The sequence below is a fragment of the Leptodactylus fuscus genome, chromosome 9, assembly GCF_031893055.1.
Source record: "Leptodactylus fuscus isolate aLepFus1 chromosome 9, aLepFus1.hap2, whole genome shotgun sequence".
Taxonomy (NCBI): domain Eukaryota; kingdom Metazoa; phylum Chordata; class Amphibia; order Anura; family Leptodactylidae; genus Leptodactylus; species Leptodactylus fuscus.
In genome coordinates, this window is record NC_134273.1 from 84339600 (window position 1) to 84411688 (window position 72089).

General features: G+C 47.5%; 2 protein-coding genes across 3 annotated transcripts; one reads left to right on the forward strand and one right to left on the reverse strand.

The window, feature by feature from the left end:
* The first annotated feature begins 11452 nt into the window (after window positions 1-11452).
* On the forward strand, window positions 11453-22248 carry RPN1 (ribophorin I). Of its 2 annotated transcripts, none has more exons than XM_075287203.1 (9): window positions 11453-11757; window positions 13830-13894; window positions 14076-14382; window positions 14539-14748; window positions 15364-15556; window positions 15761-15860; window positions 16376-16634; window positions 16780-17025; window positions 21315-22248. In XM_075287203.1, exons 1-9 carry the CDS (start codon window positions 11533-11535, stop codon window positions 21495-21497), a joined length of 1788 nt encoding a protein of 595 aa, XP_075143304.1. In that variant the 5' UTR covers window positions 11453-11532; the 3' UTR covers window positions 21498-22248. The 2 variants fall into 2 exon arrangements, with proteins under 2 accessions (XP_075143304.1, XP_075143305.1); XM_075287204.1 differs by having other exon boundaries at window positions 14076-14379; window positions 14536-14748.
* Window positions 22249-36739: 14491 nt separating this feature from the next.
* On the reverse strand, window positions 36740-53450 carry LOC142217871 (fibrinogen C domain-containing protein 1-like). The gene is made up of 5 exons (XM_075286194.1): window positions 53429-53450; window positions 51937-52509; window positions 39650-39730; window positions 39017-39138; window positions 36740-37538 (listed from the first exon to the last, which is right to left on the reverse strand). The coding sequence occupies exons 1-5, from the start codon at window positions 53448-53450 to the stop codon at window positions 36945-36947; spliced, it is 1392 nt and encodes a 463-aa protein (XP_075142295.1). The 3' UTR covers window positions 36740-36944.
* Between the last annotated feature and the right edge of the window lie 18639 nt (window positions 53451-72089).

The following is a 72089-nucleotide window of genomic DNA, read 5'->3' on the forward strand; positions in this document are numbered from 1 at the left end:
AGAGCTGAAAACAAGTGATGGGCCGCCGTGTACCCGATACCAGTGAGGGCGGGGTCAGCTATATATAATGATATTCACATTACACCCCTCATACTGCAGAGGAGACCCAGATGTGACATCACTAAACCACTGAGAGGCCCCCAGATGAGTAATGTAATGTATGTACACAGTGACTGCACCAGGAGAATAGTGAGCGCAGCTCTGGAGTATAATACAGGATAAGTAATGTAATGTATGTACACAGTGACTGCACCAGCAGAATAGTGAGCGCAGCTCTGGAGTATAATACAGGATAAGTAATGTAATGTATGTACACAGTGACTGTACCAGCAGAATAGTGAGCGCAGCTCTGGAGTATAATACAGGATAAGTAATGTAATGTATGTACACAGTGACTGCACCAGGAGAATAGTGAGCGCAGCTCTGGAGTATAATACAGGATAAGTAATGTAATGTATGTACACAGTGACTGCACCAGCAGAATAGTGAGCGCAGCTCTGGAGTATAATACAGGATAAGTAATGTAATGTATGTACACAGTGACTGCACCAGGAGAATAGTGAGCGCAGCTCTGGAGTATAATACAGGATAAGTAATGTAATGTATGTACACAGTGACTGTACCAGCAGAATAGTGAGCGCAGCTCTGGAGTATAATACAGGATAAGTAATGTAATGTATGTACACAGTGACTGCACCAGCAGAATAGTGAGCGCAGCTCTGGAGTATAATACAGGATAAGTAATGTAATGTATGTACACAGTGACTGCACCAGGAGAATAGTGAGCGCAGCTCTGGAGTATAATACAGGATAAGTAATGTAATGTATGTACACAGTGACTGCACCAGGAGAATAGTGAGCGCAGCTCTGGAGTATAATACAGGATAAGTAATGTAATGTATGTACACAGTGACTGCACCAGCAGAATAGTGAGCGCAGCTCTGGAGTATAATACAGGATAAGTAATGTAATGTATGTACACAGTGACTGCACCAGCAGAATAGTGAGCGCAGCTCTGGAGTATAATACAGGATAAGTAATGTAATGTATGTACAAAGTGACTGCACCAGCAGAATAGTGAGCGCAGCTCTGGAGTATAATACAGGATAAGTAATGTAATGTATGTACACAGTGACTGCACCAGCAGAATGGTGAGCGCAGCTCTGGAGTATAATACAGGATAAGTAATGTAATGTATGTACACAGTGACTGCACCAGCAGAATAGTGAGCGCAGCTCTGGAGTATAATACAGGATAAGTAATGTAATGTATGTACACAGTGACTGCACCAGCAGAATAGTGAGCGCAGCTCTGGAGTATAATACAGGATAAGTAATGTAATGTATGTACACAGTGACTGCACCAGCAGAATAGTGAGCGCAGCTCTGGAGTATAATACAGGATAAGTAATGTAATGTATGTACACAGTGACTGCACCAGGAGAATAGTGAGCGCAGCTCTGGAGTATAATACAGGATAAGTAATGTAATGTATGTACACAGTGACTGCACCAGGAGAATAGTGAGTGCAGCTCTGGAGTATAATACAGGATAAGTAATGTAATGTATGTACACAGTGACTGCACCAGTAGAATAGTGAGCGCAGCTCTGGAGTATAATACAGGATAAGTAATGTAATGTATGTACACAGTGACTGTACCAGCAGAATAGTGAGCGCAGCTCTGGAGTATAATACAGGATAAGTAATGTAATGTATGTACACAGTGACTGCACCAGCAGAATAGTGAGCGCAGCTCTGGAGTATAATACAGGATAAGTAATGTAATGTATGTACAAAGTGACTGCACCAGCAGAATAGTGAGCGCAGCTCTGGAGTATAATACAGGATAAGTAATGTAATGTATGTACACAGTGACTGTACCAGCAGAATGGTGAGCGCAGCTCTGGAGTATAATACAGGATAAGTAATGTAATGTATGTACACAGTGACTGCACCAGCAGAATAGTGAGCGCAGCTCTGGAGTATAATACAGGATAAGTAATGTAATGTATGTACAAAGTGACTGCACCAGCAGAATGGTGAGCGCAGCTCTGGAGTATAATACAGGATAAGTAATGTAATGTATGTACACAGTGACTGTACCAGCAGAATGGTGAGCGCAGCTCTGGAGTATAATACAGGATAAGTAATGTAATGTATGTACACAGTGACTGCACCAGCAGAATAGTGAGCGCAGCTCTGGAGTATAATACAGGATAAGTAATGTAATGTATGTACACAGTGACTGCACCAGCAGAATAGTGAGCGCAGCTCTGGAATATAATACAGGATAAGTAATGTAATGTATGTACACAGTGACTCCACCAGCAGAATAGTGAGCGCAGCTCTGGAGTATAATACAGGATAAGTAATGTAATGTATGTACACAGTGACTGCACCAGCAGAATAGTGAGCGCAGCTCTGGAGTATAATACAGGATAAGTAATGTAATGTATGTACACAGTGACTGCACCAGCAGAATAGTGAGCGCAGCTCTGGAGTATAATACAGGATAAGTAATGTAATGTATGTACACAGTGACTGCACCAGCAGAATAGTGAGCGCAGCTCTGGAGTATAATACAGGATAAGTAATGTAATGTATGTACACAGTGACTCCACCAGCAGAATAGTGAGCGCAGCTCTGGAGTATAATACAGGATAAGTAATGTAATGTATGTACACAGTGACTGCACCAGCAGAATAGTGAGCGCAGCTCTGGAGTATAATACAGGATAAGTAATGTAATGTATGTACACAGTGACTGCACCAGGAGAATAGTGAGCGCAGCTCTGGAGTATAATACAGGATAAGTAATGTAATGTATGTACACAGTGACTGCACCAGTAGAATAGTGAGCGCAGCTCTGGAGTATAATACAGGATAAGTAATGTAATGTATGTACACAGTGACTGCACCAGCAGAATAGTGAGCGCAGCTCTGGAGTATAATACAGGATAAGTAATGTAATGTATGTACACAGTGACTGCACCAGCAGAATAGTGAGCGCAGCTCTGGAGTATAATACAGGATAAGTAATGTAATGTATGTACAAAGTGACTGCACCAGCAGAATAGTGAGCGCAGCTCTGGAGTATAATACAGGATAAGTAATGTAATATATGTACACAGTGACTGCACCAGTAGAATAGTGAGCGCAGCTCTGGAGTATAATACAGGATAAGTAATGTAATGTATGTACACAGTGACTGCACCAGCAGAATAGTGAGCGCAGCTCTGGAGTATAATACAGGATAAGTAATGTAATGTATGTACACAGTGACTGCACCAGCAGAATAGTGAGCGCAGCTCTGGAGTATAATACAGGATAAGTAATGTAATGTATGTACACAGTGACTCCACCAGCAGAATAGTGAGCGCAGCTCTGGAGTATAATACAGGATAAGTAATGTAATGTATGTACACAGTGACTGCACCAGCAGAATAGTGAGCGCAGCTCTGGAGTATAATACAGGATAAGTAATGTAATGTATGTACACAGTGACTCCACCAGCAGAATAGTGAGCGCAGCTCTGGAGTATAATACAGGATAAGTAATGTAATGTATGTACACAGTGACTGTACCAGCAGAATAGTGAGCGCAGCTCGCAGAATAGTGAGCACAGCTCTGGAGTATAATACAGGATAAGTACTGTAATGTATGTACACAGCGACTGCACCAGCAGAATAGTGAGCGCAGCTCTGGAGTATAATACAGGATAAGTAATGTAATGTATGTACACAGCGACTGCACCAGCAGAATAGTGAGCGCAGCTCTGGAGTATAATACAGGATAAGTAATGTAGTGTATGTACACAGCGACTGCACCAGCAGAATAGTGAGCGCAGCTCTGGAGTATAATACAGGATAAGTAATGTAGTGTATGTACACAGTGACTGTACCAGCGGAATAATGAGCGCAGCTCTGGAGTATAATACAGGATAAGTAATGTAACGTATGTACACAGTGACCGCACCAGCAGAATAGTGAGCGCAGCTCTGGAGTATAATACAGGATAAGTAATGTAATGTATGTACACAGTGACTGTACCAGCGGAATAATGAGCGCAGCTCTGGAGTATAATACAGGATAAGTAATGTAACGTATGTACACAGTGACCGCACCAGCAGAATAGTGAGCGCAGCTCTGGAGTATAATACAGGATAAGTAATGTAATGTATGTACACAGCGACTGCACCAGCGGAATAATGAGCGCAGCTCTGGAGTATAATACAGGATATAACTCAGGACACAGTATGGGAGGCATTATATTGTAAAGGGACAGTGATGGTGGCCATTATACTGTATGGGGAAAGTAATGTAGGGGGCATTAACCCCTTCCTGCTGGTGGCCATTTTGGACTCCCCGCCTTCCAGACTCCATAACTTTTTTCTTTTTCCATTCTCAGAGCCATATTAGGACTTAATGTTTGCGGGACAAATTGTTCTTCATGATGCCGCCATTTATTATTCTGTACAATGTTCTGGTAAGCTGGAAAAAAATTTAGAACGTTATGAATTGGAGAAAAAGTGCATTTTGCAACTTCCTTACAGACTTCGTTTTTACGGCGTTCACTCTGCAGCCAAAATGACGTGTACGGCTCCGGTCAGACTACAAAGACTTTTCCTTTCGATGATTCTGTTTTTCAGGTCTGGAAATACGGAAACCGAAATCCCTGTGTGAGCTTCGCGTTCCCTGTATTCTATGTTTTGGTACAATTCTGGTGAAACTTTATAAAAAAAAAAAAAAAAAATTTTAATTAAAATTGCCATGTCCTGTTTATTTTATATGTCTGTGTCTGGGGGTGTCTGGGGCGCCTTTTCCTGCGGGCCGGGTGTACTTTGTAGTCATAACATATTATCATTGTCAGCTGCTTTGATCAATCAAAAATTACAATTACGTTACAATTTGACCCACAAACGTTAAGTCCTCGTAGGTTTTTGTCGACCGAAAAATAAAAAGTTCTGGTTTTCAGGAGTCAAAAACAAAAACTGAAAAACAAAAACTGTCTGCGTCAGGAAGGGGTTAATCTCAGAGCCTCGGCGCCGCATCGCTCTCTTGCTCCCATTTCCTTCTTGTTCTGCCTGAGATTTATCTCATATTTTGCCCCCATTTTGGCGGTTTTTGCACCACTTTGCTATTTTGTCATCGCGCAGTGGGCGTGGCTTATCTGGAGTAATATTTTACTGCGCATTTATGAAATTTCCTCAGTGACTCCCCGGTGACCCATCAGTGACTCCCCAATGACTCCTCAGTAACTCCCCAGTGACTCCCCAGTGGCTCCTCAGTGACTCCTCAGTGGTTCCTCAGTGACTCCTCAGTGACTCCTCAGTGGTTCCTCAGAGACTCCTCAGAGACTCCCCAGTGACTCCCCAGTGACTCCTCAGTGGCTCCCCAGTGGCTCCTCAGTGACTCCCCAGTGGCTCCTCAGTGACTCCCCAGTGACTCCCTAGTTGACTCCCCAGTGGCTCCTCAGTGACTCCCCAGTGGCTCCTCAGGGACTCCTCAGTGGCTCCCCAGTGGCTCCTCAGTGACTCCAAAGTGGCTCCTCAGTGACTCCTCAGTGACTCCCCAGTGGCTCCTCAGTGGCTCCTCAGTGACTCCTCAGTGACTCCTCAGTGACTCCCCAGTGGCTCCCCAGTGACTCCTCAGGGACTCCCCAGTGACCCCTCAGTGACTCCTCTGACTCCTCAGTGACTCCCCAGTGGCTCCTCAGGGACTCCTCAGTGGCTCCTCAGTGACTCCCCAGTGACTCCTCAGTGACTCCTCAGTGGCTCCCCAGTGGCTCCTCAGTGACTCCCCAGTGACTCCCCTCAGGGACTCCCCAGTGACTCCTCTGGCTCCTCAGTGACTCCTCAGTGACTCCTCAGTGACTCCCCAGTGACTCCTCAGTGACTCCCCAGTGACTCCTCAGTGACTCCCCAGGGACTCCTCAGTGACTCCCCAGGGACTCCCCAGTGACTCCTCAGGGACTCCCCAGTGGCTCCCCAGTGACTCCCCTTAGTGACTCCCCTTAGTGACTCCCCAGTGGCTCCTCAGTGACTCCCCAGTGACCCCTCAGTGGCTACTCAGTGACTCCCCAGTGACTCCTCAGTGACTCCCCAGTGACTCCTCAGTGACTCCCCAGTGGCTCCTCAGTGACTCCCCAGTGGCTCCTCAGTGGCTCCCCAGTGACTCCTCAGTGACTCCCCTCAGGGACTCCCCAGTGACTCCTCTGGCTCCTCAGTGACTCCCCAGTGACTCCTCAGTGACTCCCCTCAGGGACTCCCCAGTGACTCCTCAGTGACTCCCCTCAGGGACTCCCCAGTGACTCCTCTGGCTCCCCAGTGACTCCTCAGTGACTCCCCAGTGACTCCTCAGTGACTCCCCTCAGGGACTCCCCAGTGACTCCTCTGACTCCTCAGTGACTCCCCAGTGACTCCTCAGTGACTCCCCAGTGACTCCTCTGTGACTCCCCAGGGACTCCTCAGTGACTCCCCAGTGGCTCCCCAGTGACTCCCCTTAGTGACTCCCCTTAGTGACTCCCCAGTGGCTCCTCAGTGGCTCCTCAGTGACTCCCCAGTGACTCCTCATTGACTCCTCAGTGACTCCCCAGTGACTCCTCTGACTCCTCAGTGACTCCCCAGTGGCTCCTCAGTGGCTCCTCAGTGACTCCCCAGTGGCTCCTCAGTGACTCCCCAGTGACTCCCCAGGGACTCCTCAGTGGCTCCCCAGTGACTCCCCTCAGGGACTCCCCAGTGACTCCTCTGGCTCCTCAGTGACTCCCCAGTGACTCCCCAGGGACTCCTCAGTGACTCCCCAGTGACTCCTCATTGACTCCCCAGTGACTCCCCAGTGGCTCCTCAGTGACTCCCCAGTGGCTCCTCAGTGGCTCCCCAGTGACTCCTCAGTGACTCCCCAGTGACTCCTCTGGCTCCTCAGTGACTCCCCAGTGACTCCTCAGTGACTCCCCAGTGACTCCTCTGGCTCCCCAGTGACTCCTCAGTGACTCCCCAGTGACTCCTCAGTGGCTCCTCAGTGACTCCTCAGTGACTCCCCTCAGGGACTCCCCAGTGACTCCTCTGGCTCCTCAGTGACTCCCCAGTGACTCCTCAGTGACTCCCCAGTGGCTCCTCAGTGACTCCCCAGTGGCTCCCCAGTGACTCCCCTTAGTGACTCCCCTTAGTGACTCCCCAGTGGCTCCTCAGTGGCCCCTCAGTGGCTCCTCAGTGACTCCCCAGTGGCTCCTCAGTGACTCCCCAGTGGCTCCTCAGTGACTCCCCAGGGACTCCTCAGTGGCTCCCCAGTGACTCCCCTCAGGGACTCCTCTGGCTCCTCAGTGACTCCCCAGGGACTCCTCATTGACTCCCCAGTGGCTCCTCAGTGACTCCCCAGTGGCTCCTCAGTGGCTCCCCAGTGACTCCTCAGTGACTCCCCAGTGACTCCTCTGGCTCCTCAGTGACTCCCCAGTGACTCCTCAGTGACTCCCCAGTGACTCCCCAGTGACTCCCCAGTGACTCCTCTGGCTCCCCAGTGACTCCTCAGTGACTCCCCAGTGACTCCTCAGTGACTCCCCAGTGACTCCTCAGTGACTCCCCTCAGGGACTCCCCAGTGACTCCTCTGGCTCCTCAGTGACTCCCCAGTGACTCCTCAGTGACTCCCCAGTGGCTCCTCAGTGACTCCCCAGTGGCTCCTCAGTGACTCCCCAGTGACTCCCCAGGGACTCCTCAGTGGCTCCCCAGTGACTCCCCTCAGGGACTCCTCTGGCTCCTCAGTGACTCCCCAGGGACTCCTCAGTGACTCCCCAGTGACTCCCCAGTGGCTCCCCAGTGACTCCCCTTAGTGACTCCCCTTAGTGACTCCCCAGTGGCTCCTCAGTGACTCCCCAGTGACCCCTCAGTGGCTCCTCAGTGACTCCCCAGTGACTCCTCAGTGACTCCCCAGTGACTCCTCAGTGACTCCCCAGTGACTCCTCTGGCTCCTCAGTGACTCCCCAGTGACTCCTCAGTGACTCCCCAGTGACTCCTCAGTGACTCCCCAGTGACTCCTCTGGCTCCCCAGTGACTCCTCAGTGACTCCCCAGTGACTCCTCAGTGGCTCCTCAGTGACTCCCCAGTGACTCCTCAGTGACTCCCCTCAGGGACTCCCCAGTGACTCCTCTGGCTCCTCAGTGACTCCCCAGTGACTCCTCAGTGACTCCCCAGTGGCTCCTCAGTGACTCCCCAGTGGCTCCTCAGTGACTCCCCAGTGACTCCCCAGGGACTCCTCAGTGGCTCCCCAGTGACTCCCCTCAGGGACTCCTCTGGCTCCTCAGTGACTCCCCAGGGACTCCTCAGTGACTCCCCAGTGACTCCTCAGTGACTCCCCAGTGACTCCTCAGTGACTCCCCAGTGACTCCTCTGGCTCCTCAGTGACTCCCCAGTGACTCCTCAGTGACTCCTCAGGGACTCCTCAGTGACTCCTCAGTGACTCCCCAGTGACTCCTCAGTGACTCCCCTTAGTGACTCCCCAGTGGCTCCCCAGTGACTCCCCAGTGACACCCCAGTGGCTCCCCAGTGACTCCCCAGTGACACCCCAGTGGCTCCCCAGTGGCTCCCCAGTGACTCCTCAGTGACACCCCAGTGGCTCCCCAGTGGCTCCCCAGTGACTCCCCAGTGGCTCCCCAGTGACTCCTCAGTGACTCCCCAGTGGCTCCTCAGTGGCTCCCCAGTGACTCCCCTTAGTGACTCCCCTTAGTGACTCCCCAGTGGCTCCTCAGTGACTCCCCAGTGACCCCTCAGTGGCTCCTCAGTGACTCCCCAGTGACTCCTCAGTGACTCCCCAGTGACTCCTCTGACTCCTCAGTGACTCCCCAGTGGCTCCTCAGTGGCTCCTCAGTGACTCCCCAGTGACTCCCCAGGGACTCCTCAGTGGCTCCTCAGTGACTCCCCAGTGACTCCCCTCAGGGACTCCCCAGTGACTCCTCAGTGACTCCCCAGTGACTCCCCAGGGACTCCTCAGTGGCTCCTCAGTGACTCCTCAGTGACTCCCCTCAGGGACTCCCCAGTGACTCCTCTGGCTCCCCAGTGACTCCTCAGTGACTCCCCAGTGACTCCCCAGTGGCTCCCCAGTGACTCCCCTTAGTGACTCCCCAGTGGCTCCTCAGTGACTCCCCAGTGACCCCTCAGTGGCTCCTCAGTGACTCCCCAGTTACTCCTCATTGACTCCTCAGTGACTCCCCAGTGGCTCCTCAGTGACTCCCCAGTGACTCCTCAGTGGCTCCCCAGTGACTCCTCTGGCTCCTCAGTGACTCCCCAGTGACTCCTCAGTGACTCCCCAGGGACTCCTCAGTGACTCCCCAGTGGCTCCCCAGTGACTCCCCTTAGTGACTCCCCAGTGGCTCCCCAGTGACCCCTCAGTGGCTCCTCAGTGACTCCCCAGTGACTCCTCTGACTCCTCAGTGACTCCCCAGTGGCTCCTCAGTGACTCCCCAGTGGCTCCTCAGTGGCTCCCCAGTGACTCCCCTCAGGGACTCCCCAGTGACTCCTCTGGCTCCTCAGTGACTCCCCAGTGACTCCTCAGTGACTCCTCAGGGACTCCTCAGTGACTCCTCAGTGACTCCCCAGTGACTCCTCAGTGACTCCCCTTAGTGACTCCCCAGTGGCTCCCCAGTGACTCCCCAGTGACACCCCAGTGGCTCCCCAGTGACTCCCCAGTGACACCCCAGTGGCTCCCCAGTGGCTCCCCAGTGACTCCTCAGTGACACCCCAGTGGCTCCCCAGTGGCTCCCCAGTGACTCCCCAGTGGCTCCCCAGTGACTCCTCAGTGACTCCCCAGTGGCTCCTCAGTGGCTCCCCAGTGACTCCCCTTAGTGACTCCCCTTAGTGACTCCCCAGTGGCTCCTCAGTGACTCCCCAGTGACCCCTCAGTGGCTCCTCAGTGACTCCCCAGTGACTCCTCAGTGACTCCCCAGTGACTCCTCTGACTCCTCAGTGACTCCCCAGTGGCTCCTCAGTGGCTCCTCAGTGACTCCCCAGTGACTCCCCAGGGACTCCTCAGTGGCTCCTCAGTGACTCCCCTCAGGGACTCCCCAGTGACTCCTCAGTGACTCCCCAGTGACTCCCCAGGGACTCCTCAGTGGCTCCTCAGTGACTCCTCAGTGACTCCCCTCAGGGACTCCCCAGTGACTCCTCTGGCTCCCCAGTGACTCCTCAGTGACTCCCCAGTGACTCCCCAGTGGCTCCCCAGTGACTCCCCTTAGTGACTCCCCAGTGGCTCCTCAGTGACTCCCCAGTGACCCCTCAGTGGCTCCTCAGTGACTCCCCAGTTACTCCTCATTGACTCCTCAGTGACTCCCCAGTGGCTCCTCAGTGACTCCCCAGTGACTCCTCAGTGGCTCCCCAGTGACTCCTCTGGCTCCTCAGTGACTCCCCAGTGACTCCTCAGTGACTCCCCAGGGACTCCTCAGTGACTCCCCAGTGGCTCCCCAGTGACTCCCCTTAGTGACTCCCCAGTGGCTCCCCAGTGACCCCTCAGTGGCTCCTCAGTGACTCCCCAGTGACTCCTCTGACTCCTCAGTGACTCCCCAGTGGCTCCTCAGTGACTCCCCAGTGGCTCCTCAGTGGCTCCCCAGTGACTCCCCTCAGGGACTCCCCAGTGACTCCTCTGGCTCCTCAGTGACTCCCCAGTGACTCCTCAGGGACTCCTCAGTGACTCCCCAGTGACTCCTCAGTGACTCCCCTTAGTGACTCCCCAGTGGCTCCCCAGTGACTCCCCAGTGACACCCCAGTGGCTCCCCAGTGACTCCCCAGTGACACCCCAGTGGCTCCCCAGTGGCTCCCCAGTGACTCCTCAGTGACACCCCAGTGGCTCCCCAGTGGCTCCCCAGTGACTCCCCAGTGGCTCCCCAGTGACTCCTCAGTGACACCCCAGTGGCTCCTCAGTGACTCCCCAGTGGCTCCTCAGTGGCTCCCCAGTGACTCCCCTCAGGGACTCCCCAGTGACTCCTCTGGCTCCCCAGTGACTCCCCAGTGACTCCCCAGTGACTCCTCAGTGACTCCTCAGTGACTCCCCAGTGACACCCCAGTGACACCCCAGTGACTCCTCATTGACTCCCCAGTGACTCCCCAGTGACTCCTCAGTGACTCCCCAGAGACTCCCCAGTGACTCCCCAGTGACTGTCACCGCCTGACAGCTCCGACTACTTGGACACCTCATCCCGGGCCTTGTATCTACAGACGCTCCGGATCGCGGTGTATTGAGGTGTCCGCAGTGTTGCCTGCTCAGAATACCCGGATAGATTACACTGAATCGTTGTCTGCCAGGACCGATTACACGCACTGTGTTAGTAGTTGTTCAGATTATAATCGCTTTCTACATAACTTCTATACAGAGGCTGCGGGGTCCTCACAACGCGCGCCGTTCTGTCAGGCATGACTCAGGTCACCCTCACGTTGCTAGGCAGCAGCGGGGGCCTGGGCGGCCATCTTGTTCCCGCTTGGCGGATGAATGAGTAGTCAGCAGAGGCTGCAGTGGGGTCTCCGCACAATCCGCCTCCATCCTCCGCTCCCCGGTCATGGAGTGTCCCGCCATCCGCGCCCTTCTCCTCCTGCTCGCCCTGACAGGCGCCGCCCGGGCCCAGGAGCTGCTCAATGAGGACGTGAAGCGCACGGTGGACCTGAGCAGTCACCTGGCCAAAGTGACGGCCGAGGTGAAGCTGGCCAACCCCGGAGCCGCCGCCGCTCACTCCTTCCTGGTCGCCCTGGAGCCGGAGCTGGCCGGGAGCCTGGCCTTCCTGGGGGTCAGTATGCTGCTGTCCGCACTGTGCGATAACTGCACACAATGCCGCAGCGTCCTGTCACTTCTGTCTGCTGTAATGTCGCACAGCGAACGCGGCGTCTGCAAATGGCTCAGGTTTACAAGTATGTGCGGCATTGTGATGGACGGCTGTGTGTGTATTGTGGTGTAGGAGAGCTGACTGTGATGTGTGGAGGACGGAAACACTGCTCAGCTCTGCTACATCTGTATATACATTGTCTGCTACATCTGCATGGCCCTGGCGTTACATAGGACTGCAAATAGCAGATGTAGCAGAGCTGACTGTGATGTGTAGTGTGACTGAATCACTGCTCAGCTCTGCTACATCTGTAGAAATCACACAGGGGTTTACTGGATGTCCCTGGCATTACATAGGACTGCAAATAGCAGAGCTGAGTTAGTTGGTGTTCTCTATATTACCTGTATAGTCAGAGCACACTGGTGTAGCAGAGCTGAGTTTGTTGGTAATCTGGACATTACTTGCATGGACAGGGTGTACAAGTATAGCAGAGTTGAGTTTGTTGGTATCCATACATTGTATGCTGTTTGTTGGTATTACCTGTGTTATACCAGTGTGAGCTTGTTGGTGTTATCTACATTACTGGTGTAGTTGAGCTTGTTGGTGTTATCTACATTACTTATGTTATACCGGTGTAGCAGAGCTGAGTTTATTACTTGTACAGTTCTGTATATACTGGTGTAGCAGAGCTGATGTGGTTATATGTACCTTACATAGGACTGCAGGGAGACCTCCTGTGTTACTGTCATACAATGACATGACCGTGTCAGCTCTGCTACACCAGTGCACACCTGCAGGATGACATGATGACCACACACCCCACATGTAGAGATGCAGCAGAGCTGACATGGTTTGGTGCTGTGTCTGCAGGGTATTGGTGGCTGCAGGAGGAGGAGGATGTGCTGCTGCTTCCTCCTCGGCCTCCTGCTCTGTAGGATTGTGACACGTCAGCGCTCGCTCCGCACTCACTTCCAGGAGGAGGCTCTGCCCAATCCCGGCTCACAGCCCTCCCATCATCATCATCCTCCTCCTCCTCTGTGACACCGGCCACATCTGGTGGGGACTGCACTGAAATGTTCCAGATTGTAGAGATGGTTTATTCCTCCAAAGAGATCCCCAAATTATTACGTTACCATGTCGGGATTTGTGTGTGATCTTCCTTTGTTGCTCTTCAGTTGTTGGAAAACTACAACTCCCAGCATGCCCTGACTGTCCCTGCACCTGCTGTATACTGTGAACTGTAGACGTTCATGTTCCCTAATTTATCAACATTAAAGTCCGGGGGGAGCCTCAGTGCCATATGCCGGGGGAAGGGGAGAACCTCTGCACCCTGTGCCTGGGGGGAGTCTCAGCGCCCTGTGCCTGCAGCCAAATTCATCGCCCTGCGAGGCCTGTTATATGTGGCCCCTGATACACTGTAACAAGATCTGCTCCTGTGGCCATGATCAGGATGTGAGCATTAGTTTCTGTTCACTGACTGCAAGCAGAGTTTCTAAAGGGATTCCCTCTGTACTTTAAAGTTGTATTCCCATCTTTACAGCAAGGGGTTAACTTTCAGGACGGGGGGGGGGGTCCAGCAGTCAGATCCCACCAGTCAGATCCCACCAGTCAGATCCCACCAGTCAGATCCCACCAGTCAGATCCCACCAGTCAATCTGCCCCATCCTATGGATTACCATGCAAATGCTAATACTGATGATCTGTCCTTAGAATCTCCGCTAATCAGCTGTCTGAAGGGGGCGCTGTGACCTTATTGTGTGTACTAGTTCATCTCCATCCTATGCAAGTTAATGGGCCAGAGTCACGTGCAGTACCAACTACAGCCACTCCAATATGTGCGGCGCTGTGCACGGTGCTGAGACCCCACCTGTCTGACATTGGAGTCTGTCCTGGAATGACGAGCGGGGGGCGGACAGGGGCTGTCTTGTCCTTGGGGGCAGATCACTGCAGGCTTCTCGTGCCCCAGCTCTGGGGTTTTGTTACTTTGTGTCTGTGACGGGTTCTTGTGTTTAATGATTTATTGTCCTACATTACAGGTGAAGACGGAGGATGAAGAGGATGGCTACCTGGAAGTGCGGGAGACCAAGGCGAAAGGGAAGAGGTGAGGCTGAGGGATATAGCGGTATACAGCCTGTGCGGGCATCAGTCTGTGTATATACCTGTCTGGCTGGGGGTTGTAGTTCTTCAGGTATTACTTGGCTGCCAGTGCAGGGCTGGCTGGGACTTGTAGTGCCGCAGTCGGACCCCACAGATGTGACCTTGTCTTCTGTTTACTCCATCAGTGGGAAACTCTTCTTGGTGCAGCTTCCATCTTCTCTGTCTCCCGGAGCCAAGACCAAAGTGTTCATCGAGACGGTGTACACCCACGTTCTGCAGCCGTACCCCACGCAGATCACACAGGCCGAGAAGCAGTTTGTAACCTTTGAAGGCAACCATTACTTCTACTCCCCGTACCCGACCACGTCCCAGACCACACGTGTCAAGCTCGCCTCCCGCAACGTGGAGACCTACACCAAACTGGGCAACCCCTCCCGCTCCGATGACACCATTGAATACGGCCCCTTCAAGGATATTCCTGCGTTCAGCCTTGTAAGTGAGGGCGCAACGCTTTATGGTTATTAAAAGTGCTGTGAAGTTTAACCCTTCACAATAGTTCTGCTGATTCGCTGTGTGGCCGCAGTACCTAGTGGTAGATGATAGCAATCCAGAGACGTGACTTTATTAACCCTTTCATTTATCTACCAGGATGTCCTGAAGGTCCATTACGAGAACAATAGCCCCTTCCTCACCATCACCAGCATGACCCGCGTCATTGAAGTCTCCCACTGGGGCAACATTGCTGTAGAAGAGACTGTAGATCTGAAGCACACCGGGGCCTATCTGAAGGGGCCCTTCTCTAGATACGACTACCAGAGGCAGCCGGACAGCGGCATCTCATCTGTCAAATCCTTTAAGGTGAGTCCTATGCATAAACCGATGGGACTTATCTCCTCTCTGGCCTCTTGGAGGCTTCTACATTACTTATCCGTCAGCTTCGACCCTTCAGCGCAGCACATCATACCCCTGGAAATGTCCCACTGACCCTCTTCCTAATCCTGAGCTGCTTCGGCCTTGCAGACGTTACGTTCATGGTCACATGACTTTTTCAGAGTTCAGTCCAAAAGTGGATGGGGCTGAGCTGTGATACCAAGTACAGCCACTATGCAACTGTATGGCGCTGTGCATGGTATGTAGTAAAGAGGCAGCAGCAGTGCCCGGGTGTCGGACCCCCTGCTGATCTCCACTTGAGCTATTGTAAGGATAGGTCATCAATAAAGATGAGCGAACACTGTTCGGATCAGCCGTTCCGAACAGCACGCTCCCATAGAAATGAATGGAAGCACCTGGCACGGCGTCCGGCCGCCGGCAAAATATACGTGCTAGGTGCTTCCATTCATTTCTATGGGAGCGTGCTGTTCGGAACGGCTAATCCGAACAGTGTTCACTCATCTCTAGTCAACAACCTTAAAGTCTAGCAGACTATTTAACCCTTTACTAAACCAGTCTTCATCCTCCTCTTCCTCTCCTTAGACAATCCTGCCCGCCGCTGCCCAGGACGTGTACTACAGAGATGAGATCGGGAACATCTCCACCAGTCACCTGCTAATCCTGGACGACTCTGTGGAAATGGAGATCCGACCCAGGTTCCCTCTTTTTGGAGGATGGAAAACCCATTACATGATTGGTTATAACCTGCCGAGTTACGAGTACCTGTACAACCTGGGTGAGTGCAGATTACACACATGGCAGCCAACTGGGGGTTGTAGTCACTGCAATATACTTGGGGTTATACCTCTGGGTGACGTGTTATGGTATATACTGACGGTATAGCATTGTTCTATGTGCAAGTGTTGGCGGCATTAGCCTCAGTACAGGTAACCCGCTGCAGATTTTTCTGATCTCCTGTCATGGCGGTGTCTCCTCACAGGTGACCAGTACGCTCTGAAGATGAGGTTCATTGACCACGTATTCGATGAACAGGTTGTGGATTCTCTGACCGTGAAAATAATCCTTCCCGAAGGAGCAAAGTGAGTGCTTATGGGATGAGTCTGTGGTGTCATTTATGGCCTGGAGCTAGGAATGCCCTTTATAACCTCTGGGGACCTGGTACTAATGCAGCCCCATGGGCACCCGCTATACAGGGACCTCCTAGAGTTACCTGCACATATGGCCTGTGCTGCTACTGGCAGGATAACATAAGAGGGAACTCCGCACTGCCAGCCCTTCTGTCTCTGTATTGGTGGGGAGCCTTAGAGCCTGGCGTTCCCTATTACAGCCACAAGCCAGTCTGGTGACTTGAACCTGTAGCATCAGAGATGGCCATAATGGGATATAATGCAGATGTGTCATGACTATATGAATCCGGCCTTCTGATCAGGTGTCTGGCTACTTGGCTCCCATGCTCCTAGTCCTGTTATATGTTCCAGACCGGTCACTTAGGCTATTGGTTTTCCTGCGCCATCCTAGTGCATATACCAGGGTAGTATACAGCACATTATATAACAGGGCCATCAGTCTGACCATGTAATAATATTATTTCCAGAAATATCCATGTAGAGAACCCCTATGACCTGAACCGCGCCCCTGATGAGCTGCACTACACCTATCTAGACACCTTTGGCCGGCCAGTCATTGTGGCTCATAAGAACAACCTGGTGGAGCAGCACATCCAGGACGTCGTGGTCCATTACACCTTCAACAAGATCCTGATGCTGCAGGAGCCGCTGCTGGTGGTCGGAGCCTTCTACATCCTGTTCTTCACCGTCATCATCTATGTCCGGCTCGACTTCTCCATCACTAAGGTCGGTGATTGCAAAAACATTTGGGCTGTAGGAAAGCTGGATGGCGCCGGGGAGAGGTGTAATGGTGCACAGTCAGGGTGTCACCCAGCTTTCCTAGAGAGACTCATGGTCATGTGATCTGACCCTGTGCACTTTGTCATGGCAGGACCCAGCGGCCGAAGCCAGGATGAAGGTGGCCTGCATCACGGAGCAGATCCTCACACTGGTCAACAAGAGGCTCGGACTTTACCGGCACTTTGATGAAGCTGTGAACAAATACAAGCAGTCGCGGGACATCTCCACGCTAAACAGCGGCAAAAAAGCGCTGGAGACCGAACACAAGAACCTGACAAATGAGATCACCTCTCTGCAGGCCAAGCTGAAGGCGGAAGGCTCCGACCTCTGTGATAAGGTGAGTGCAGGCTGGTCAATAACGTGGCTGCTGTTATTTTCAGAAACGGCGCCACATCTGTCCATAGGTTGTATTTGCAGCTACTTGATTGCAGTCAGTGTGCTGGAGCTGTAATACCAAACTCAACCTGTGGACAGAGGCAGCGCTGTTGGTGCAAAAAGCAGCTAATCCTTTAACCTGTCCCTGTGCACTCATGTCAGTATCCTCACTCAGAGGTGCATGTGATTGTCAGGGAGTGAGTGCCAGGGCCCCAGCAGGTGCTGTACTGACAATTAAAGGGGTTGTCAGTAGAGATGAGCGAACAGTGTTCTATCGAACACATGTTCGATCGGATATCAGGGTGTTCGCCATGTTCGAATCGAATCGAACACCACGTGGTAAAGTGCGCCAAAATTCGATTCCCCTCCCACCTTCCCTGGCGCCTTTTTTGCACCAATAACAGCGCAGGGGAGGTGGGACAGGAACTACGACACTGGGGGCATTGAAAAAAATTGGAAAAAGTCATTGGCTGCCGAAATCAGGTGACCTCCATTTTAGACGAATAGTGGATTTCAAATCCGGGTCATATGAGAATGTGAACTTTGTGACTATGAGACAGGGATAGCTGTACAGGCAGGGATAGCTAGGGATAACCTTTATTTAGGGGGGAATGTTATTAAAAATAACTTTTTGGGGCTCTATCGGGTGTGTAATTGTGATTTTTGTGAGATAAACTTTTTCCCATAGGGATGCATTGGCCAGCGCTGATTGGCCGAATTCCGTACTCTGGCCAATCAGTGCTGGCCAATGCATTCTATTAGCTTGATGAAGCAGAGTGTGCACAAGGGTTCAAGCGCACCCTCGGCTCTGATGTAGCAGAGCCGAGGCTGCACAAGGGTTCAAGCGCACCCTCGGCTCTGATGTAGGAGAGCCGAGGGTGCACTTGAACCCTTGTGCACCCTCAGCTCTGCTACATCAGAGCCGAGGGTGCGCTTGAACCCTTGTGCACACTCTGCTTCATCAAGCTAATAGAATGCATTGGCCAGCGCTGATTGGCCAATGTATTCTATTAGCCTGATGAAGTAGAGCTGAATGTGTGTGCTAAGCACACACATTCAGCTCTACTTCATCGGGCTAATAGAATGCATTGGCCAGCGCTGATTGGCCAGAGTACGGAACTCGACCAATCAGCGCTGGCTCTGCTGGAGGAGGCGGAGTCTAAGATCGCTCCACACCAGTCTCCATTCAGGTCCGACCTTAGACTCCGCCTCCTCCGGCAGAGCCAGCGCTGATTGGCCGAAGGCTGGCCAATGCATTCCTATGCGAATGCAGAGACTTAGCAGTGCTGAGTCAGTTTTGCTCAACTACACATCTGATGCACACTCGGCACTGCTACATCAGATGTAGCAATCTGATGTAGCAGAGCCGAGGGTGCACTAGAACCCCTGTGCAAACTCAGTTCACGCTAATAGAATGCATTGGCCAGCGCTGATTGGCCAATGCATTCTATTAGCCCGATGAAGTAGAGCTGAATGTGTGTGCTAAGCACACACATTCAGCACTGCTTCATCAAGCCAATACAATGCATTAGCCAGTGCTGATTGGCCAGAGTACGGAATTCGGCCAATCAGCGCTGGCTCTGCTGGAGGAGGCGGAGTCTAAGGTCGGACCTGAATGGAGACTGGTGTGGAGCGATCTTAGACTCCGCCTCCTCCAGCAGAGCCAGCGCTGATTGGTCGAGTTCCGTACTCTGGCCAATCAGCGCTGGCCAATGCATTCTATTAGCCCGATGAAGTAGAGCTGAATGTGTGTGCTTAGCACACACATTCAGCTCTACTTCATCAGGCTAATAGAATACATTGGCCAATCAGCGCTGGCCAATGCATTCTATTAGCTTGATGAAGCAGAGTGTGCACAAGGGTTCAAGCGCACCCTCGGCTCTGATGTAGCAGAGCTGAGGGTGCACAAGGGTTCAAGTGCACCCTCGGCTCTCCTACATCAGAGCCGAGGGTGCGCTTGAACCCTTGTGCACACTCTGCTTCATCAAGCTAATAGAATGCATTGGCCAGCACTGATTGGCCAGAGTACGGAATTCGGCCAATCAGCGCTGGCCAATGCATTCTATTAGCCCGATGAAGTAGAGCTGAATGTGTGTGCTAAGCACACACATTCAGCACTGCTTCATCACGCCAATACAATGCATTAGCCAGTGCTGATTGGCCAGAGTACGGAATTCGGCCAATCAGCGCTGGCTCTGCTGGAGGAGGCGGAGTCTAAGATCGCTCCACACCAGTCTCCATTCAGGTCCGACCTTAGACTCCGCCTCCTCCAGCAGAGCCAGCGCTGATTGGTCGAGTTCCGTACTCTGGCCAATCAGCGCTGGCCAATGCATTCTATTAGCCCGATGAAGTAGAGCTGAATGTGTGTGCTTAGCACACACATTCAGCTCTACTTCATCGGGCTAATAGAATGCATTGGCCAGCGCTGATTGGCCGAATTCCGTACTCTGGCCAATCAGCACTGGCTAATGCATTGTATTGGCTTGATGAAGCAGTGCTGAATGTGTGTGCTTAGCACACACATTCAGCTCTACTTCATCGGGCTAATAGAATGCATTGGCCAATCAGCGCTGGCCAATGCATTCTATTAGCGTGAACTGAGTTTGCACAGGGGTTCTAGTGCACCCTCGGCTCTGCTACATCAGATTGCTACATCTGATGTAGCAGTGCCGAGTGTGCATCAGATGTGTAGTTGAGCAAAACTGACTCAGCACTGCTAAGTCTGCATTCGCATAGGAATGCATTGGCCAGCCTTCGGCCAATCAGCGCTGGCTCTGCCGGAGGAGGCGGAGTCTAAGGTCGGACCTGAATGGAGACTGGTGTGGAGCGACCTTAGACTCCGCCTCCTCCAGCAGAGCCAGCGCTGATTGGCCGAATTCCGTACTCTGGCCAATCAGCACTGGCTAATGCATTGTATTGGCTTGATGAAGCAGTGCTGAATGTGTGTGCTTAGCACACACATTCAGCTCTACTTCATCGGGCTAATAGAATGCATTGGCCAGCGCTGATTGGCCGAATTCCGTACTCTGGCCAATCAGCACTGGCTAATGCATTGTATTGGCTTGATGAAGCAGTGCTGAATGTGTGTGCTTAGCACACACATTCAGCTCTACTTCATCGGGCTAATAGAATGCATTGGCCAATCAGCGCTGGCCAATGCATTCTATTAGCGTGAACTGAGTTTGCACAGGGGTTCTAGTGCACCCTCGGCTCTGCTACATCAGATTGCTACATCTGATGTAGCAGTGCCGAGTGTGCATCAGATGTGTAGTTGAGCAAAACTGACTCAGCACTGCTAAGTCTGCATTCGCATAGGAATGCATTGGCCAGCCTTCGGCCAATCAGCGCTGGCTCTGCCGGAGGAGGCGGAGTCTAAGGTCGGACCTGAATGGAGACTGGTGTGGAGCTATCTTAGACTCCGCCTCCTCCAGCAGAGCCAGCGCTGATTGGTCGAGTTCCGTACTCTGGCCAATCAGCACTGGCCAATGCATTTCTATGGGGAAAAGTTAGCTTGCGAAAATCGCAAACTGACAGGGATTTCCATGAAATAAAGTGACTTTTATGCCCCCAGACATGCTTCCCCTGCTGTCCCAGTGTCATTCCAGGGTGTTGGTATCATTTCCTGGGGTGTCATAGTGGACTTGGTGACCCTCCAGACACGAATTTGGGTTTCCCCCTTAACGAGTTTATGTTCCCCATAGACTATAATGGGGTTCGAAACCCATTCGAACACTCGAACAGTGAGCGGCTGTTCGAATCGAATTTCGAACCTCGAACATTTTAGTGTTCGCTCATCTCTAGTTGTCAGGGGAGTGTTAACACATTTCTCTGGGATTTTTATATACTGTGCCTGGAGGGGGTTCTGGGCTGGTTCGGACCCTGGGTCACGTGGTTGGAACCAGCACCCTTGTCGCTCTGCCCCCTACTGCCTGTGTTACTACAATAAGGCTGACCCATAATAGGAAAAGGGGGGAGCATGCTGAGTGAGCCAGGGGGGCCAAGCATGTGATCCAAGGTTGGAAGCCAGAACAGCCAGGTATAGCATCCAAAAAATCCCTGAGGAAGTGAAATAAGACTCCCTGGACATCCCCTGTAAGTGACAGGAGAAGGGTCTCTCAGCAGCACAGAGTATTTCAGGGCTAGTTCATCTTGACTTGCAGTACCTGGCTAGATTCTGTATACAGCGCTGTTGGGTATATCATGGGCCTTATAGCGTGAGCCCTGACGCTTACAGTACGCTTTGTGACTCAGGTTGCAGAGATCCAGAAGCTGGACAGCCAAGTGAAGGAGATTGTGGTGAAATCGTCGTCTGAGGCCGAACGCCTGGTCGCCGGCAAACTGAAGAAGGACAGCTACATCGAGAGCGAGAAGCAGCACGCCAACAAACGCCAGGAGCTGGTCAACAAAATCGACAACATCCTGGACGCTTTGTAACGTCGTGCTCAAGACCAGGACTGGACAAACCTGTGGAACCGGATTACAGCAGTGCCTGAAAGCAATACCGCTCCTCGCGCCTTCCTGCAACCTTGTCGGTCTGACTCCTGAATCCAGCGTGATTTGTCCTCTCCTGCTTTAAGAGTTGTCAACTTGTGAGATTAAGGCACAACTGTGCGCACTGTCCCACCGAGCCAAGCCCTTATAGTCTGATCGTCCCCGGAGGGTCTTATACCGCCAAACGCTGGACATATCACTGCCGCCATAGGGTGAGCGACCAGGCACTTATAGAAGGCGACACCAGAGAGCACCAGCTCCTCGGTCTCCCTTCTCCAGCAGTTTGTGCCTGAGATTCTCCGAGGAGATTACAATCATTTTCTTTGGGTGGGAAACGTAATAATAACGGGGAAAGTGGTGACGAAAAAACGACAAATTTATTTTTTTTGTTCCTGTCTTTAAATTCCAAAATTTAAAATTTAGATTTTTGTTAAATATCTATATTTTTTTTTTCTAAATTGACCCCAATCTTGTCCGTGCAGGCGGTAACGCTTGTCGCTCCACAGGACGGCGACCTTTGTTTTGTCTCTTTTCTACATGCAGTGACCCCGCGAGCTGCGCAGGTTCATGAAAGAAGAAAAAAAAAGTCTCTGCCAAGTTTTTACACTTTATGATTGTCGGGAAAAACTGTAAAAAGTTTTGTTTTTCTGCTTGTTTGTGTGACCAAAAGGTAATAAAGAAGGGATTGTGGATACACCGGCCTGTGTGCGCTGCGTTGGCTGCGATGTGCTGCAGATTCTCATCTGTATTGTAACAAATTCATATTGAGGTATCCTATATGAGAGTACAGCCATGCTGGCATTGAAATGCTGAGAAACTGCAGCTGCATCCCCCTCCTGCCCCTCCATCCTGTCTGATCCTGAATAGAGAACATGCAGACAGGGCAATAGAGGCCGAGGTTCAGCATAAAAATACACAGATTATACATGCAAATGTTTCTTTAAATTCTTCCATCTCCCATATCACCTTAAAGGGAGTGTCACCAGAACCAGCATATCACCCCAGTCCTGCAGATAGATAGGTTACTGTCACCAGATCCAGCATATCACCCCAGCCCTGCAGATAGATAGGTTACTGTCACCAGACCCAGAATATCACCCCAGCCCTGCAGATAGATAGGTTACTGTCACCAGACCCAGAATATCACCCCAGCCCTGCAGATAGGTTACTGTCACCAGACCCAGCATATCACCCCAGTCCTGCAGATGGATAGGTTACTGTCACCAGACCCAGAATATCACCCCAGCCCTGCAGATAGATAGGTTACTGTCACCAGACCCAGCATATCACCCCAGCCCTGCAGATAGATAGGTTACTGTCACCAGACCCAGAATATCACCCCAGCCCTGCAGATAGATAGGTTATAGTCACCAGAACCAGCATATCACCCCAGCCCTGCAGATAGATAGGTTAGTGTCACCAGAACCAGCATATCACCCCAGTCCTGCAGATAGATAGGTTAGTGTCACCAGAACCAGCATATCACCCCAGCCCTGCAGATAGATAGGTTAGTGTCACCAGAACCAGCATATCACCCCAGCCCTGCAGATAGATAGGTTACTGTCACCAGACCCAGAATATCACCCCAGCCCGGCAGATAGATAGGTTACTGTCACCAGACCCAGCATATCACCCCAGTCCTGCAGATAGATAGGTTAGTGTCACCAGACCCAGAATATCACCCCAGCCCTGCAGATAGATAGGTTACTGTCACCAGACCCAGCATATCACCCCAGCCCTGCAGATAGATAGGTTACTGTCACCAGACCCAGAATATCACCCCAGCCCTGCAGATAGATAGGTTATAGTCACCAGAACCAGCATATCACCCCAGCCCTGCAGATAGATAGGTTACTGTCACCAGACCCAGCATATCACCCGAGTCCTGCAGATAGGTTAGTGTCACCAGAACCAGCATATCACCCCAGCCCTGCAGATAGATAGGTTAGTGTCACCAGAACCAGCATATCACCCCAGCCCTGCAGATAGATAGGTTAGTGTCACCAGAACCAGCATATCACCCCAGCCCTGCAGATAGATAGGTTACTGTCACCAGACCCAGAATATCACCCCAGCCCGGCAGATAGATAGGTTACTGTCACCAGACCCAGAATATCACCCCAGCCCTGCAGATAGATAGGTTACTGTCACCAGAACCAGCATATCACCCCAGCCCTGCAGATAGATAGGTTAGTGTCACCAGAACCAGCATATCACCCCAGTCCTGCAGATAGATAGGTTACTGTCACCAGAACCAGCATATCACCCCAGTCCTGCAGATAGATAGGTTAGTGTCACCAGAACCAGCATATCACCCCAGCCCTGCAGATAGATAGGTTAGTGTTACCAGACCAGCATATCCCCCCCAGCCTGGCAGATAGATAGGTTACTGTCACCAGATCCAGCATATCACCCCAGCCGTGCAGATAGATAGGTTACTGTCACCAGACCCAGCATATCACCCGAGTCCTGCAGATAGATAGGTTAGTGTCACCAGAACCAGCATATCACCCCAGCCCTGCAGATAGATAGGTTAGTGTTACCAGACCAGCATATCCCCCCCAGCCTGGCAGATAGATAGGTTACTGTCACCAGATCCAGCATATCACCCCAGCCGTGCAGATAGATAGGTTAGTGTCACCAGAACCAGCATATCACCCCAGTCCTGCAGATAGATAGGTTACTGTCACCAGAACCAGCATATCACCCCAGTCCTGCAGATAGATAGGTTAGTGTCACCAGAACCAGCATATCACCCCAGCCCTGCAGATAGATAGGTTAGTGTTACCAGACCAGCATATCCCCCCCAGCCTGGCAGATAGATAGGTTACTGTCACCAGACCCAGCATATCACCCCAGCCCTGCAGATAGATAGGTTAGTGTCACCAGAACCAGCATATCACCCCAGTCCTGCAGATAGGTTACTGTCACCAGAACCAGCATATCACCCCAGCCCTGCAGATAGATAGGTTACTGTCACCAGAACCAGCATATCACCCCAGCCCTGCAGATAGATAGGTTAGTGTCACCAGAACCAGCATATCACCCCAGTCCTGCAGATAGGTTACTGTCACCAGAACCAGCATATCACCCCAGTCCTGCAGATAGATAGGTTAGTGTCACCAGAACCAGCATATCACCCCAGCCCTGCAGATAGATAGGTTAGTGTTACCAGACCAGCATATCCCCCCCAGCCTGGCAGATAGATAGGTTACTGTCACCAGATCCAGCATATCACCCCAGCCGTGCAGATAGATAGGTTACTGTCACCAGACCCAGCATATCACCCCAGTCCTGCAGATAGATAGGTTAGTGTCACCAGAACCAGCATATCACCCCAGCCCTGCAGATAGATAGGTTAGTGTCACCAGAACCAGCATATCACCCCAGCCCTGCAGATAGATAGGTTACTGTCACCAGACCCAGCATATCACCCCAGTCCTGCAGATAGGTTAGTGTCACCAGAACCAGCATATCACCCCAGCCCTGCAGATAGATAGGTTAGTGTCACCAGAACCAGCATATCACCCCAGCCCTGCAGATAGATAGGTGACTGTCACCAGACCCAGCATATCACCCCAGTCCTGCAGATAGATAGGTTAGTGTCACCAGAACCAGCATATCACCCCAGCCCTGCAGATAGATAGGTTACTGTCACCAGAACCAGCATATCACCCCAGCCCTGCAGATAGATAGGTTACTGTCACCAGAACCAGCATATCACCCCAGCCCTGCAGATAGGTTAGTGTCACCAGAACCAGCATATCACCCCAGCCCTGCAGATAGATAGGTTAGTGTCACCAGAACCAGCATATCACCCCAGTCCTGCAGATAGATAGGTTAGTGTCACCAGACCCAGCATATCACCCCAGCCCTGCAGATAGATAGGTTACTGTCACCAGACCCAGCATATCACCCCAGCCCTGCAGATAGATAGGTTACTGTCACCAGAACCAGCATATCACCCCAGCCCTGCAGATAGATAGGTTACTGTCACCAGAACCAGCATATCACCCCAGCCCTGCAGATAGGTTAGTGTCACCAGAACCAGCATATCACCCCAGCCCTGCAGATAGATAGGTTAGTGTCACCAGAACCAGCATATCACCCCAGTCCTGCAGATAGATAGGTTAGTGTCACCAGAACCAGCATATCACCCCAGCCCTGCAGATAGATAGGTTAGTGTCACCAGAACCAGCATATCACCCCAGCCCTGCAGATAGATAGGTTACTGTCACCAGAACCAGCATATCACCCCAGCCCTGCAGATAGATAGGTTACTGTCACCAGAACCAGCATATCACCCCAGCCCTGCAGATAGGTTAGTGTCACCAGAACCAGCATATCACCCCAGCCCTGCAGATAGATAGGTTAGTGTCACCAGAACCAGCATATCACCCCAGTCCTGCAGATAGATAGGTTAGTGTCACCAGACCCAGCATATCACCCCAGCCCTGCAGATAGATAGGTTACTGTCACCAGAACCAGCATATCACCCCAGCCCTGCAGATAGATAGGTTACTGTCACCAGACCCAGCATATCACCCCAGTCCTGCAGATAGGTTAGTGTCACCAGAACCAGTATATCACCCCAGCCCTGCAGATAGATAGGTTAGTGTCACCAGAACCAGCATATCACCCCAGTCCTGCAGATAGATAGGTTAGTGTCACCAGACCCAGCATATCACCCCAGCCCTGCAGATAGATAGGTTACTGTCACCAGACCCAGCATATCACCCCAGCCCTGCAGATAGATAGGTTACTGTCACCAGAACCAGCATATCACCCCAGTCCTGCAGATAGATAGGTTACTGTCACCAGACCCAGCATATCACCCCAGACCTGTAGATTGATTCACTTGACCCTAATCTGTCTGGGTTTCCCTTGTGATTCGCGGCCTCTCTTTCTGATATTTCACAGTTTTGTCTGCTCTCTTTGGGGTAATGCAGATGCTGCCACTGACTTCTCTTCTATCTGTTCGGTGACTCTTTTATATGTTGCTGATTTCTTACATAGTGATAGTTTTATTACACTGTATACATGCAGCTGCCAGTTGGGGGCGCTCACTTATGGATTATTCCCATTTCTGTATAAATCTATATGGATTGAGCACCCTCTAGTGGCAGCTGCATGTACTCTGCAGATGAGGTCAGGTTCATGCAGGGGGAGTCCTGGTGATGGCGCTAGAGAGCTGCAACACTGAGGAAGATGATGGAAAATAGTGAAGTCTGAGCTTGAAGAAAATGAATCCAGGTGAGATTTACCGGCTGTGATCAGAAACAGACTGTTACACTATGCAAGATGGAAGCCAATGACTGGTATATACAGAAGACTGCTGTATGTGGTATGTATACTAATGGGGGGGATATAGCGTACGCGGTATGTATACTAATGGGGATATAGTGTAAAATATAAACTGTTATGCAATGGGAATGAAGACAACTCCACTATTGTGTATACGGCTCCACACACACACGTATCTCTAAGGTTGCAGATAAATCCAGACTTGGACCCAATACACACACAGCGTTTATGATGTAGCAGAAGGCGCCAGGGCCTGCAGATATCTAATAGACACACACACTAGTCTCTGCTGGCGACTTTATCTGCAGGTTGTTGGTGTCGATGATCCTCCTGCTCCGGAGGTTTGGCAGTTCTCAGGCTGGCCTGCCGCTGAGCTTGTTCCTCGCACCGTGCCTGTGATTGTTCCGGCTCGCTGAGACGCCATGTAATGAGCGTGGTGTTGATGATCCGGCTGCTCTAAGAGCCGCTTACTGAATCCTCCTCAGCTCTACTCGTCATAACTTTGTTTTTTTTGTTTTTTTTTTTTAATTTGCAAACAGATTAGATCTTCGTTTCCTCGGCATGTTTAAAATTGGGAAACTGCCAATTTGCATTAAAGGGGTTTTCTCAGGTCAGTGTCCGAACACTCTGCCTGGGATTATCCTTCTACCTGTTATTAGATGATCAGGTTTGGGATATTTCCTGTTCCTGAGTACCTGGTGATTGGCCCCAAACAAGGTGTGAGCAGAGCCTAACCCTGCCACTAGGGGGCGCTCCTGTAGTGTGAGGGGTAGCCTCTCTACTCCCTGCAGATGATGCTGATCAGTATGTAATATGAAGGCGCCTTATACTGTAGCACTGCATTGGCCGTCCCTGTGACATGGCTGTGATCCCAGTGCGCTGCGGAGAGACGTGCAGTGCAGCACGTCAGGCCTGAGACTCCCATGTCGGCCATGTTGGTATTTTCAGATATATCAGTATTTGGCCTGTTTTCACTGTTTCCTGATTGCCGCATTGATTGGTAATAATGGGAACATTTAGGCGAGGACTATGGCTGTCCTACATGTACGGGGTATGGCCGGCTTTAGGGCTGAATTCGAGGTGGTTCCCGCCTGACTTCTACACAATCCTGGTGGATCCTGTCGGAGAACTCTTATTGAAGTGAATGGGAGGCCGAAAAATTCTGCTCCATATTCCGCAGTGTGAAGGCGCCCTAAGTTGTGTACAGCCGAGACGCCTCCGATATTTTCCATGACCAGGCCGGAGCTCTCGCCGCACTTGACCTGCACACTCGGCCATGACACGAGGCCTTAGAGTTCACAACTTTCCTCTGCAGCTTCTTGTAGACATTTATGGCTGGGAACTATAATGTCGGGCTTTTCTTTCCCAGGGGATTGATTATAAGGGCGCACATTTCCTGCCATGAAATAAATGGTCTCTTTCAGGTAAGAGCAGCAGAATGAATCCGTCTCGTTGAGCGCAGATGTTACCGGCGTGTATAAGAAGACATCTCAATGATAATCCTGTGGCAGGACGAGCGCCTGTTTCCTGGTGTCAGCCGCAGCCGTCTCTGGTCTCAGGTCAGTACCTCACAGCTGCCACTAGATGGCGCTCTCCACCAGTACACTACAGCCCAGTGCACACTTGTAGGCAGAGATGGCGCCTGGTGCAGGTGTTAAGGCCGTGTTCACACCTGCAGCATTCTTCTGTTCTGTCTTACAACCAACAGGTCCCGTTGACTATAATCGGCGCCATCTTGGTGTTGCATTTGGGTTTTTTCATTCATAACTTTGCAACACAGGTGTGAACGTGGCCTTACCCACCCATAGGCTTCCATTATACTGACAGGTCATATCAAAGCTGCGTTCTGATTGGTTTATAGGGGCAAGATGGAAACAGAAACAGCACCACACTTGTCCACTGGTTGCATCTGGTATTGCAGCTCAGTTCCACCCGGCCTGTAGTCGGGAGAGGCGCTGTATCTAGAAGAAGGCGGCCATGTTTTACTAATCCTGGACAACCCCCTTAAGCATCTACAAGATGGCGACATTCCTGACTTCTCTAGCAGGATTTGTACAGCTTGTCTCGGATGTGAACCCCAAATACCTCCTGTGTGTGCTCAAGTCCGCGCCGCACCAGCAAGGGCACAGCAAACATCCATCTCCGCTCCCAGTGTTTGACCAGCAGATGCTCAGACAATGGCCGACACAATGACAAGTGATAAACGGCCCAGGTCAGACACAGGATTCCCAGCAGAAGGTCCGCCCTGGAGACGGCCATGTATAATGTATAGAAAAGGTGGAGGAAAGACCAGGAATGTAGTATATACCTACTAGTCATGTCTACTACTATATACTGCTACTACTATATACTGCTACTACTACTACAGTGTTGGCCAAAAGTATCGCCCCCTGCAGTCCTGTCAGATAATCCTCGCTGTCCCCCAGATAATGATTACAAGCACAAACTCTTTGGTAATATCTTCATTTATTTTGTTTGCAATGAAAAAACACAAAAGAGAATGAAAAAAAAGTCACATCATTGATCATTTTACACAAAACTCCAGAACTGGTGCGGACAGAAGTATTGGCGCCCTCAGCCTAATACTTGGTAGCACAACCTTTAGACACAATAACTGCGCACAACCGCTTCCGCTAACCAGCAATGAGTTTCTTACAAGGCTCTGCTGGAATCTTAGACCCTTCTTCTTTGGCTCCTGCTCGCGGTCCCCCCTGAGATGTGAAGGGGGCCTTCTCCAAACTGCCACCAAGAGATCTCCCCTCCTCCCCCACAGGTGTTCTATGGGAGTCAGGGCTGGACTCATTGCTGCCACTTTACAAGTCTCCAGGGCTTTCTCTCACCACCATTTTCTAGTGCTGACCTGAAGTGTGTTTTGGGTCATTGTCCTGCTGGAAGACCCCTGACCTCTGAGGGAGACCCCGCTTTCTCACACTGGGCCCTACATGATGCTGCACAATGTGTTGGTCGTCTTCAGACTTCATAATGCCATGCACACGGTCAAGCAGTCCAGTGCCAGAGGCAGCAAAGCAACCCCAAACCATCAGGGACCTCCGCCATGTCTGACTGTAGGGGGCGTCTTCTTCTCTTTGAAGGTCTCTTTTTTCCTGTAATCTCTATGTTGAGGCCTTTTCCTACTTTTGTCTCCTCTGACCAGAGAACATTCTTCCAGAACGGTTTTGGCTTTCTCAGGTAAGTTTTGGCAAACTCCAGCCTGGCTTCTGTCTGTGGGTAAGAAGTGGGGTCTTCCTGGGTCTCCTCCCATACAGTCCCTTCTCATTCAGATGCTGACACTGGATAGTACGGGGTGACACTGTTGTACCCTCGGACTGCAGGGCAGATGGGACTTGTTTGGATGTTAGTCGAGGTTCTTCATCCACCATCCGCACAATCTTGCGGTGAAATCTCTCGTCAATGTTTCTTTTGCGTCCACATCTAGGGAGGTTAGCCACAGGGCCATGGGCTTTACACTTCTTACCGACACTGCGCACGGTAGACACAGGAACATTCAGGTCTTTGGAGATGGACTTGTAGCCTTGAGATTGCTCATGCTTCCTCACAATTTTGCTTCTCAAGTTCTCAGACAGTTCTTTGGTCTTCTTTCTTTTCTCCATGCTCAATGTGGTCACACAAGGACACAGGACAGAGGTGGAGTCAACTTTAATCCATTTCAACTGGCTGCAAGTGTGATTTAGTTATTGCCACCACCTGTTAGGGGCCTCAGGTAAGTAACAGGTGCTGCTAATTACACAAATTAGAGAAGCATCACATGACTTTTCAAACAGTGCCAATACTTTTGTCCACCCCCTTTTTATGTTTGCTGTGGAATTATATCCAATTTGGTTTTTTGACAATTCTTTTTGTGGTTGAAGACAAATTAAATGAAGAAAATACCAAAGAGTTTGTGATTGCAATCATTATCTGGAAGAACACAAGTATTATCTGACAGAATTGCAGGGGGCCAATACTTTTGGCCAACACTGTATATTCTTGTACATAGGAGCAGTATTTTGGCCCATGGCAGTGAATATTCAATGTGCTTAACCCCTTGTTGCCGCTAACATGCATTCCTATGGCAGTGAGCTATTCAATCGAATACTATTCTCTCTTCTGTAAGGGACGCCTCTTGTTAGATTGGTCTCAGCATCTACAGATATTCTTGCACATAGGGGGCAGTATTACACTCATATACATTGCATTATTCAGCAGGGGCAGCACTATAGATTATTCCGCCATCGTGTGAGTCTTCTCCCTCCTTACACTCGATGACACTTTGCCTATAACCTGTTTCTACGTGTGACCTCTGCGCTGTGATATAACTGATGGGGATTATTCTCTATTATAACGTTATCTTTCCTATCACTTGTGCCCGGCTTGGCGGCGGCGGCGGCTGGCACATAATGAATCCTTCTCCCTCTCTGCAGCCAGTGACAGATTTGTCAGCGCCCCGCTGAGTCTCTTTCATCCTCTGCCCTGGTTAGTCACCACGTTGTGACAGTATTTGCTGCTCATTGCTGCGGCCTCAGGACTAGATTGCTAATTCCCGCCCGCCATGAGGCGGCTTCTTTGCCACCAGGGTTGAGCTCCTCAGTAATGGAAGCAAAAAGTGTTGGGACTTGCCATGGGGCGATGGTTAGTGAGACGCAGGCGCTGTTTGAAGCTTCCCCGACGTGTCCTAACACTGTGCCCTGTCCGCACCGCCGGATTCTCTCACTGACTACTTGTTTTCTCTCCTTTAATACTTTGATTGGAAGAAAAGCCAAAAAGCTCTTAATATTGGAGCCTATTCACACAGCACCACCCCATAAATCTGCAGCGGCTTATAAGACATCAGCAAGGATTTGTGAAGTGTAAGAAGAATCATTTATGTTTTAGTTAAGAGTCCCCGGGATCGGCCGCGCTCTGCCCATCCTATGGCGGCTGGATTTTCTCTGCTGTGAATGAGGACGAATGTTAAAGGGGATCTCCTCATATATGTCCCGACATACAGGAGCGCTTCCTTTATAAAGGTTGGTGCGGTGAGGTTCCTGATCCACCATATTCCTCTGTAGATCTGCAGAAAATAAGAGAGGACGTCTAGAATGTTCTAGATATGGCGGCAGCGGCCGTATACAAGGGGCAGATGTAGACAAGCTCGGACCCCCTATTGATTATACCTAGAGAACGCCGGGCCAGTGCCCGCATAACAATGCCCACAATTCCCTGACAATAGTAACAATGACAGCCGAAACGTCAGTTGTGTGACCTAGAACACCGCCAGTCACTACACCCTATACCAGGGCCATAGGGTTCCCATATCACCGCCAGTCACTACGCCCTATACCAGGGCCATAGGGTTCCCATATCACCGACAGCCCCTATATGACCACCATAGTATCCCCATAGGATGGACCACCACAATGACCCAACAACAATCTCAGCCTCAGTATAAGCCACAATGCCCCATAATAATGGCTGCCAAAGTATCCCTTTAATAATACCCGTATCCCCACAGCAGTGGCAGCCACAGTATACGCCCGTGTACCCTAGAATAGTCAGAGGCACAGCTTATGGGCCCCACTTACCATGTGCTGTCTGTAATACCGGGGTCTTCCTATGTTGTGCAGAGGTCTTTGGACACCCTGAGAATCCTGGAGCTGATGGTTATTGCTCCCTCTGAACCCCTATAGCTATGCCCCTGATGGCAGCCACAACGCCCCTCATATCTGTGCCAGCAATAGCGCCCCATTTCAGTGTATGGCAATGCCACAGTATCTGACAGTGCCAGCCTGTTACTCGTATAGCAGTGACGGTCAAGGTGCCCCATCTGACTACCATGGTGTCCCCATAGCCTTATACCCCTGTAGGTAACAGCCCCTGCCATATAATAGCCCCCCTACACTAATACACTATATACAGGAGACCATCAGCGCCCGTTGTCCTCTGGATATTCTGCATTTCATCTCTCGGTGGATATTTTGGGTCTTCGGCTCTTACAGACGATGACGTCATCACAAATCCATTTGGCATTGTGCGGGTCTTTGTAGATCTCTGGGTGCCAGAGGAGCTCAGGCCTGTAATCTGCAGAGGCCTTTACCCCATGTGCTAATTATTCTGTCCTCCATCAAAGCGCCGTATGCCTGAGGCCTGACGTGACGGGCGGGGGGGACGGGCGGCTGTCCTGGCACGAGCAGCAGTTCAAAGCCCCAGCTCTCACCTTGGTTCAGGTGGCCATGACATGAACCGACCCGTTAAGGGAGGAAAATGAGAGCAGTTTTCGGGGAAATCTCACAAAACTTTGCACCGTTTCTTCAGTTCGGGAGTCTCCTTTGATGTTCGTGATTATCTACCATCCTATAATTAGACGCAGCTTGTCTGCTGTGATGGCTGCCAGGATTAGGGCGAGCTCCCTGCAAAGGACTTAACCCTACAGCGGCCCGCACCAGTCATCCATCCATTGCAGAGGGTAACCTATGGGGGTAACACAAAGCCCCTGACACAGCAGGCGGGCCCTAGGCAGGTACAGCAGGGGCCCCGTGTTCTCATCAATCGTGGCTCTTTAGCAAATCCTTCACATGTACCTAGATAGCAATCTCCCAGCAATTGTAAAACAGGGATCTTTACCTTAGTCCCTTAACATATGGCCGGACAAAATCGCTGCAAAATGTATTCTCTCTTATTGATTAATGCAGCACAACTGCAGAATGTAGGCGTGTCCTAACATGCAAATTAGTAAGTGCTAGAAAGACTTCCCTCTGTTATTCCTCCTGGAAATATACAAACAAACTGACACTTGCCATTTTGGACAGTCTCCCATTGTGTAGAGGCCGATGCCATTGATAAGATGATGATGCTCTGTTTCTGTTTCACTTCATTCGCACATTTCCCAGAGGAATAATAGAGGAACGGCACAATTTCATAAAAAGTATTTGCAGCTGAGATGATTTAAAGGGGTTTTCCAGGACTTGTATATTCAGGATTGGACGGCGCTGTGCTTGGTAGGAGCCACGAGGCCACAGCTGTCTCCCCATATCTACTGGGTGTCAGGACCTCACCCCATCACTAATTTACAAACCTCTTTGACCCTTATCCCCATTTAAAGTGACAGGTCCCTCTTCTAGGTGACGGGTCCGGAGGGCTCCATAAGGGAGTCCTTGATCTTGTCCCTCTTCTTCGTCTTCTTCTCGCTTCCACTTTCTCTTCTTCACAAGTGTCCATTAACAAACACGCGGCGGCCGAGCGTCGTCCTCGCACAGTCTCCCCATTGTGTCTGAGCATGCCGCATCCGGCCGCCCCTCCAGGTACGAAACCAAATCTTGTTGTGAATGCTTTCAAGAGTTAAGCACCATATCTGCGAATTACGTGAATCATCCTGAGCAGATAACAAGCCGCAGGTTGCTTTTTTTTTTTTTCTGCCTCTTCTATTTTTGGCATCAGACCAAGCGGAGGAGTTGGCAGATACTTGTCACGTCCTGGAGACTAATTTAAGATGCGCCTCCATTTTTATCACATTTCGTACGGTCTACCCAGCTGCTTACGGGACGATCAGACGGTGGCGAGTGCCGTAATACCCCTCCTGTCCTCTATATATAGACTGATTTGGGGAGGGGGGTCGGACAATGCCTTTTGTCTTTGAAGTCGCTGAATACAATTATAACTATGGAATTAGCTAAGTGTCCAATGCAGGACTGTGCTGTAACCTTATATAGTAGTGTATAGGGTTAATAAAGGGGGTCCCGAGTAGGAGACCCTCCACTACATTGTCCTTATATAACATACGCGCTCATATACACCTGACATCTATGTAGAACATCCAACCAGTACTGGAGCAATTACATTCAAGGGGCCCCAATCCTAACCTTGGACTGGGGCCCCATCTAGCGAGACGCCATCCTTGGTCACTTCTCTGCCTCTCGTCTTCCTCCGCACAGTCACCGCCTCCATGTTCTAGAATGTTCTTGCATCTGCATAAAAAAAGGAACCAAATATGATTGTAACAAATCTCCGTTTTATGTCTCCAGCTCCGGTGCAGAGCAATGTGTCTCTATGGGTACAACAAACCGTGTATAGACTAACCCTGCAATCATTATTGGGGCTGTGGCAGGTTATGACCCATTAATAGCATAGAGGCGGAGTTGAGTAAGACTACTCAGACCCCTACTGAATATAATTAAAGGGGTTCCACTTCCCTCATATGGAGTGCCGCTCCATTCATCTCTATGGGACTGACAAAGAAAAGCGGAGTGCAACGCTCGTACAGTAGAGATGAATGGAAAGGCAGCGAGCAGGTGGGACTTGTGCTGGGAGGGTTAGGACCCCCGAACTTGTGATCAATGAGGGTCCCGGTGGTCAGACCTCCCCCACTTAGACACATGTCACCTCTTCTTTGGGTAGGTTTAAAGGGGTTTTTCCAGCCCAAAATGTATTTTTGATTTTGATCTGTGCGGGTTTAAGAACCAGACCCCCACATAGGTCTGCTGAGCCGGGTGCCAAAAACCTACAGCGGTGGGGGGGGGACAGAACAGATTCAAGTATTAGGAGTGGGGCTGTAATTCTGTAGCATCACTACTACTATACACTGTATGACCTGGGAGCCCCCCGCTGCAGCTTCCATCGCCTGGGCGCCCCCCGCTGCAGCTTCCATCGCCTGGGCACCCCCCCCCCACTGCTGCAGCTTCCATCGCCTGGGCACCCCCTGCTGCAGCTTCCATTGCCTGGGCGCCCCCCACCCACTGCTGCAGCTTCCATTGCCTGGGCGCCCCCGCCCACTGCTGCAGCTTCCATCGCCTGGCGCCCCCCGCCCCCTGCTGCAGCTTCCATCGCCTGGGCGCCCCCCTATTAGTATATGGGACCTATGGATAGGTTATCAGAATCCAAAATACATTTGAGGCCAAAAGCTTGATATAACACCTATAACACTGAAGATGGGGCCCCCGCAGTTGATGGGCCCCTGTGCAGCCGTTTGTCACTCGCTTGCCCTGTTCACCTGACATATCCTTGAAGGGTAAAATATTCACCAGGGTCACTGACCTGGACACTGTATACGGCGCCCTGTATAATACAGTACAAACATATATCAAGGTAGAGGCACCCGGTTCCCACGCTGCGGAGCTCGGCCCGCACTTTATAGACTCATAACTTGGTGTTGTCCTTGTATTTTCATTGCTAGTGTAAGGGACAGAATTCCAGACATTGCTGGGTTAACGCTGACCTCATGTGACCTCTCTAGTATACATATATAACCTGTATCTCCTGCTGTAGGGATTATAGGCATTCACAGGTTCAACGTATCACCTATATTAGTCTTTCTAAGGATTAAATCCAGATCCTGACACATCATTGACTTCTATGGGAGAGTGTTGTGGGCATGCTCAGTGACCTCTGTGCATAGAGGGCGAGGAGGAGAGCTACGACTACCACCTATAGGGAATTCTGGATCCTGTGTTATCTCTATAAAGGTGTTATCGGCCTTTGTTATCCTTCCTCTGCTGATAAGATAATTTCTGAAAAGTGATCTCTACAGAACAGGCGGTGTCAGCCCATGGTAAGGATCAGTGTAAGCACTGCAAGAATTTAGGATTTCTTTTAGCTTGTGCCAGCTAGGACAGACTGATGACATCATCATGCGGGTACGATGCAATGTCATGATCACACTTCATCAAACGGCCAACAAAAAGGTTTCCAGAGGTTTTTCTTTTAGTTCTCATTTTGTTATTTAGACTGCATTTTATCTCCTTATCTATTTCCTAGACTTAGACTTAAAGGGTTATTTCAGTTACATGGTCATCATCCCTTTAAAAGATAAAATTCTGGTTGCCTCCAGTCACCAGTAGGGGGAGCACCAGTAGTGTCAGAGATAATGTACTAGTATACAGCAGTATATGCTAATACATTATAACACTAAGTTGTTACATCAATAATTTATTGATCTATAGTTCAAAATACACAAAGAATCATCTTATATATGTCACGTCCTATGCGATAAGATGGCGGAAATACAATCAAGCATTTGGTATAACCAGTCTCTGCCATACGGAGTTGTTTTCTCGGCCCGATGACTTGCAGTAAATTCTGCGCTAGCTTTTACTAGTCCTTACACTGGAATGTCTCTTAGGAGTTGAATATTCTTGTTTTCATTTCCACTTTCTTGAAGGAATATTTCTGGTTGGTCCTCTTGTCTGTCAGGATGTACCAGGTGCCCCAGTATATGCCATTTGTCACCCCGCTGTATCGCCCCTTGTGATACTTCCCATTCAGATTGGCAGCCAAACAGGTGTCGAACCACCAGCCGGAGCCGTAGTACGTGCCGCAGTTGCCCGATGGATAATTGTCGTTGTCGCTGTCGTACGTTGTGAAGTGTTTATGGTCGTGGTTGTAGTTCCGGCTGTAGCTGAGGGCGTTCCCGGCATTGCCCTGGTATTCCCTGGCGGTCAGTCTGTACTTGTTTTGTTCACTGGCTACTTTAAACTTCTTGTAGATGGCATGGCGTTTCACACCGTACCAGTCTTCAAGTTCGATACGGAGGGTATGTTGTCCTAGCCTGGTGAGACTGTGCAGGTTTTCATTGCCCAGCCAGTGCTCCCCTTGTAGGCTGCCGAAACCTTGTCTGTACTCCTGCCAGGTGCGGTTGAAGTCTACGGTGCCGTCCTGTCGCCTCTGGAATACCGTCCACCCTCCTCCATCGGTGGCCATATCACAGTAAGCCTGGAAGAGATTTTGCAAAATTATTAGACAAGCAATGCAAACGGCTTCAGAGGTTCATGAAGTCTTCATATTAATATACCGGACCCTAATAGTGGCACCCCGGCCAGATATACAAGGCCACACAGCGACACAGTATTAAACACTATCCAGGTTTAGTGCAGTGAAGGTCATTGCTTACGTGTCTGGGGGGTCTAGGGTGGTGAAGGAGTGAATGTCTGTATGTCTTGTGGTCTTTGGTAGTAAAGGTGTTGGCGTCAGCATCCCTTCTGATTTAGAGCAATTAAAGGGTTAATGTTAACATTCCTGGTGGTCTAAGTCAGTGAAGTGGATAATGTCGGTATCCCTGGTGGTCTAAGTCAGTGAAGTGGATAATGTCGGTATCCCTGGTGGTCTAAGTCAGTGAAGTGGATAATGTCGGTATCCCTGGTGGTCTAAGTCAGTGAAGTGGATAATGTCGGTATCCCTGGTGGTCTAAGTCAGTGAAGTGGATAATGTCGGTATCCCTGGTGGTCTAGGGCTGTGTAGGTATTTAATGTCACTATACCTGGTGATCTAGGACAGTGAGTGGGTTAATTCCAGTATCTTTAGAGGTTTGGGCAGTGAAGGGGTTAATATAATGATCCCTGGTGGTCATGGGCAGAAAAGGTGTTAATAGCAGTATAACTGAAGGTTTAGGACAGTGAGGGGGTTATTTCCAGTACCCATGGTGGTCTTGGACTGTTAAGGGATTAATGTGAGGAATTCTAATGGACTAGGGCAGTGAGATGGTAATTTTAGTATTCTTGGTAGCCTAGACCAGTAATGGAATTATTTCCAGTATCCCTGGAGGTCTAGAGCTGTGAAGGAGTAAATGATTCCTGTAAAGATCCCTTATAGCAGGCAGTGGAAGGGTTAATGCCGCATTACTAGGTCCAGTGGTTATTTACCTTTCTAGGCCTCAGCATTGTCCCTCCTGTAATGGTTCCCTGTACATTTAATGAGTTTAGCTTCCTGTTTCCCTCCCGTAGTCATAGAACTGACTACAAGGAGGAGATAGAGAGTACTGTGCAGCTGTGTCTGTATGGCTGCAGAGTTCTTACTATGATCAGGCAGAGCGATTCAAGATTCTTTACAGGGGTTGTTCAGGCTTAAGGAATTTATGGGATATCCTCTGGATAGCCATAAACACCTGATCTGTAGGGGACCACCAGCCGCCCCAGGACTGATCAGCTGTGTGGAGACGCTTCAGTATAGCAGCCGGACGCCATCACTGCAGCTCAGCTTCCTTATATTTCAATGAGGGCTGAGCTGCAGTTACAGTGCCCAACCACTATACAAGGGAACAGCTGTACAGCTACATTACTAAAGTCCGGACATCCCCTTTAAGGAGACTGATCAGGATCACACAATAAGAGATTAAAGCCATATGAGTATCGGACTTAAGACTGTAGGACTGAGCAATAGTCATCAGATTTACAGATGGGTGAAGACCCCTGTACCTCAAATGGCTGCCTGACTGCAATGGGCTGGATGGTGTAGATTCCATTATCTCGGATCCCCTGTTTGTAGATATCCGCACAGTCTCGGGGAAACAGTCTCTCTGGTTTTTCCGAAGAGTCAACTATGAAGAAGAACGAGAAGAGAAAGGAAGAGACATTATAGGAGCTAAATCAGAAAACAAGCAAGAACACGGTAGAGTCACAACTCGGGGGTCATTGTGTCCATTCACCTAAACTGCTTGTGTCATAGTCAAAAGTGTCCCCCTCCCCACCACCTTTACCTCCAGGTTATTTTTAGGACCTAAAATCATGCTGATAATTGTTACTATATCTTATAGCAGCCGGAGATTTGATACAGAGCTCCAAATATTCTGCATGGTCAGTCAATGGCCCCCACTAGGGGGAGCTCCAAATCTTACTGCATACTGAGTTGTTATTGAGCGCACAGGGCACTCAGCCGAGTATTTTTAAGGTCCTGCCGTGCCCCAGAAGACTCCCCCCCCCCCCCCCACGGATTAGGGATTTAGATCATAAATAAAAATTCCTGGACATGTCCTATAAGTTACCAGGACACCGATCCCACATTCCCTGCCATATTTGATGCCGTTTCATGTATATCGCATATACGCTCACCTGCGGATCCGATGTTTCCCACACTCTTCATCACATGCGGCATCTCCTCCTTTGTCTCGAGAGTCCTGAGTCGTCGACTTTCTACAACAAAGACTTTTTGAGTGAAGGCAAAAACAAAGGATACAATGTATTATGTAAACTTTGCAAACAATCTTACGGTTTTCTACAATTTTGTGTATACACCTCCTATACAGACAGCAAATATGTAGACGGGCAAGAAGAGACAGACAGGGGTAAGTATGACTGAAGAGTCCGACTACATGGCGTATGTGTGTAGTCTGTAACCATGGTATAGAACTGGTATATAAAAACTGTCTAGTTTATTCTTGGAAATTTGCAAAAATTCCATAACTTTCTAGGATTCGCTTCTGCTACTTCTGAGGCCCTGAAAACGCTGGTTTGGACGTGGTGGACGGTGCCCTGTGGGATTCTTCAAAAATCCTTCAATTCGTTCTGCTTTATTCTGCAAGTTCTTGAAGAATGTTCTGAAGGAGCCATATTGTACATGGTTGGAATGACTCGCATTTTCCCTATACATCTGCCCTCTTCATAATACTGAACTGGCAAATGCACAGCGCGAAGCTACAGACAGAGCGGGGATTGTGTGCGGGGAGCGGAGAACGCTCTGGGCTTTGTTTGGTGGAGGCGCTGGGAGCCGGGACGGTCACATCAGAGGCTGGTGGCAAAAACTCTTCCAACTTTGGAGGACGTCAGCGCTCACAGGGGCTCGTCGGAGCATCAAAGATGGGACAGCAATAAATGAGCCGCACAATGAGAATTTCCCTTTTGTTTATATTTTTCTCCTTCCACTTCAGTAACTCGCAAATAATCCCAAATGTTCTCTCATCACATTGTATGTGCCCTAATAGAAGTGACTGAGGAAGAACCATAAGGTGGACCTACAGCAGTCATTGGATGGATGGTGGGATGGATGGATAGATATAACATAGATAGATAGATAGATAGATAGATAGATAGATAGATAGATAGATAGGAGATAGATAGATAGGAGACAGGCAGATAGATATAGATAGATGAAGATAGATAGATAGATAGATAGATAGATAGATAGATAGATAGATAGGAGATAGATAGATAGATAGGAGATAGATAGATAGGAGATAGATAGATAGGAGATAGATAGATAGATAGATAGATAGATAGATAGATAGATAGATAGATAGATAGATAGATATTAGGTTCTGACTCTTCTGATGCTATGATGTGATAAACTGATGTTGTTACATTTGATCTGTGTATCTCTATCCTGACACTTCTGTTCCATGAGGATTACCGCCGAGTTCTCTAATCCGGCTCTCTTACTAGCACTATATACCATCTGCACAATAAAACAATCATCAGGTTTACAGTCAGTTCTTTCCCCTCCGGAGCGAGGAGTCAGCCCTGTAATTATCAGCTATTAAAGCCTTCTGGATGACAGACCACATACCACTGCATGACAAGGTAATGGTAAGAGCCTGGGAAAGCTGGGTGATAACCAGAGTGTATCTGCAGTGGGTGCACAGGTAACCATCACTATGGGGCTTTGGATCCTATTATAGATGGCACCTGGTAGACAGGGGCCCGATTACAGATTTTGCATTGGAGCTCAGATAGTTCAAGGTAAACCACTGATAACCTGTATGGAAACGGCAGACGGACACTTTATTACACTTAGAACATAAAAAGGACTTGTTAGCTACTACCCTCAGCATTGATAACCTAGTGCATTATGGGTTGTGTAGTTTAGTAATGGCACCATTATGTTCGGCTCATTCCCAATGTGAGGCACAGCCAATTACCAGCACTATACATACATAGATGCCACACAATGGACTCTGATGCCTTTGAGGAGACAAAGCAAGCGGCTTCTGTGAGATCCTGGAAGAGTCATTAATTATACTGAGAAATCATTAGAGGGAAGACATGAAAGGCTTCCACCTCCAAACTGCCGACAAGGGCTGGGGTGGACAGTCAGGACCCTGCGAGCAGAACCCTGGAACTAACTCCTTGTACAGACTCTTAATCATCTATTTCATTATAGAGACAGATAATCCAAGAGGATATTCAGTAAATGTAGTGATACAATGTCCAGAACTATTGTCACATTGTACATACAAAATATCAAGATTGTGCATGAAAACCAATGTCAAAGAAACTACAGGAATGCAGAGGTGACAGTCTCCTGTGGGATCTGCTGCTTGACACACCCTGTTGTCATGTGAGAAAACATCAAACAGCACATGGTAGGAGATCTTTACATAAGGAGGTTCAGGACCTTCAAAGATCTTGCATTGAGGTTTAGGACGTTTACAGACTTTGCATTGAGGTTCAGGATCTTTGAGGACAAAGCATTGGGGTTCAGGATCTTGCATTGAAGTTCAGGATCTTTGAGGACTTTGCATTGGGGTTCAGGATCTTGCATTGAAGTTCAGGACCTTTGAGGACTTTGCATTGAGGTTCAGGACATTCAAGGTCCTTGCATTGAAATTCAGAAGCTTGAAGGACCTTGCATTGAGGTTCAGGACGTTCAAGGACTTTGCATTGAGGTTCAGGACGTTCAAGGACTTTGCATTGAGGTTCAGGACGTTCAAGGACTTTGCAGTGAGGTTCAGGACCTTGCACTGAAGTTGAGGACCTTGCATTGAAATTCAGGATGTTCAAAGACCTTGCATTGAGGTTCAGGACATTCAACGACCTTGCATCTAAGTTCAGGACCTTCAAGGGCCATGCATTGAGGTTCAGGATGTTCAAGGACCTTACATTGAAATTCAGGACCTTACAGGATGGAGCACAGATTTTATATTCTGCTTCCCATGAGAGTGCAATTAAACATTGTGGCCTCTTAATTTTTTGGAGCGATGACAACGGCTCACAAGGGGAAAATTCCATTTGGTTCAGGTGATCCTAACCTATCTGTGGCGCCACGTTCTGATGACAGGGTTGGAGTTGGTGGAAGGTCCCCTTTAACAATGACCGCTAGTATCTACCTAAGGCGCCAATGGGATAACCAGCAGGGACTATGTGGCCCTGATCTTCAGTATAGTCAGATTTCTCAGTGTCTGTCTCTGATAACCAGGAACACATTTACATGTTAACTCTCAATTCTCATTTCACCTCTGGTTCACCTCTAAGATGATGAATGTAGGCGAAGATATTATGGCAGATGTGCAAGACCATGTATGAGACCAAATGGTGGAGAACTGAACCAGCTTGTGTAACACTAGAGTCCATCCATCTTGCACATCCTGCATGTGCACCACTCCGACTCTAGATTTATAGAGATCACACTTAAAAGGAAGGAAGACAACAGGTTTCCCCCGGTGGGATAATACTTGGGTGCCCCAGAGGAAAATGCCTCATATTCTGAATAACTGGAGGATTCTTTAGTCCATTGGTAATGTCTTGGTTTATCAAAATCTATAAATCTACCATACAGAGAATCTGATGTCGTGACAGTCATCTGCATAGAAGAGCGCAGCCACTCAGCGCAGAATGGAGATGATTAGGGGATAAGCCACGGACACGTGACAAACTGACTGCAATGGGAGGTCAATCCCAAAATATGTGCTGTCACAATGTAACCAACACTGCAAATAATTCTCCCTATGAAAATCTCTTATGACTTTAATGAGGTTTCATTCTAAAATTTTTATTAGAAAAATGTGAATGTTTATTTCCATAAAGGAGTTCAATAGACGGGGCCCCAGTGCAGGACCCTCATTTATTACCTAGAGAAGACAAAGGCTGCGTCCGCCCATCAGCTCATTGATCTCCATAAGCATTGTGTAATACTTCTTTTCACCAGTGGTGGCACTGCAGGGAAATAAAACACCTGCTGATGGTTCCTCCTTAGATTATAGCAGATCGCTGGGGATCTCAATAGCAAGACATTTCGAGATCTGCTTATCAGGGGGCTGTCTAATGAAAACATGGACAATCATGGAAATATTGATGACCTATCCATGGGTTAAGTCACCAATAACAGATTGTTCATCAGTCACATGGCCTGATTGCAGCTCAGTTCCCTGTCGTCCCTACCAGCGGCACAATGTGGGGTATTTCGTGCCCCTGTGTGCTGGTAGGACAGGCGGAATTTTAATTAGCCATGTATTAATTTCACATGGCTTGTTCCCTTTAAGAGGGCACAGATACCTCCCCCCTGTGCGTTTTTTTCTGTCCTGTGTAAAGGATCGGACAGGTGGGGAGGACTCTGTGTCCTCCTAAAGAGAAAGAGTAAGAAGAAGTTTCAGGTACTTACCTGCTCAGACCTGTTCAGGTGTCTTCAATCATGCACTCTGCCCCTTTGGACTTCTGTCGGTCCTGCAAAGAGAATAGGTAAGATTAAAGTTACCTATTTTGCCCACCTCCCTCACGCAATCCTACCTCCTGTTCCCCGGCATCCAGTCCTGCTGGGCTTCGGAGCCGCGCGCAGCCAGCCGGCGTGTTCGCGCGGCTCCATGAGGGGAACTTCCGGTTTTCGCGGAACCTTTCCTCTGCGTAGGAGGGTTCCGGCCGGTCGTTTAGAAGTGTAACACCGGCAACTTCCGGTTTTTCGGCATTCGCCGCTCCGGGACCACGCGAACAGCAGCGTTGGACACTGGAGGTCCTCAGGAGATTAAGGTACGTGCCAATGTAGTTGGCTCAAGGGGGGAGCGTGACTTGAAGGGCTAGGAGTGTTATGAAGGGCAAAGGAACGGAGCTTTTGACTAAGGCCACGCCCCTTCCGGATATGGGGCTGTAAAAAGGGGGCAGGTTGCATCCCTCATTGCCTGCTAGTCTAATCCCTAGCTGGTTTCTGCGCTGTGGCTTGTGGTTTCCGCTTCAAACTGCATTTATTCTACTGCAAACTCTGCTGAAGGTTGGTAAGTGGTCTGCAGAAGCTGGGTGAGTCTCCTCATATGGTTCCTTGAATGTACTCCTCTGATGTTTCATATTCCATGCTTAGGTATCGCTGAAAGCTAGCTTCTATTTGTCATGTCTTCCTCTTCTACCCCTCCCGGGGATCAAGTAAGACGGAAGAAGTCTTCTAAAAGGAGACACCTGGCTTGCATTGATTGTGACGTTCCACTACCTGATGGTAGGTGCGTTTTTTTTCGTCTGCTAATTCTCCCAATGGTGGGAGTATCCTGAATGTCATTGTTTTGCCTTTAGGCTATGACTGGTCACGCTGCCAGCAATGCAGGGGACCTCTGCGGGAGGAACCCGTTACCAGTGATATGGTAGCATGGGTCAAGGAGTACATGGTGAGTACGGTTGCCGCAAAGAGGGGAAGGGTCCCCTCCGGCTTCTAAGTATCCTTGTGTTTTTTGCAGGATGATTCTTTAAAGGATATCCGTACTTCACTGGCTCAGCTCACCAAGAAGCAGCGCGTGGAAAGGCGTTCTGCTTCACTGCCCTCCCTGGAGCGCCTCCAGGTGGAGGAGGTGTCCATATCATCGGACGATCAGTCCTCCTGTACCAGCAGACCAATTTTCCATCGGGAAAAGACTAATAAACTGCTGAAGGCCATCCGGTCGTGGGACCAGGTTGGCGAGGGGGAAGCCTCTGCGTCCACCTCTGGGAAGCGGAGGGTTTTCCAAGTGGACGCCTCCATGGCCAGCCTAATGGAACAAGAATGGAAGCAGCCGGAGAAGGCTTACGTCACCACCAGAGCTTTCAAAGCAGTGTATCCGATTGATCCCTCCCAGCTGGATCGCTGGGGTCCACCACCCAAGGTGGATTTAGCCATCTCTAAGCTTTCCCGTCGCACTGTCGTGCCCATCGATGACGGGTCAAATCTTCAGGATTTGCTTGATAGAAGAGTGGATTCAACGCTCAAGAAGGCGTATTCGTCTGCTTCAGCCCAGGTGACGGTGGGCATCGCCTCAACGGAAGTAGCTGATAAGCTTCAAGCCCGGCTGGACCGCCTGGAACGGGATATCGACTCCGGGGTTAACAGGGACGACATCCTGGCATCCATGGGGGAGATCCGTCTCGCTACGGATTTCCTGAGAGAATCGGCAAGACAGCAGGTGAAGCTGGCTTCCAAGGCCATGGCCCTCAATACCGCCGCCAGGAGGCCCTTGTGGCTCAAACCTTGGCGGGCTGATGTCGCCTCCAAGTTTTCTTTGTGTTCCCTCCCCTTTCAACCTGGGAAGGTTTTCGGCCAAGGGCTGGACGATCTGATGGAGGGATTGGCTGATGGTAGAGGGAGATCACTACCACAAGCAACCAGAGGAGGAAGGCCTCCCCCTTCTAGGGGTCGAGGCTCCACGTCTCAATACAGGCCTCAACAAGGAAGCCAGAGACGCCCCAGATACCGTCCGAAAGGGGCGGGTCGCGGGATCCCCAAGGAGGACCCTAAGAAGAAGGGGTTTTGAGGAGACGCCGCTCTCTGTGACCAGCTCTCCCGTAGGAGGGCGCCTTTCGAATTTCCTTGTGGCATGGCATCTTCGCATTCTGGACCCATGGGTCTTTCAAGTTGTTCAGCGAGGATACGCAATAGAGTTCTCCCATCCTCCGGTGGATCGTTTCATCACTACGCGGGTCTTACCAGCCCTACAACAAGACTGCCTGGAGGCTTCCGTCGCAGAATATCTCTTAAAGGGGGCCCTGGAAAGGGTCCCTCCTCCCGAAGTGGGTCAAGGAGTTTATTCACCCGTGTTCTTGGTTCCAAAGTCCACAGGAGGGTGGCGGATGATTATAGATCTTCGGTTCCTCAACCTCTTCATAAAGAAAAAACCTTTCAGGATGGAGTTCATAGACTCAGTAACCAGTTTCCTATTGCGCAACGAGGTCATGGTCACCCTGGACCTGAAGGATGCCTACTTACATATCCCCATCTTCCCGCCACACAGGAAATATCTACGTATAGCCGTTCTTATGGCTGGTCACAGAGAGCACCTACAGTTCACTGCTCTGCCATTCGGCATATCGTCAGCTCCGTATGTATTCACCAAGATGGTCGCACCAGTTGCCGCCGCTCTCAGACTTCAAGGCCTCTTCGTGGTTCCCTACCTCGACGACTGGCTTATAAAAGCTCAGTCTACTTCAATTCTCCATCACCACCTCCAGAGAGCCATCGCCTTCCTCCAGGAGTTAGGTTGGCTGATCAATTGGGAGAAGTCAGAAATAGTGCCATCCACCCGGAAGGAATTCCTAGGGTTTGTTCTGGATTCCCAGAGCATGCAGATTTTCCTATCTCGTCCAAGGCGAGCAAAAATAGAAGCTTCGGTTCGGGGCCTCCTCAGGTCCCGATGGATCACCATTCGCACCGCCATGCGGGTCCTAGGCCTGATGTCTTCTTCAGCCAAGGCGGTCCCTTGGGCTTTATGGCACTTGCGTCCCCTTCAGATGGAAGTGTTGAGAGCCTGGAACGGATCTCCACGGGGACTGCACAGGAAGATCTGCCTTTCTCCCGGTACCCGTCTTTCCCTCAGATGGTGGAGACACCTGAAAGACGGAAGGTCCTCGGTTCAACCTCGTTGGACCCTGTTGACAACAGATGCGTCCCATTCGGGATGGGGAGCCCACCTGGACGGCAGGACTGTCCAGGGTCTGTGGAGGAATCCAGAGGTAGGAACCTCCAACCTGAAGGAGCTAAAAGCAGTGTATCTGGCGCTGAAGTACTCGCCCCCTTTCTCGAAGGGAAGGCAGTCAAGGTCCGGTCAGACAATATGACGACGGTAATATACTTGAACAAACAGGGCGGCACCAGGGTTCCAGCCCTACTGAGAGAGGCGAACTTGATCTTCACGTGGGCAGAGAAGAATCTGACCCACCTATCCGCTGTTCACATCAAGGGCTCCCTGAACATAGTAGCGGATCAGTTGAGTCGGGGTATCCCTGTATCAGGAGAATGGTCTCTCAATCAAGACATATTCCATCAGATTGTCCAAACATGGGGCCTTCCGGATGTCGACCTCATGGCAACCCGACTCAACGCCAAGGTGGAAACCTTCTGCTCTCTGTACCAGGAGGACAATGCCTTGGCAGTGGATGCCCTGTCCATCCCATGGAGGTTCAGGCTGATATACATTTTCCCTCCAGTTTCCATCATACCCAAGGTATTGATGAAAATCAGACAGGACCAAGTCTCGGGAATTGCCATAATCCCGTTCTGGCCGAAAAGGACTTGGTTTGCCCAGCTCATGTGGATGAGTCAAGGCAGGTATTGGAGGCTTCCCCCCCTCCCAGATCTGGTGACACAAGGAGAGCTGAGACACCACGATCTGAGGAGATTCAATCTGACAGCCTGGAGGTTGACCAGTCCCTATTAAGGAATAGAGGACTGTCTCAAGGCGTCCTAAGGACTTTAGCCAGCGCCAGAGCCACCTCGACCAATAAGAATTACCGTAGGATCGGTAATATTTTCCAGGCCTGGTGCACGGAACACGAAGTGGACTCCTCCGATCCCCCTGTGAGGGCGATCCTGGATTTCCTTCAGGACGGCCTAGACAGAGGGCTTGCAGCTTCTACCCTGAAGGTACATGTAGCCGCTTTGTCCGCCTATCTGGGGAGGCGGTTGTCTCAGGATCCTTTAGTGAGCACCTTTATCAAAGGGGCAACTAGGCTGAGACCAGCAGTTTCTGCTCCTGTCCACCAATGGGACCTCAGCAAGGTCCTAACGGCACTTTGTGTTGCTCCATTCGAACCTCTGGAGGAGGTGGATCTAAAGTGGCTGACCTATAAGGTATCTTTTCTCCTCGCTATCACCTCGGCAAAAAGAGTAGGGGAGCTTCAAGCACTCTCATCGGAAGCTCCTTACATTGCCTTCTTTGAAGACCGTGTTCAGTTGAGATTTCTGCCAGGATTCAGGCCGAAAGTTTCTTCTAGGGCGAATGTGAGTCAGCTCATTTGCTTGCCAACCTTTTTTCCCGTGCCCACTTCCCCTGAGGAGGAGAAGTGGCATACCCTAGATTTAGTCCGGAACCTGCAGATTTACCTTCAGCGCACACGCGCTTTCAGGAGATCTGAGAACTTGTTAATAAATTATGTAGGGGGCCATAAAGGCCGCAAGGCTTCTAAGACCACCATCTCTCGCTGGGTGAAGGAAGCAATCAAGTTGGCGTTTGTGAGTCAGAACTTACCTCCGCCGACCGTCCTAAGGGCCCATTCGACGCGGGCAGTATCGACCTCTTGGGCAGAGGTCAAGGCTCTCACCTTGGACCAGATTTGTGCAGCAGCATCCTGGTCTTCAGAATTGACCTTTGTGAAGCACTACCGACTTGATCGGTATGGCTCAGAAGCTACTGCCTTCGGGCGTACTGTATTACATTCTGCTTGTGTTTAATCTCCCACCCTTATGGGGATTACTTGCTATTTCCCCACATTGTGCCGCTGGTAGGGACGACAGGGAACAAGGGATTATGTAGATAATCTTGTTTCCCTTAGTCCTAACAGCGGCACAAGGATTCCCCCCCTATTGTTGTTTATTTTGGAATGTATGTATTATTACTTGTTATTTACGCACAGGGGGGAGGTATCTGTGCCCTCTTAAAGGGAACAAGCCATGTGAAATTAATACATGGCTAATTAAAATTCCGCCTGTCCTACCAGCACACAGGGGCACGAAATACCCCACATTGTGCCGCTGTTAGGACTAAGGGAAACAAGATTATCTACATAATCCCTTGTTCTATTCAAGTGAAAGGGCTGAGCTGCAATACCAAAGCACAACCACTACACAATATATGGCGCTGTGCTTTGCGAGCAGTGCTACTTCTGCCACTATATAATAGGTGGTAAGTTCTTCCTCCGCCATACCCGGCAGTATATAATCGGTAGTAAGTTCTTCCTCCGCCATACCCGGCAGTATATAATCGGTAGTAAGTTCTTCCTCCGCCATACCCGGCAGTATATAATAGGTGGTATGTCTCTCCTCCGCCACATCCGGCAGTATATAATCGGTGGTATGTTTCCTCCGCCACATCCGGCAGTATATAATCGGTGGTATGTCTCCTCCGCCACATCCGGCAGTATATAATCGGTGGTATGTTTCCTCCGCCACATCCGGCAGTATATAATCGGTGGTATGTCTCCTCCGCCACATCCGGCAGTATATAATCGGTGGTATGTTTCCTCCGCCACATCCGGCAGTATATAATCGGTGGTATGTTTCCTCCGCCACATCCAGCAGTATATAATCGGTGGTATGTTTCCTCCGCCACATCCGGCAGTATATAATCGGTCTCTCCTCCACTTTCCCTCTCGGGGTCGCTGCAGCGGCTGCTTCAATAACTTATTTGAACTCTTGCCTAAACAATTGCCGCCATGACGCAGAACTTTCCAGCCTGGACTTCCTCTTTTGGCCTCCTTCTCCTAACACTAAATCCTGCCATTCAACGGGGGTTCAGATCTCAAAGTTCACAGTGGTTGATGTCATAGAAACTCCTAAGACACACAGAGGGGATTCGAGGTAACCGGTCGTTCCAACAATAAAACGATTCAGTCTGACTGAAGATGGAGACGATCGGGCAAGAAGGGGTTAACTCATTAAAGAGAGATCATGGCTAATGTACATACAGGCAGGGTGACAGACGGGGGGGATTTCCTTGAAAGTGACCCAGATGTCCTGGATGTGAAGTCATCGGCTTCTCTAGACATAAAATCCGGAGACCCTACACACCATTCATCCCGAATCTGTCCATGGGGCTACAAAATGGTTAATGTTGTCGAACAGTCTGGAAATTCTGAATTATGGGAACGCATATACAATATACAACGTTTATATAAGCTGCAGTTTCACATCTCTGATAAGAATCTCCTTAAAGGGGTTGTTCAAATGGAACATCGCCATCATTTTGGAGATGCAACCTCCAGTTACAATCTATAGGGAAACCTGGTAGTAGGTGTCCAATTTCCCTGCAGCGCCACCACAGGAGAAATCAAGCATTACACAGTTTTAAAGGCGTTGTCCGAGACCCATGAGTAATGGATACTGATGAAAAGGATAGGTAACCAGTATCTGATCAGTGGGGGTCCAACACTCAGACCCCACACTGATCAGCTGATGTGGCTGCAGAGGGTAGCCCTACTCTTATTGAAGTCAATGGGAGCAGAACTGCAGTTCCCTGTAGTCACCACTAGACTGAACAGAGCCAGAGGCTATATATATATATATATATATATATATATATATATATATATATATATATATATACTCTATAGATGCCTTCAGTAAGAGCAGCGCTGCGGCCGGCCTTATACCTTGTTTATAGCTTCCAGGTGCTAGACCCGCACCAAATCCTGTGCATAGGTCATCAGTATCCATCACACATAGGGCTCAGACAACCCTCAATGGACTGTAACACATCCATGTGTCGGGTCCCCCAGCGCACCGTCAGGTGTTATCCTGCTGTATAGGGAGCATGGAGAGAAATAGGATTCCGTGAAGTACAATTACTAGAGAAATAAAATTCTATATTTTGCTAGAAAATCTCCAGTCCAAGGACTTATGGTCTGACATCTTTACCCAACCCCATGTGTAATGTTCCATGTTAGGCCTATTGGGATCTGCTTTATGTCAGTATATTGCTGGACCTTCTATGACTTGTCACAATCTATTGGAATTTGCAGCAATAGAACAGCACAGATGTCCCGGCTCTGGCCTGAGGTTATGTCGCCAGGGTCAGGACTAACCTCTCCTGTACTTGTAGACGTCTACAGAAGTGTCTATTACACTATATATCACTGGCTGGGAGACAGGACTTTATGACTTTCCTATAAAAGATTTGCATCAATAAAAACATATTTGTAAGAAGAATCGATTCTTATGAATATTTCAAATTGGCAAAAAAAAAATTGCAACATTTGTTTAGAAGGAGATGGAATACAGAATTACAGAAAGGTTTGTACTGATGGTTTTTGACAATAGGGGGCGATAATCAATGGATAGCCATCAATAATGACAAGTATCTAATATGTAGGAAAATGTTCTTGTGCTCAGGACCTTTTGGCAACAACTCAAGCAATGAGAGATGTCTGAGAAGGAAGGAGAAGTCTCATCATCCGTGGGTGTGTGGACCAGACTTCTCACCACATATGGAGAGCTGAAGGTATCTGGACAACCTAGTAAAGGGGACGACCATGTCCAATGTGACTGCTATCTATACTAACTCCCATTATCTCCTTACAGAGAAGTCTTCCCTACAGAGGTCTCAAGGCCACCATCCTTCCTACTATGAGGTCAGTGCTCGGACTGTAGGGTTCATTCTCTATATCTTAGGTATGTTATGTAATGTTTCCTATTCTCTTATGTCAATGTCACCAACGTATGTGGATGGAACCAATTTCCAAGGACTCACCTAATGCAGAGAGTTTTTGGACAGACTCATTGCAGGGCAGTTCACATCCCGACAAGATCCCCAAGAGAAGGACCACCAGGGAGTTGAGTCGATCTTCCATCTTGCTGAGGTTCATCTTGCTGTCCTCCTGTAACTTGTGGAATAGGGAGGTCATAGACTGGAGATTCATCTCCAACAAAGTCAACCTCTCCCCTACGCTCTTGGGCTTTGGGTTTTGAGGTTTGGTGTTCCCTTCAGGTCCAGACTGTTTGAGGGTTTGCTTGAACTCTTGGTTCGCTTCCTGGTGGACTTCCTTAACTTCTTCAGGGGTAGGTTGCTCATCTGGAAGAAGAAAATGCAGCCTGCATCCGTGAGGTCCATCACAGTTGGCATCTACAGGTGGCATGGCCACCAGATGCTCGAGGCAGGCAGGGTCATCTCGCCTGTCACTACAGTCAGGATTGTCAGCCGCCTCGACATCTGGCAGCAGTAATAGGAATACGATCCATAGCATCTTCTGGCAGGAGAAAATCCACATTGCCAATGCCCTAGAAGTTTTTCCTATTCCCTCAGCCGGTATCTTGCATGCACGGACTGGAAAAAAAAATAACCTGTGCAAACTTTCTTCACTTTTTTACAGGTTGGGCAATGTCCCTCTGTACACAACCCTTCACAGGCTGGGAAATCCTCTGAAAGAGCTTCAAAGCAAATGAAGATAGTGTGTGTGTGAGGCATGTACCAGAGAGGAGGGGGCTGGGGGCTAAGGGGGGCAGCTTGCATGAGGGGAGAGGAGGGACTGGAAAAGTCTCAAATAAAGAACACTTGAAACTAAGATTAGCATCTTGCAGCCCATTGAAGAGCTGCCTTGGTTGTGTCTAGGTGAATGGCCTCTGTCTGACTATTATTATTATTGTGTGCGCCGTCTGCCTGCGAAGACTTGACTGGGAAGGGTTTGGGGAATATCCCAGGTATTATCATCATGACTGCGAGAAGTTTCCACCGCCATCAACTGGTGTGACAGCACAAAAACAAGCGCGATGTACGGGGTAATGGGGCGATACACTGTAATATAAGCCATTAACCAATCACATTGCAGCTTTCATTGTGCCACCGCAGTGCAAGAGATGAAAGCCACGTTCTGATTGGTTAGCAAAGGCCATAAGCGCAGTTTTTCTATTAGGCGACCTACAGTATAGAAGAACATATGGGGGCACATTCAGTAACAAGTTACACATACACATGCATGCTCAGTATGGCCAGGTGTGCATGTGTTGTGAATGGGGAGAGTGGGCATCTGTTGGAGAGATTGGGGTGGCCACAAATATCAGGTGTTCGGCCGGTCCTATCCAAATTGGCCCACAATTATCCAATGTGTATAGTAGACTCAAAGCACGAACTGGTGGTACACAGGAGCAGACCACCAAAAACAGTATACTGCACCTGTATATAGTGTAATACCCCTTAGTGCCCCCGAATACAGTTATAATACCCCCTTAGTAGTCCCCAAACTTGCCTGTCACATCAGCCTTCTCCATCCTGATCTATTATGGTGGGGTGCACTGGCCCATGCTGCAGGGCTCTGGAGCGTCTTCAGGAGTTGCTGCACCTTCTTCAGAGGTGGCTAATGGGCTTCCCCGTATTATAAGTTACTAGGACAAGCCATCACTTCATGATTGGAGACAGTCCAAGGTTTCGGATCCCCATGACCCTGAGGATGCAGAGGTCACAGGGTTGGTGTCGTGATGCATACAATGTTATAGCAGTGCTGAGACCCCTTTATTCCCATGGTCAGAGGTCGCACCACATAAAGTGATGACCCCCCGTCAGGACGATCAACTTCTCCGAGACAGGAGAACCTGGGCACAACCAGGACACTTAATCCTTCTGTAATTCCACAAGACCGCCCTCATGGAGACAGCTGGGTAGGCCCATGCGACCCTCAGATCGCCGCCATCAGTCTTATAACTTGGTCACCCATTGCCTAGATGACAATCTGGAAATTCTGTAACAGTGATGGCGTCCATTCCCATGGTCAGAGGTCGCACCACGTAAAGTGATGACCCCCCCCCCCTCCCGTAACAGTGATGGCGTCCATTGTCCGTCCATAGTGAGGTCATTTTTTGGCTAGAGATGGGCAAATCGGTTCATACCAAGTCAGGTTCTATCCAAAATTTTCCAAATTGTTTGCTTGCTTTTACAAAACTGAATAAATGGAGATTTGCCTCGGCAAACTAAAACGTCCACTGCATTATAGTCTGGGGTCTCTGGCCCAGGGAGGTGTAAAGCACTCATACTCCCCTTCCCTTACCTCTTATGGGGCTCCTCGCAGAGTCCGGAGCTCTTTTGGTGACGTCTGTCAGTCTTCTGTGACATCATCAGCGCAGGGTCACCGTTGAGGCCGGTAATTGGGGCTCGTGGGTGAAGTCACGAAGCTTCCATGTATGTAGTTTCTATGTTATCCCTGATTCTTCTATCTGAGCTGCAATCCCATAACCAATGCAATGTCCCTTCTAGCCACTAGGTGGATCACTCTAACGTAAGTCTCACATGTTGACATTTTAGTTACTTGACCAGGTGTCCCAGGAGTTGTCTATGTGATAACAGTCTGAAATACAGAAGAGACAGAGTAACACATGACTATGAGATCAGACTACACGCAAGGTGTTTGTAGTCTGTCTCCATAGAGACGCTTAGATCTACATAGATGCTGTAGACACAAAATTGAAGATGGTAGAAGTTGCTTCCTTTTCTGAAGCAATAAAGCATATTAACTACAGACCTTCATACTACAGACCTTACTACTACAGACATTACTACTACAGACCTTACTACTACAGACATTACTACTACAGACCTTACTACTACAGACATTACTACTACAGACCTTACTACTACAGACATTACTACTACAGACATTACTACTACAGACCTTACTACTACAGACATTACTACTACAGACCTTATTACTACAGACCTTACTACTACAGACCTTATTACTACAGACCTTACTACTACAGACATTACTACTACAGACCTTATTACTACAGACATTACTACTACAGACCTTACTACTACAGACATTACTACTACAGACCTTACTACTACAGACATTACTACTACAGACCTTACTACTACAGACCTTACTACTACAGACATTACTACTACAGACCTTACTACTACAGACATTACTACTACAGACATTACTACTACAGACCTTACTACTACAGACATTACTACTACAGACCTTATTACTACAGACCTTACTACTACAGACCTTATTACTACAGACCTTACTACTACAGACATTACTACTACAGACCTTATTACTACAGACATTACTACTACAGACCTTACTACTACAGACCTTACTACTACAGACATTACTACTACAGACCTTACTACTACAGACATTACTACTACAGACCTTATTACTACAGACCTTACTACTACAGACATTACTACTACAGACCTTATTACTACAGACATTACTACTACAGACCTTACTACTACAGACCTTACTACTACAGACATTACTACTACAGACCTTACTACTACAGACCTTACTACTACAGACATTACTACTACAGACCTTACTACTACAGACATTACTACTACAGACCTTATTACTACAGACCTTACTACTACAGACATTACTACTACAGACCTTATTACTACAGACATTACTACTACAGACCTTACTACTACAGACCTTACTACTACAGACATTACTACTACAGACCTTACTACTACAGACATTACTACTACAGACCTTATTACTACAGACCTTACTACTACAGACCTTACTACTACAGACATTACTACTACAGACCTTACTACTACAGACATTACTACTACAGCCCTTATTACTACTGACCTTACTACTACAGACATTACTACTACAGACATTACTACTACAGACATTACTACTACAGACCTTACTACTACAGACATTACTACTACAGACATTACTACTACAGCCCTTATTACTACTGACCTTACTACTACAGACATTACTACTACAGACATTACTACTACAGACCTTACTACTACAGACCTTACTACTACAGACATTACTACTACAGACCTTACTACTACAGACCTTACTACTACAGACCTTACTACTACAGACATTACTACTACAGACCTTACTACTACAGACCTTACTACTACAGACATTACTACTACAGACCTTACTACTACAGACCTTACTACTACAGACATTACTACTACAGACCTTACTACTACAGACCTTACTACTACAGACATTACTACTACAGACATTACTACTACAGCCCTTATTACTACTGACCTTACTACTACAGACCTTACTACTACAGACATTACTACTACAGACCTTACTACTACAGACATTACTACTACAGACATTACTACTACAGACCTTACTACTACAGACATTACTACTACAGACATTACTACTACAGACCTTACTACTACAGACATTACTACTACAGACCTTATTACTACAGACCTTACTACTACAGACCTTATTACTACAGACCTTACTACTACAGACATTACTACTACAGACCTTATTACTACAGACATTACTACTACAGACCTTACTACTACAGACCTTACTACTACAGACCTTACTACTACAGACCTTACTACTACAGACATTACTACTACAGACCTTACTACTACAGACATTACTACTACAGACCTTATTACTACAGACCTTACTACTACAGACATTACTACTACAGACCTTATTACTACAGACATTACTACTACAGACCTTACTACTACAGACCTTACTACTACAGACATTACTACTACAGACCTTACTACTACAGACCTTACTACTACAGACATTACTACTACAGACCTTACTACTACAGACATTACTACTACAGACCTTATTACTACAGACCTTACTACTACAGACATTACTACTACAGACCTTATTACTACAGACATTACTACTACAGACCTTACTACTACAGACCTTACTACTACAGACATTACTACTACAGACCTTACTACTACAGACATTACTACTACAGACCTTATTACTACAGACCTTACTACTACAGACCTTACTACTACAGACATTACTACTACAGACCTTACTACTACAGACATTACTACTACAGCCCTTATTACTACTGACCTTACTACTACAGACATTACTACTACAGACATTACTACTACAGACATTACTACTACAGACCTTACTACTACAGACATTACTACTACAGACATTACTACTACAGCCCTTATTACTACTGACCTTACTACTACAGACATTACTACTACAGACATTACTACTACAGACCTTACTACTACAGACCTTACTACTACAGACATTACTACTACAGACCTTACTACTACAGACCTTACTACTACAGACCTTACTACTACAGACATTACTACTACAGACCTTACTACTACAGACCTTACTACTACAGACATTACTACTACAGACCTTACTACTACAGACCTTACTACTACAGACATTACTACTACAGACCTTACTACTACAGACCTTACTACTACAGACATTACTACTACAGACATTACTACTACAGCCCTTATTACTACTGACCTTACTACTACAGACCTTACTACTACAGACATTACTACTACAGACCTTACTACTACAGACATTACTACTACAGACCTTACTACTACAGACATTACTACTACAGACATTACTACTACAGACCTTACTACTACAGACATTACTACTACAGACCTTATTACTACAGACCTTACTACTACAGACCTTATTACTACAGACCTTACTACTACAGACATTACTACTACAGACCTTATTACTACAGACCTTACTACTACAGACCTTACTACTACAGACCTTACTACTACAGACATTACTACTACAGACCTTACTACTACAGACATTACTACTACAGACCTTATTACTACAGACCTTACTACTACAGACATTACTACTACAGACCTTATTACTACAGACATTACTACTACAGACCTTACTACTACAGACCTTACTACTACAGACATTACTACTACAGACCTTACTACTACAGACCTTACTACTACAGACATTACTACTACAGACCTTACTACTACAGACATTACTACTACAGACCTTATTACTACAGACCTTACTACTACAGACATTACTACTACAGACCTTATTACTACAGACATTACTACTACAGACCTTACTACTACAGACCTTACTACTACAGACATTACTACTACAGACCTTACTACTACAGACATTACTACTACAGACCTTATTACTACAGACCTTACTACTACAGACCTTACTACTACAGACATTACTACTACAGACCTTACTACTACAGACATTACTACTACAGCCCTTATTACTACTGACCTTACTACTACAGACATTACTACTACAGACATTACTACTACAGACATTACTACTACAGACCTTACTACTACAGACATTACTACTACAGACATTACTACTACAGCCCTTATTACTACTGACCTTACTACTACAGACATTACTACTACAGACCTTACTACTACAGACCTTACTACTACAGACATTACTACTACAGACCTTACTACTACAGACCTTACTACTACAGACCTTACTACTACAGACCTTACTACTACAGACATTACTACTACAGACCTTACTACTACAGACCTTACTACTACAGACATTACTACTACAGACCTTACTACTACAGACCTTACTACTACAGACATTACTACTACAGACCTTACTACTACAGACCTTACTACTACAGACATTACTACTACAGACCTTACTACTACAGACCTTACTACTACAGACATTACTACTACAGACATTACTACTACAGCCCTTATTACTACTGACCTTACTACTACAGACCTTACTACTACAGACATTACTACTACAGACCTTATTACTACAGACCTTACCACTACAGACCTTATTACTACAGACCTTACTACTACAGACCTTATTACTACAGACATTACTACTACAGACATTACTACTACAGACATTACTACTACACACCTTATTACTACAGCCCTTACTACTACTACAGACATTACTACTACAGACATTACTACTACAGACATTACTACTACAGACCTTACTACTACAGACCTTACTACTACTACAGACCTTACTACTACTACACACCTTACTACTACTACACACCTTACTACTACAGACCTTACTACTACAGACCTTACTACTACAGACCTTACTACTACAGACCTTATTACTACAGACCTTACTACTACAGACCTTACTACTACAGACCTTATTACTACAGACCTTATTACTACAGACCTTACTACTACAGACCTTACTACTACAGACCTTATTACTACAGACCTTACTACTACAGACCTTATTACTACAGACCTTACTACTACTACACACCTTACTACTACTACACACCTTATTACTACAGACCTTACTACTACAGACCTTACTACTACAGACATTACTACTACAGACCTTACTACTACAGACCTTACTACTACAGACATTACTACTACAGACCTTACTACTACAGACCTTACTACTACAGACATTACTACTACAGACCTTACTACTACAGACCTTACTACTACAGACATTACTACTACAGACCTTACTACTACAGACCTTACTACTACAGACATTACTACTACAGACATTACTACTACAGCCCTTATTACTACTGACCTTACTACTACAGACCTTACTACTACAGACATTACTACTACAGACCTTATTACTACAGACCTTACCACTACAGACCTTATTACTACAGACCTTACTACTACAGACCTTATTACTACAGACATTACTACTACAGACATTACTACTACAGACATTACTACTACACACCTTATTACTACAGCCCTTACTACTACTACAGACATTACTACTACAGACATTACTACTACAGACATTACTACTACAGACCTTACTACTACAGACCTTACTACTACTACAGACCTTACTACTACTACACACCTTACTACTACTACACACCTTACTACTACAGACCTTACTACTACAGACCTTACTACTACAGACCTTACTACTACAGACCTTATTACTACAGACCTTACTACTACAGACCTTACTACTACAGACCTTATTACTACAGACCTTATTACTACAGACCTTACTACTACAGACCTTACTACTACAGACCTTATTACTACAGACCTTACTACTACAGACCTTATTACTACAGACCTTACTACTACTACACACCTTACTACTACTACACACCTTATTACTACAGACCTTACTACTACAGACCTTACTACTACTACAGACCTTACTACTACTACACACCTTATTACTACAGACCTTACTACTACAGACCTTACTACTACAGACCTTATTACTACAGACCTTACTACTACAGACCTTATTACTACTACAGACCTTACTACTACTACAGACCTTACTACTACTACACACCTTATTACTACAGACCTTACTACTACAGACCTTACTACTACAGACCTTATTACTACTACAGACCTTACTACTACAGACCTTACTACTACAGACCTTACTACTACAGACCTTATTACTACAGACCTTACTACTACAGACCTTACTACTACAGACCTTATTACTACTACAGACCTTACTACTACAGACCTTACTACTACTACAGACCTTACTACTACTACACACCTTATTACTACAGACCTTACTTCTACAGACCTTATTACTACAGACCTTACTACTACAGACCTTATTACTACTACACACCTTATTACTACAGACCTTACTACTCCAGACCTTATTACTACTACAGACCTTATTACTACAGCCCTTACTACTACTACAGACCTTACTACTACACACCTTATTACTACAGACCTTACTACTACTACAGACCTTACTACTACTACACACCTTATTACTACAGACCTTACTACTACTACAGACCTTACTACTACTACACACCTTATTACTACAGACCTTAGTACTACAGACCTTACTACTACAGACCTTATAACTACTACAGACCTTACTACTACAGACCTTACTACTACAGACCTTATTACTACAGACCTTACTACTACAGACCTTATTACTACAGACATTACTACTACAGCCCCTACTACTACTACAGACCTTACTACTACAGCCCCTACTACTACTACAGACCTTACTACTACACACCTTATTACTACAGCCCTTACTACTACAGCCCCTACTACTACTACAGACCTTACTACTACAGCCCCTACTACTACTACAGACCTTACTACTACACACCTTATTACTACAGACCTTACTACTACTACAGACCTTACTACTACTACACACCTTATTACTACAGACCTTACTACTACAGACCTTACTACTACTACAGACCTTACTACTACAGACCTTACTACTACTACAGACCTTATTACTAATACAGACCTTATTACTACAGACATTACTACTACAGACCTTACTACTACACACCTTATTACTACAGCCCTTACTACTACTACTACATACCTTATTACTACAGCCCCTACTACTACTACAGACCTTACTACTACACACCTTATTACTACAGACCTTACTACTACAGACCTTACTACTACTACAGACCTTACTACTACAGACCTTACTACTACAGACCTTATTACTACAGCCCCTACTACTACTACAGACCTTACTACTACAGCCCCTACTACTACTACAGACCTTACTACTACAGCCCCTACTACTACTACAGACCTTACTACTACACACCTTATTACTACAGCCCTTATTACTACAGACCTTACTACTACAGACCTTACTACTACACACCTTATTACTACAGACCTTATTACTACTACAGACCTTACTACTACAGACATTACTACTACAGCCCTTACTACTACAGACCTTACTACTACAGACATTACTACTACTACAGACCTTATTACTACAGACCTTACTACTACAGACATTACTACTACAGACCTTACTACTACACACCTTATTACTACAGCCCTTACTACTACTACACACCTTATTACTACAGCCCCTACTACTACAGACCTTACTACTACACACCTTATTACTACAGACCTTACTACTACAGACCTTACTACTACTACAGACCTTACTACTACAGACCTTACTACTACAGACCTTACTACTACAGACCTTATTACTACTACAGACCTTATTACTACAGCCCCTACTACTACTACAGACCTTACTACTACAGCCCCTACTACTACTACAGACCTTACTACTACAGCCCCTACTACTACTACAGACCTTACTACTACACACCTTATTACTACAGCCCTTATTACTACAGACCTTACTACTACAGACCTTACTACTACACACCTTATTACTACAGACCTTATTACTACTGCAGACCTTACTACTACAGACATTACTACTACAGCCCTTACTACTACAGACCTTACTACTACTACAGACATTACTACTACTACAGACCTTATTACTACAGACCTTACTACTACAGACCTTACTACTACACACCTTATTACTACAGCCCTTACTACTACAGACCATATTACTACAGACCTTATTACTACAGACCTTATTACTACAGACCTTACTACTACAGACCTTACTACTACAGACCTTACTACTACACACCTTATTACTACTACAGACCTTCACACTACAGACCTTTCTACTACTGACCTTACTACTACACACCTTACTACTACAGACCTTACTACTACACACCTTACTACTACACACCTTACTACTACACACCTTACTACTATTACAGACCTTATTACTACAGCCCTTACTACTACACACCTTATTACTACTACAGACCTTTCTACTACAGACCTTACTACTACACACCTTACCACTACAGACCTTACTACTACAGACCTTTTGGCTGAAATAATTGCTTGTGCTACGAGAACCTTGCGGCTGGTACAATTGTGCTGATACCAGGGGACCTCACAGATGTGACTCTCGGTTTCCTTGCACCTGTCAGCACGCTCTTATGTGCCTGCTAAACATGAAACAAATAGAAAATAAATTAAAGCGGAGACGATGGAGAGAACAGGAGGAAAGATTTGTCAGCTCTGAGGAAGTTCCCATCAGATGAAAGGAGAGGTTCACAAGATGACTGAATGAAGGAGAAGCACGTGCGCTTCAAAGACCTGTCCCAATCCAGCAACCTCTCTCTTCCGAAAATCTGCACTGAAGGACAAAGCTATCAGCTGGACTTTGAACTATTGAAGGGGCAGGGGGAGCGATTCAAGTCTTCCGACATATCTGTGCAGCCCTTCAGCCAAGATGTCACTTCAGTAATAAAGGACAATCTCAAAAGGGTTGTGATAGCAGAAGCCATGGGGAGCATTTAAAGGGGAAATCCTCCATAATCTCCTGACATGTTATCAGGACAGTCTGTGAGCTCAGGCTTCATCTCTGTCCAAAGAGCCGCTCGCTTGTGCAGCATCAGACTTCCATCCCTTTAAGTCCCTTGTGATACAGAAGACACAATAAGAAAATGATCTCCTCCAGAGATGTAACATGAAGCGCTTGTACACTAAGCTTACAAGGCAGTCGCTGAATTGGGTCAGGGTGTTGCATAGGAACTGAAGGGGTGATCAGCTGGGTGACAACTTGGGAACACCAGACTACTGTGGACGGCGATCCATACCATTGGCATATCTATGCACCAACAATTCTGCAGCTTTATAAACATGCGAGAAGATGGCTGCTGGTGATACAATGTGAAAAGCCGGGCAAGTAATTTTATTTCCTAGGTTTTTCTGTAAGATCTTTACTGTAACTATGGACACGCATGATATAAGGGTGTTTAATGATGGAGGAAAACTGGAAGTTACAATTATTCTGGGTTTTGTCATCTATCATGGCAGGAAGCTACAAAGTATCAAACATGAATGTAAATGACTATCTAGCACCATCTTCTGGACAAAGTGTAATAGTACAATAACAATCATTCTATATCACTGTGTACAGGGATGGCAGGTAAAGGGAGAGGGGCTGACAGGTCAAGTCAACATGGCCGTGTAATGGGATAATACCCATCCTCTAAATGTAACTCTGGGTCATCAGGTAAATACATCAAATCAACTTTCAGATCGATTCCTGTTAACTAAGCATTGTCCAAAACATGAAGGAAGAACATTCACCCATCCACAAGCCGTCTGTATCCCAATAATTGTCCTCATCCATTAAATGAGGTGAAAGTAGAAGACATGGGACTATCCCAGGACAAAAATGAAGCTCCTTCCAGAAGTCACCTTTCCATGACCCAAGTATATATGACACTTTTCCGTTAGCTAATATTGCAGCATCCCCAATGATCCTGTCCATATACTGTCTGTATACTTGTCCTGTCCATATACTGGTTGACTAACATAGGGACAAGGCTGATTGAACATGGTCTCACTCTCCAGGGTTGCTGTATATACTGGTCCTATGGTATATACATCCTTAGCCTGATGTATATGGTAACCCAGAGCATTGCAGACCTCTGCGTGGGCACAGAAGACTGAAGACATGGACAATGGGTGGAGGGGACATGCAAAAATAAAGCGCTGAGCTTTGCACTTTGCAGAATAGTTAGCTATATAATGGAGGCCTATACTGGGGCAGCTGCTCTTTATGGTTTGGCCCACATTGGGTGAATTAACATTCCCCTAGGTAGGGGGTCACAGCACAGGGTAAAGGGCTGAGAATCCTAAATCCATTGCATGTGACATAAACCAGGGAAGTCTAGTGTCGGACTAAGAATCCTTGGGCCCACCAAAGGTGTATGACCGTTATTATGTTAGAGCCGGGGCCCTCCATAGGATCCTCTGGTGACGTCTTATACTCATCCCTTACTACACGGAGCCTCCAGTCTGCAATGGTTGATAACAGGGAACAATTGACTGTATTGAACATCTGTAGGTTGACAACACAACCAGTTATCAGTAAATGTGGGCTATATCGTGCTATATACTAATAATGTCTCCTACTGGGATCGCACTATATATTTAATATCATTTATGACACTTTTGGTACGGTACATCATGATACATTTTCCTGCAGGGGGCGACATAGTCCTGCTATATGGAGTTCTCCTTGGCTTGGGTTTGTCATTGGTCATGGGGCCGCCACTCGGTCTATAACATAAGTCATGTCTTTTGAAAGCCCGGGCCCATCTCCATGTAGGACGCAATCACTTCTCCATTCATAGAAGAAATAAATAATGAGAATTAATGACATGCCGCCTTCTCTCCAGCCCCATTTGTCTTCCAGGTTGACATTAAAGAAAACCCCAAATTGTCACCCATATGTGTACAGTTTTACCACAGTATCCTGGCAAAGCATCTGCTATGGTGCTGATAGTGAAGTGTGAGCGGAGACTAAGGGTGCGAGCACGCTCCTCCGGAAATGTGCGGCTGCCCCTGTTCTGAGGCCTGGCAGGCACAACCTGTCTTATTGACAGCAATGAACAGGAAGCTGCGAGGAGTTAATGTACGGCCGCTTTCATCACTTACACTGAAAATTACCAGAAAAGAAAACTATTTTAGGTTAAAAAGGGAAAATAATGATACAATCCTATAAAGAAGGATTCAGAATATTGGACGGTTTAGAAAACCCACTTATAATGCAGGGAATTAAGAGTTAATAGAGGGGGTCCCTGATCAATAAGCTGTGAAGATTGTCTCTCACCCTGGAGGACTCCGCTTGTACATGTATTAGATGAACATCCCAGTGATGGCAATGGAACCAGTGTAGTGCTTCATGTATCCTGTGGTGGCGCTGCAGGGAAACTGAACACTTACTGTCTGGCCCCACCCCATAGGTTACAGCCGATCACCGGTGGTCTCAGCAGCAGGACTCCCTGGGGTTCATTTACGGTTAGGGATTGTCCAAAGCAAGACATTGCTATAATAAAGAATGTTCTTACAGTTGAGTTATTTTCCCGTGGACGCCCCTGAAGCGTTAAGTTATCGATACTGATAAGTTACCCCTAAAATGGTTACAAATAAAATCTGTAAATTCTCAGGTCTAGCTGAAAACAAACACCCGAGGCCGATGTTGGTGTCAGACGTGGGAGTTGTGGTTTTGATCTATACATAGATAATACTTACATGGCTTAGGTGTAGCTATATCCTCTTTGGGCCAGGCTATATTCACTGGGTAATAACATGCTATAGTGTAAGGCTATATACAATAGGTAATGACACATGCTATACAGTAAAGCTATATACACTGGGTAATAACATGCTATAGTGTAAGGCTATATACAATAGGTAATGACACATGCTATACAGTAAAGCTATATACACTGAGTAATGATACGTTACACAGTAAAGCTATATACAATGGGTAATGACACATACCATACAGTAAAGCTATATACACTGGGTAATGACACATGCTACACAGTAAAGCTATATACACTGGGTAATGACACATGTTATAGTGTAAGGCTATATACAATGGGTAATGACACATACTATACAGTAAAGCTATATATAATGGGTAATGACACATGTTATAGTGTAAGGCTATATACAATGGGTAATGACACATACTATACAGTAAAGCTATATATAATGGGTAATGACACATGTTATAGTGTAAGGCTATATATAATAGGTAATGACACATACTATACAGTAAAGCTATATACACTGAGTAATGACACATGGAAGGATCTTTATGCATCACATGGGCACTCTTGGACCATTCCTAGAATATCCACATTACACCCGGGGTTTATGATCGTGTTGAGTAAAGATCTCTGATGGAGAAATGTACATGACTCTTATTACATGAGCAGAAAGTCAATATACAGTTCAGCCACAAGATGTCCCTTAACCCCTGAGAATACATACAGGAGCCCTGGCAGACTTGTCTGTGCCATCAGACTGGATATATAATGTGTATAGGTCCGGCTTCCATACTGCTCCGGACATCTCCATATACAATGTGTAACTAGTGACTGATAATATCAGACTGACAAGTCCAGTCCTCTCTGCAACTCACTGGGTCATGATGTCACAACCACTAAGACCTGTTGTAGTGACATCATCCATGGAGTAGTGATGTCATGTTCCAGGTTTGCGGCACCAGCACTGCTACATCAATAATCCTGTACCTGGTCGCCCGTTCTAAAGACCCGGGCTGGTGAAGAGTCCACAAGGTTCCTGCTATTGTGATTGTCTGAGCTTCAGAGGGTCCGACATTATGCACAAATGCTATATGTACACTACTGAGCAAAACTTTTAGGCAGGTATGGGGAAAAGTGCTGCGTAGTAAGAATGCTTTTAGAAATAGAAGGGTTAATAGTTTATCTTTGTGAATGAATAAGAGAGAAATGTAAATCTCATCAATATTCGGTGTGACCTTTGCCCTTTGCCTTCCATCAGTTCTTCTCGGTACTTGCAGACAGTTTTTGGCAGAACTTAGCAGGGAGATTGTTCCCACCGCCATCTTGGAGAACTAAGCCCAGATCTTCTGAGGATGTTGCTCGCTCCAATCCATCTGTCTCTTCATGTCATCCCAGACAGACTGGATGATGCTGAGATCCGGGCTCTACCTGTGGGGGCGTATTATCACATCCAGGACTCCTCCCCCGAAGGACAAAGGTCACACCGAATATTTCTCTTTTCTCCATTCATATAATGAACCATTAACCCTTCTATTTGTTACATTGTAGCATTTCTTCCACACTTGCCTATGGGTCTCCTTGACGGTACGTGGTGCTCAGTTACAGTGTTGCAGGCGTCTTCCTTATCCCTTCTGCTGCTTTTTCTTTCCTCTGCACCTATAAGACGCTCATGGGACCTGCTACTGGATTGAGGAAGTGGAATCTGGAGGGGAGAAGAAGCTACAAATATATTTAGTGAGTTTCCTTGTCTATGTCGTGAGCAGGATAAGATTATCCAAAAAGTGAGCTGAGACAGTCGGGATGTGGGATTGTTCATTCTGAGGCCAAACTGAGCACAACTGCAGCCATTGTGATCTGCACGAGGGCCTAGCCAGAATGGGAGATGTAACAGTGTATAGAAGAAGCTAGCGGGTTTACATATGTGTATATATATAATGTTACATGGTCACTATTGGGCCGCGACTCTCTGCAATGACCTTCCTCAAGGTCACCCAGTCAATCAGGACTCCTTGCTCCCTACTTGAGTATTTGGGGCAGTGTCCTGGTGCGGTCACATCTTTCTCCTAGACACGACTCCTTCCTGACAGTTGAACATAAAACTTTTCTTCTCCCCATGTGCAAGACAAGATCAGTTTTATCACAGTTCCGTTAAAGACAGGCCATACCTTCCGGTGGCTCAGAAGAAGTAGAAGAGTTCCCTTCCTCCTGTCTAACCTCCACTTGGCAAGGACCTATGAGCCATTTGTCTCATCACCAACAGACTCCAGTCACCCATCGCCCTCCCCAGGCACATGATATGGAGGGCTTACCACATCAGGATACACAATCTGCTTCAATTCCGGTTTACAGGCGTATGTTTCAGAGCTCTGGTCAACCGCAAATATACAAGCCATACATCATTAGAAAAAAGCAGGAGCAGGGAACGTGGCATTTAACGGAATTCTAAATATATTAACCCTTTAAAACACGGCTCTCATTACAAAAAAAAAAAAAATTCAGATTTGCAAGACCTATGGCGGTTGTGAGATTTATTTATTTTTATTTTTTTGGAGGCCTGCAGGTTTATTGATAGATGAAAAAAAAAATAGGCAATGGTTTATTATAATTTTTAAGCTAATTAGTCTATAATTATTCTAATTTTAATAATTTATTTATATATTTTTATATTTTTTTCTCTGCAAAATATCTATATACATTTTATATATAATTAAATTATATACTAGTAGATATTTGGCCAAAAAAAATAAAAATATATATATTTTATATATACACTAAGTATATATTTGCAAACCCAAAAAAAGTATATATATATATATATATATATATATATATATATATATATATATATATATATATATACACATAATACAACAAAGTCCAAAATGTCTCCCAAACCATTAGCAATGCGATGGACTTGTGTTTACTAGTAGTGGAAACATAACCTATGTGTCCAGAAACCCCTGAAGCAAAAGCAATGCAGCGATAAGCAGGTTTTAAAAAAAAAATAAAAAAAAAATCAGCTGATAAGTGCACTGGGGGCGGAGCCTGAGTTTGGATGTGCACGTATATACAGCTGTGATGGAAACAGAGGCTGAAAATGTCATTCATAGGGTTTCAAGGCTGCAATTCCAGAGCAGAGATGAAGTATTACCTCCTGTACAGTATGTTCAGCTAACAATTGAGTCCTATGGAACATTAAATAAGGCCGAGTTCACATAAGAAGGAAATGCTGGAGATTTTCCATGCAGATTTGCAAATGCAAAAAACCTAGCAAAATACAGTAGCATGCAAGTGGATAAGACTGACTGGCAGAGGACCGGGGATGCATGGACGCGGGAGCACCAGGGGATTGCTATACTATATACCACCATAGACTTCAGTGGGGAGAGTCCTGGCCACCTCTACATTCAGTCGCATCCAGATGCATATTTTAGTTGGGGGGTCCCATTGATGGGTCCGGCACCTATCAGACCATCATGGTATATCCTGAGGTGAGAGCATCTGCAGTTGTATGTGTACTCCCAGGGCCCGCTGTCCACCTGATGTCCACTAGGGGCCACTACTAGTTCACAGATTCCACAATATTTGCCTGTATATTGTCTAGATAGAGATTAGGATACAACATAATGAGGCGACACCCAAATACTAAAGTGACTAATGGGGAGAGAAGAGGCAGGAAAATGTTACCGTGTAGGGGAATATTCACCTTCCATCTATAGGGCCTTGTAGGAGAGACGGCACAGCCACAATCCTGCGGGGAATAAACATCAGTCAGGGTTACATAACATGTGATGAGACTTATTGTGGTCACTGGTAATAGGAGGGATTATTATTAGACACTATAGAATCATAATACTTATATTTGTATTAATAAAACACTGCCCCATTCATCCAGGCACTGTAACCAGTATTATAACTCATCTGCATTTACGGTAGTGCTGCAATACCACACACAACCACTGAACAAGCATGGCACTGTTTGGGGATAAAAAAGCAGGTATCTTAGACATGTCTCTTCGGCATCCTTAGGCACATGCTGGTTTGGACCCTACTCTACATATTAGATGGACCGACAGCGCCACCAAAAGCAGAGGACTTGGTCAACATGTGTCTAATAGGTATGACCCTAAAATAGTATGGCATGTTTCTTCACCTATTTTACCTCATTCTGCCAAATCTGTGCAGTAGAAGTCTATGGAGAGGGGAGGGGAGGAAGAGGAGGGCTCCTCGAAGCAGAGAGACTTGGGCACTATAGAGAGACAGTTCTCTACACACCACAGCTGGGGTATCAGCGACTATCTGGCCTCCTCCATGACACATTTAATGCTGGGAACGGTCTCAGATCTCTCCTCCCTCTCCATAGACTTCATTGTAAACTGACACTGCTTGTGTATGAGGTACAGAACAGAATTTTTCAGATAGGACAGGAATACTTGAAGACAATGGTGCTACTTCTTTAATGTTCCCTTCACCTGTCCCATGGGCGTACGAAATAATAAATGAACGTTTACTTACCTCTGGACCCCACTTATCATTATAGTACTGGTGTCCTTAATGGAGACCCCCTCCAGTTTCAGGGTCCGTATACAACTGCTGCCTCTGCACTTCCAAGACGCCCGGTCCAGGTAGCAATAATTCAGGACAGTCATCTTACCGTACCCCCGAGCCTATATATAGGAGAGGACGGTGCGGGCAGCCATGGCGGATACACTGGAGCTCACAGTTGTCGCGCACTCATCACAGCCGCGTCCCTGGGGCTCGCTTTTCAATTCTCTCTGCAGACACCTTCTCTAAGAAACTTCCATCAATCTCTGCAGCTTTTTAGGAAATCTTTCAAGTCTTCAATGAAGGGCAGCTCATTCCTGAGGCAGCAGCGGGGAGCGTCAGGGAACAGAAGGGTTACTGTAGGATATTAATAGCAGGAGCTGTACATCTAATCCATCAATGGGGCATTATCCCAACCCCTGTGTATTACCTTGCACTGTTCACTTTAGGGAGTCCTGCGCCTCTCTGGATACAGTAATATATACAAAGCCGTACACAAGGAGACAGGCCCCAACGTCTCACTGCCACTTCCAGAGTCCCCGGCTTTCCTGGCATGCTGTTTGGTTGGGCCGCGGGCCAGCGTGCGGGTTATAAATCAGGCTATCGTGTCTTGACATAAGAAGGAATTCCCAGGACAAGAGCAGAGTGTTCCAAGTGGGCACCGGGCCGATAATGATCCTATTGATCAATAACAGAGCGGCCGCCAATAAATCCTTATTAGTAGTAACAGCAGAGATGCTTCTTAAAGGGGAAGTCTCAACATTTATTTGGTTTATTGCACCCTGAAAGTGAAATTGCACTTTCTTTTCCTAATATTTTGATTGCAGATTTTTTTTTCTATTTTCTGCACAGGATCATGGGTGGCAGCCATGTTGCCTGAGCTTCTTTCCTACTGTAACAGCATTTAGTGATTTGCTTTACAGCACAGTTATGGCCATAGGCCGCAATAGGCGGGAGCCGACTCATTGAGGTCTATTATTACCCCCCACATCTATATTCATGGACGCTCCATCATGCCTAGTCCATTGACCCAACAGATCAAGGGGCCAATGCCACACTAACTAGTATAGAGGGGTCCTTCATGTCCGCGCAGGGCCCTTGTTTTGGGAACCATAGCAGATCCTACAGTAATGGCAGATCCTACAATAATGGCAGATCCTACAGTAATGGCAGATCCTACAAGTAATCTCTTGGCAAGGAGACCCAAATCGATTCTGAGCCGCTGGCAGATTTCCAGAAGGCTGTGCAAATTTCTTCTACCAGTTCAAGATTCACCACAAACCGGAAGTCATTCGCCCCGGCGTGCAGTGATTTTCAGTAGAGGTGCAGACCACAGTATCCTTCCATTGTGACATAAGAACTACCACACTGGAGCGTATATTACAGCTGCAGGTTCCCGCACGTCCTAGACAGTTCTCTGCTACAACACAGGGATTAGGGAGTTAAAAAAGACTGGACCTCCAGTGTTACTGATCTGGCATTGAAACCGCTGGAGTCCGGGACATGGCCAAATTTGCTGGAACGGTTTCTGAAAATTAGAGACAGTGTATGCCAGAT

Bases quoted from the DNA above. Each gene is read 5' to 3' on its own strand.
- RPN1 (XM_075287203.1), top strand. From the start codon at position 11,533: ATGGAGTGTCCCGCCATCCGCGCCCTTCTCCTCCTGCTCGCCCTGACA. The intron at 15,557-15,760 runs GTGAGTGCAGAT...GTCTCCTCACAG, and splicing joins CGAGTACCTGTACAACCTGG to GTGACCAGTACGCTCTGAAG. The intron at 16,635-16,779 runs GTCGGTGATTGC...TTGTCATGGCAG, and splicing joins TCGACTTCTCCATCACTAAG to GACCCAGCGGCCGAAGCCAG.
- LOC142217871 (XM_075286194.1), bottom strand. From the start codon at position 53,450: ATGGAGAAGGCTGATGTGACAG. The intron at 52,510-53,428 runs GCAAGTTTGGGG...TTTTTTTTCCAG, and splicing joins GGAGAAGGCTGATGTGACAG to TCCGTGCATGCAAGATACCG. The intron at 39,731-51,936 runs GTGAGTCCTTGG...TCTTTGTTGTAG, and splicing joins CCAAAAACTCTCTGCATTAG to AAAGTCGACGACTCAGGACT.